Source organism: Peromyscus maniculatus, chromosome 21, assembly GCF_049852395.1.
Source record: "Peromyscus maniculatus bairdii isolate BWxNUB_F1_BW_parent chromosome 21, HU_Pman_BW_mat_3.1, whole genome shotgun sequence".
Taxonomy (NCBI): Eukaryota; Metazoa; Chordata; class Mammalia; order Rodentia; family Cricetidae; genus Peromyscus; species Peromyscus maniculatus.
This window is the reverse complement of record NC_134872.1, coordinates 10,361,207-10,419,945: the sequence shown is the minus strand read 5'-3', so window position 1 is coordinate 10,419,945 and position 58,739 is coordinate 10,361,207. Positions and strand designations below refer to the sequence as shown.

The 58,739-nt window shown below is 51.3% G+C and overlaps 1 protein-coding gene across 1 annotated transcript; it reads right to left on the bottom strand.

Annotated features, from left to right (window-relative positions):
- Positions 1–6,022: 6,022 nt before the first annotated feature.
- LOC102922194 (pyridoxal kinase) lies at positions 6,023–37,621 on the bottom strand. Its single transcript, XM_076558502.1, has 11 exons — positions 37,393–37,621; positions 23,777–23,831; positions 22,935–23,039; positions 21,523–21,606; positions 20,134–20,180; positions 18,224–18,309; positions 17,065–17,110; positions 15,126–15,237; positions 14,055–14,191; positions 11,733–11,799; positions 6,023–11,515 (listed from the first exon to the last, which is right to left on the bottom strand). The coding sequence occupies exons 1-11, from the start codon at positions 37,477–37,479 to the stop codon at positions 11,403–11,405; spliced, it is 939 nt and encodes a 312-aa protein (XP_076414617.1). The 5' UTR covers positions 37,480–37,621; the 3' UTR covers positions 6,023–11,402.
- Between the last annotated feature and the right edge of the window lie 21,118 nt (positions 37,622–58,739).

The window sequence follows — 58,739 nt, the reverse complement described above, 5'->3', positions numbered from 1 at the left end:
CCAAGAATAAACCTGGAACTTGGGTGGAACGCCTGCCTAGCGTCCCAATGCCCTGGTTAGATCCTCAGCAGCACCAAAGACAGTAGACGGACATGACATGTGAGATTTGCTTTGTTCCTGGCCAGGAGGCTGAGTGTAAGTAAGGCAGGTAGGGCAGATGCTACTGAGGCTGTAAGAAGGGGCCAATGTGTCATCCAGCAGGAAGGGCGGTGAATCATCAGCTGTGACTGGAAATACCCCACCCCACCCCCACTCTGCTTGTGGAGCGTGCACACACACACACACACACACACACACACACACACACATACACACACACATCACAGTGAGCAACCAGAGCAGGCAGAAGCTGGAGTTAGAAGCTGTGCATGCAAGCAGGACCGAGCAAGGTCACTGTGGGACCTGGACACAAGCTGTAACTGTCACGGGGTCTGGTACGAATCCTGGTTGGTAACATGATTTCTACAAGGTGGTCAGTTTCATCAAATGCTTCCCTTGGAGAGCATGGAGGGAGCAGCAGTGTGGGGGTTGCTGGGGTACTCTGGTGCCAGGATGGGGGACCCAGGGTGTGCACTGTGATGATGGCTGTTCTGACCCCCGGAGGAGGGCCGGCTGACTCCTGGAGGAAGTGTGCAGAGGAGTAAAGCCACCTGGGGCCACCCTGGTGCTCACAGCATGCTGGAAGCTGTTTTCCTCACCTGAGAAAAGTAGGGAGGGACGACTGAGCTCTGTGACCTCTGACCCCATGACTAGGAGCATGTGATTGGGCAGGGTTGCTCACCTCATGGTAACCAGAGGCAGATGGAGCCAGGAAGGGACCAAGGAGGTCAAGTTATGTTCTTCAAAGGCACAGCCCTAGTGACTTCCAATGAGGACCCTCCTCCGAATGGCCATTCAGCTATGAAATCATCCCTGGATTAACCCATTGATGAAGTCACCCTCACGTGCCAGTCACCTCAGAACATGCTGTGGGAGCAAGCCTCCAACTCAAAAGCCTATGGGGACATTTCACATCCAGACTCAGCAGACAAGTCTGGAGGGTGTCAATGAGAGGTGGGGTCTGATGGGTGTGTGAAATAAGCCATGTTCCAGTTGAGGTCTGTAGAGGAAGTCATGGGGGCTGGCGGTCTCTCCCACTGCCCAGGCAGAAGCAGAGCGAGAGCTCACATTGGTTGAGAACACTCAAGGAGAGAGCCTGAATGTGGCTGAAGGACTTTGAAGATCCCTTGGGAATAATGCTGAGATATTCCACTGGGATGATCTGTGTGCCCACCACACAGCCAGAGCTGAGGACTTGGAGACCTAGCGTGCCCCTGGTGAGGAGGCTCGAGCTCCTGAACCAATCAGGATGCTGGGTCCTTAGTCTCAACACATGCTCATTCTGGAATAGTGGGAAGGCAACACAGTCACACCCCTACTCACTTGCAATGGACTACATCCCTTTTAGACCCTAAAATCCAGACTTTACTCATGATTCTGACGGACATGCCTTTCCCCAGAGTGTCCTGCCTGGGCAATGTAAACAAATGACTCAAGAAATCAGTAAAGCTATCATCAGCGGTGCCCCTACCATAAGTGGGGCTTCTCTCTGTGCAGGTCGGGTCCTGCTCCAGAGACCGGCACCTGTGTGATATCTCACCACCTCTGCCCCTTGGATGATCACTGGCATGCTTGGGTGCTGCTACACAGTCTGGCAGCATCACCATGTGCTGGCACTAGGCATCTTTGCACCTGCACCTCGTTCAAGACAAGCTGGGAAAGACGGGTGAAGGGTGGTGTGAAATGCCCAGCATATGCAAGAATAGGCTGTTCTGAGCTGGTGCCTGTGTGGTGAGGCCAGTTTGAAAATGCTCATTCTGCTCCCCGTCCCCATGAAACCAGCCCCTTTACAGTGTTCCTCATGCTGCCCTGGAGGATAGGGGGATTGAGAAGGTACTAATTAGAGCATCCTCTGTCCTAAGAGCCTCAGGTCTTCACTCGGGATCTCAGTGCCAAGCAGCAGGTGCAGTCCCCAGCCCTCGGTCATTCGGGGTTCTCAGTTACTGTTTTGAAGTCTGAGGGCTTTGCACCCCATGCCTCTACTCTGGCCGAGCAGAGTAGCCATGCACTGGGCTGGCTGAAGTCTGAGAGAGCCTTAGCAGCACAGCCTGGGAGGTTAACAGTGTCCTCCCCAGCTGGGAGAGAAGTCAGGCCAGGTGGTACCACCACACCCTCCTGCACCGTCAGCCTGCACCGGGAAAAATACTATTAGGTGCAGCTGATGGAATGAAATTAGATCCTCATTAAGGCAGTGATAACAATGCATGTAATCATAATTGGATGCATGTTCAGCAAGGGAAAAATTGCAGACCTGCGGGGTGGAATCGCTCCACTCCCAGCATGTCCAGAAGTCCTAATGGACTGCTTGAAGACAGCATAACTCTGTTTCTGCCTGGAGGTCATCAGAATCACTGAAGAAACTGTGGGTTCTGCGGGCCTGGGGCTGGGAGCTGCCATGCATGAAGCTGAGTGGTGTTTCTAATGTGCGGCCTATGGGGAGCCATGAGAGCTGTGGGAGGCCTTAGAACAGAGAGGGAGGTCTGTCTGTTGTAGAGACCTGCCCAGTAGCCAACGTGGGTGCTAGCAGCTGGAGCCAGGAGAAGCGGTTTGCTCTGGGCCACAGTTAAGTCCAAGCTTTAAGAATAGCTGGGTCCATGCCTGGATATGAGCACCAAGACATATTGTCCAGAGACTGTCACACCAAGTGCCACAATCTAGTGGCTTAAACATCAAGAACTTACTCTCTCAAATTCTGATGCCTGAGGTCCAAATCCCAGAAGTGAGCAGGACAAGAGACCCTGTGAAGGTCCAGGGAAGCCATTTCCCCATGTCCTGTGTCTACCATGCTGCTGTCCACAGATGGTGCTCTCGGCTCCTGATCTACCTTTGGGCTGACCTCCTCCAGGCTCCTGCCTCCATGTCCCATCTTCTGGGTCTCCAAATTTCCCTTCTACATGGACATCAGTCATCAGCTGAACAATCCAACCTAATCTATTGCGACCACTAATTTCATCTGGACCACCTCATTCTAAACGAGGTCACAGGCATGTGGTATCAACGTGGAGACAATGTTTGGGGATCCATTTAACCCTAGGACACTGGCACAGTAAACACCAGGGTCTAAGGTGTTGTCTTCTATCCCATGCCCTGTCCTGAGGCCTCACCTACCAGGCTCTGCTCGTGCCCTGCTGCCACAAAAAGGCCATCTGGAATGGGTGTTATGAATTATTGCACGGGGGGTGGGGGGGGTGGGGAAACGGATGGACAGGAGAGTGCAGGGAAACACCCGAGCAGATGCAGTGGTGGGCTGGGAAGATGCACGCCATGTGGGCATGGTGGCAGCCGCGGCCAGTAATTCACAACCCAGATGCTGCATCCACGTGGAGAGTTTATTATAATTGAGAGATGAAGAGAAAGATAGGAAAGAGAGAGACAGAGAGGAAGAGAGAGAGGAAGAGAGGGGGGGTGCACCTCGTGGGAGGAAAAGTGGAAGAGGAGTGGGGAAGGGGAGGAGTATTTCCTTAGAATGAAGCTTTTATGGCAGGACCCAGGGTGGCGCCAAGGGGTGGGATTTCAAGGGGGCAGATCAGAATATTAACAATGGGGGCATCTTCTCCTCCTGACTGAAGTCTGAGCAGGGGTGGCCCAGGAGCTCCAGGCTCTGCAGGCAGATCTGGAGGGATCAAGTGCAGTCCTTTGCTGCTGGCTCCAGATGTGCGCCATACACAGCCCAGATGTGTGCTACTCCCACTCAGTGAGGAGGCTGGGGAGCGAGACCATCAGGCTGGTCACTCCAGGTGTCCTGTCCTGGTTCAGGGACTACTCTGTCCCTGCAGGGCCCTTGTTTGGAAGGAAGCCATTGCTCTAGATCTCCAGGGGTGGGGCCTAGGTGTTCCCTGGCCCTGAACTGAGTGCTCTACTCATAGGCCACCTTCTTATTAGGACACCAGACAAGAGGCAGAGTCCCAATTCTGCCTGTCCTCATCTTACTTCACTGTGGTATTTGGGAAGACCCGATTACAAACAAACAAAAAACCCTGACAACCCCGACATTCAGGAACACCATTGGGGGTGGGGGGCAGTTACTTAGAACTCATTGCACCTCCAGGTATATCTTTGTAGCCAGATCCTGACTTCACATTTTGAATGGGTGAACAGTGGGATGTTACATTGCAGTAAGCAGACAGATTTGTAATGCCAGGCACTCTCTGTTTTCTCCTGCTTCCCTGGCTGGAGTCTGTACATGTCAGGGAGACACTCCATGTGCGGATAAGGCCATGCCACAAGAATGCAGGGAGGCGGTGAGCTGCAGAGATGGCTCCATTGTTAAGAACACTTGTTGCTCTTGCAGAGGACCCGGGTTCTGTTCCCAGCACCCACACGGTGGCTCTCAACTGCCTGTAACTGTGGTTCTAGGGGATGTGATCCCTCTTCTGATCTCCATGGGCACCAGACACGCAGGCAGTGCACAGATAGGCATGCAGGCAAAACACTCACACCCATAAATAGATAAAATGAATAAAACCCTTTAAAAAAATGCAGGGCAGCATTGAAGGCCTGGGTCAGCCGCTGGAGGGGATCACTGTCAGTGACCAGCTTAGCCTGCATGCACTGGTTCTCCTAGGCAGTGAAGGTGGGATTCCAAGCAAAGCAAAGACCTTGGAGGTTTCTGGAAAATCTGGCTTAGCAGGCACTGGCCAGGTCTCTCGGGCTCCCTGCCTTCACAAAGAGCTGAAAAGAACAATCTTACACGAGACGGTAGCAGAGGCCCTGGCAGAGGCACACTGGGAAGTCAGGATTGGACTCAGCATGTGCTACAAGTGCTCACGAGAGACATAATGCACAGAAGGTTGCTGAGCCAGGGGCGGTATACGGCCAGATCTTCTGACACTCATTGGTCTAGCAATCCTTGGGTCCAGCTGGCTTACTGCAAACCGCGGGTATGTCTTCCCCCACCTCCCTTCCCCCTCTGTCCTTTCTCTAGCAGCATGGACAGCATCCCCCTCAACACTGGCTGGACACTTTGGCCTTGTTTTACTGGTCTTTACTTGAACCCCTGCAGGTAGTGAGCTTGAGGCCAGCCTTCCTTTCTCACTAGGAGAGACCTTGAATTGGTGAGATTGTGAGCCTGGGGGAGGGGGGATGTTTGACTTAGATCCTAAGAGGGGAGAGGTGACCAAGTCAAGATGCTACCCTATCCCACCCTTGTCTCAGGATGTTGCTCATTGAGGAATGGCTTCCAAAGAAGGCCATATCCTGAACCTGCAGAGATGGTGCATGGCATGGGCAAGAGGCGGGATTAGACTGAAGATCTCAAGAGGTGGGTGATCTGGGGTCGCTGAGTGTCAAACATGAGGAGGTATTGCTATAATTAACGAGGCAATTCACTTGTACACACCTGGCCTCCACAGCTTTAAATAGGAAAGTGGTGCAGCAGTCACAGGACACTTGTCACCACTTTATGCCTCCTGCATGGCTCTGCATCCTCTCTGGTGGTGGACGACCAAGTGGGGAGCTTAGGGATCTCTTCCCCGGTCCCTTGCCTTCAGACCCGCTGCTGAACTGCTCCAAGGTTTACACCTAAGGGCATGAATGAGTTATGTATGGTCATGGGACCCCAAAGCTTCAGCACTCACTGTCCCCACCGAGTGTCAAGGTGCCAAGTGACACCAGAGCTCACTAACAACTGAGATGTTAGAACGTCATGCACTGACTGATCTTCAGAACCTTGCAGGGAGCATCAGGGCAGGTCTACAATCTCCAAGCTCCCGCACCAGTGAATCCTGCTGGAAGCCTCAGGTCGGGCCCTAAGGCACCAGACGATGCCGGGAGACAGGAGACAGTGAAGGGTGAGCTGGGACCCACCACAGGTGGGACCAAGGACACATTTTTCTTTGAGGGGTATTTTAAAGAAATCAGTCAAAACCCATTTGAGCAGGAACCACAAGGAGCAGCCTGGGAGAAATAACCACCCAACCACAACTGCAATGAAAATATTTATTTGTGGATAATCATAGAAGTCAACAGACCAGCACAAAACGGACACAACCACAGAGTGCTGACAGGTGCTCATGTCCACAAACGCACTGACAGGGGACAGTACACAGGGCTGGGGGACTTGGGCTGGAGACCACCTGAGCCCAGAGCAAGCCCCTCCTGCACAGCAGGGGCTGTGGGCCGGCCTTGTGCTTTGCTCTAAAGGCTAGGAGCTTCCAAAAAGTTGTGATCTCTGAGAAGGAAGAGTAGGTCGGGGCAGCCCCAGATCCAGCCCGTCTTCTGATTGGTCCAGGTTTGCAACACATGGGTGAAATTCGGATAAGAATTTCAGGAAATCTTGTTATATGTGTGTATATATATAGAGAAAGACAAGGTCTATATTGGGAATTAGGCAGCTATGAAGCTAAGAGCACTCAGGAAGTCACCCATGTCTCATCCTTCAAGAGCTATGTTCATGAAGAATCCACCACCATTTCCAAAATTAGTGACTCACTCTATCATCATCCAGAAAGTGATCTTAGGTGTTTTGTGGGAACCGATCAGGTCTGAGTTGGAAGGAAGCAGGCTTCTGCCTTCCTGCTCTGTGGGACACAGGACAGATGTACTAAGCCTGGGGGTCTTCAACTGTCACCCCAGAGCATGGCCTCCTCATGTCAGGCAGGAGTCAGGACCTCTGTGAGAATGTAGCTCAGACATTTCCACGGCACTGGCCCAGGTCACACTAAGGGTGAAGGCTCCTCCACTTGCCTTCATGGGGGACTGCCTTGCCCTGCAAGGCAGTGAGGTGCAGCCTTGGCTTTACACATCTCTGTAGGCTCTATAGGATGGGCAGTGAGGCATGGCCATGGTTACACCCTAAGGCCTTCTGGGAGCTTCCAAGCATGGAGGTCTGAGTGGCAGGCTCAGAAAGACCGGGAACTAATGCCCACAGTGACCTAGGAGGAAAGAGGAGCTGCTGGCATGGGGGAGCTCAGATCACCCTCACCACCTGAAGTGGGTGCTCACCGGGGCTCAGCCCCAGGCGGGGTGGATGAAATGATGAAGATGGAGACTCCTGCTCTGATGACATGCTCCTTCCTGCCTCAGTGAGGAAGTCTGAAAACTGTGTCCCTTCTACCAGAAATAAAAAAAGAAAACCCAGGGATAACTGCGTGTGTTTAAAGACACTGTCTTACTGCATGGCGATCACCCTCCTGCCTCAGCCTCTAGGGTCCCAGATTGCAAGCGTGCACCACCATGCCAGGTAAAAAATTTCCAATAACATGAAAAAAATTAACTACTGTTAAATTTAAAGTTACTCATTAAATCCTGGTTTTAAGCAAGTGAAACCATCAGGTTGCCATGAAGGGAGAATAGGGCATATATGACACTATTTTCAGTCACTTATTGCATGGAAAAAATGTCTGCAACAAGAACAAACAAAAGTCAACAACAAGGAGACACACACGTTTCAAAATGCAACCAAATTCAGGAACTTTCAAGTCTGCCTGTGCTGACCAAGCCATGGCTTCCTGGAGTCTGGATGCTAACACAAAGAGTTACACACTAAAAAACCAGCCAACCAAATCTCCCAGCTTGGTGACTGCTGTTTAGGCTGCTGGTACCAGCCTCTGCCTGGGCAGCTGACAAAACTCTGGTCCCACTGCGCCCCCTGCTGGTGGAGACTGAAAGTGTGCAACAGGAGGCAGAATTCTTCCCACCCTGGCTCCACAGGACTGGAACCTGAAAATGCCCTGCCAGCCACCACTTGAAGCTGTCACAGGAAGTGTAGGAAAGGAACAGACTGGCACATGTACCCACCTGTCACTTGGACAGACTTGACTTTCCAGGGTTTCTCACTACAAGTAGCTGCATGGCTGAATAGAAGAGAAGCCCCCAAATGTCAGCACGACAGTAAAAAAAAAAAAAGAAAAAAAAAAAAAAAAAAAGAGGGGGGCTGGGCTGCAGCACCCTCTGGAGGGCACACAGAATCTGGACGCCACCACCAAAGCCTGTGTCCTTGCCTGCACCTCCCTGGGCCCAGATAGATACCTTGCCCCCAAAGAAAGATGCATGGAGGGGACCAGGGCAAGCTGTGGTCAGCCCAGTGGTCACCGGGCACCTGAGAACTGCAGAACTATGGACCAGATGCCCTGAGTGAGAGATCGCTCAGAGGACAGGAGGGTCCCAAATACATTCACCTCTCTCTTCTATACTTTTCAGCTACAGACAATGTAAGGTTTGAAGCAATGGGAGCTGGACACTGGGGTCAGGAGCCACCCAGGGGCACAGCAGAGGACTCAGTGCTGCCCTGGCCAACCTGCCTCCTTCAGGAGGGCCCTGCCTTCCTCAACAAGGACAGGGCATGGCCTAACTTGTAACACCCAGTGCTGTTCTCCTGTCCCAGCTGCTGGTGACATCACACTGGGAAGCCAGGGAGACTGTGGAGCACACAGGCCCCTCCTTTCAATGCCCCACTTCAGCACAGTGCAGCCAGGCCTGGCCACCCCCACTGAAACATCAAGCAGCTTTTAAACACTGGGCTCTCCCAACTGAAGAAAAGGACAGCGTCTTTTTGACAACCATTAACATATTGCAAAAGCAAGCTAGAGGCACGTGATTATCAACAGGGCCAGGCAACGATTTCCAAAGCATCCTGGTCAGAATTCCCTCTTAGTCTTCGGGGAGGTTGAAGGTGATGGACTAAGACAGTACCAGAGGGAGCCCTCAGCAGGAAGCAGGCAACACCAGGTTAACACAGCTTCATTTCCAAACACATCATGTCACAACTGAACTACGCAAACTGAGAGTGAAAGGCAATTCTGCCTTGGACACAAGGGGAGCAGACCTTGTGCTTGCTGGCAGGCAGGGCTGCAGACATTCCTCTGGAAAGCATTGCTTCTGCCCAGGCCCCACGCCCAAAGCACTGTTTCTTCTGTCACGTGCCTGAGCCACAGCCTCTGTTCATGTCCCCTGGGCTCCAAAGCACACAGGAAGACGATCCAGACCACACCCAAGTTTAGGACTTTAGAGGAAGTTCTCATGAGGAAAGAGCCCTCACCCAGCTGTGTAAGCAAGAAAGGATCCCCACACCGATTAGCGCTGGGCTACAGCCAAGTGCTAAGGCTCTCCTGGTGTGGTGGAGAGCGAGGTCATGAAGACCCCGGCACACATAAACCACCACAGCCAGCACTGCTCTGCCAGGGGCTTCTTCACATCCCACCAGACACACACAGGCTTTCCTCAACCCTGTGACAGCTCTTACCCTTTTACTGTGTGCATGTGTGTGAAGCCAGAGGTCAACATCTGGGGTCTTCCTTTACTTCCAGATTCCACTTCCCTAGCTCTGAGGTTATAGGTGCACACTCCAGGACCACACTTAGGTGCTGGGGACTGAACTCAGGTCCTCGAGTATCCACGGCAAGTACTTAAACAAAAAGGCCATCTCTCCCGTCCAGCCTCAATACTCTGAGAGGAAAAAGGAAGTTTTGCTCATTCCTGACAAAATGGTGTTCCCTGCTCTCTGGGAGGCAGTGAGGGGCTTTTCCTGTGACTTAGGGGAATGTGGTTGTTCCTCCCTTCCAGGCCACTGGCCATGGCTTTCTCTTTTCTGGTCTGCATTAATTGGGGCTCAGAGGCCTGCCATTGGGACCAGGAAACACACACCAGAGAGCTAGCTAAACCTGGCTTAGGATATTAGTGAACAAGGGTATTTTTAAAATTACATTTATTTATTTATTTATTTTTGGTGAGTGTGCATATGTGTGTGTGTAAGAAACACAGAGAGAGAACAGTTTACAAGATTCAGTTTTCTGCTTCCACCATGTGGGTCCCTCAGGTTGTCAGGCTTGGAAACAGGCAGCTTTACCTGTTCAGCCATCCTGCAGCCTGAGACCAGAAAGGTGAGAAGTCAGGATGCAGGCTGGTGGGGAAGTGGAGTTGGACTGGTGCAAGTCCATGTGGACCGGTGTCTCCTCCATCCAGGGCATTTTAACTGGGGAAGGGGAACCCTGGACTATGTTAAGGTAGGGTGTGGCACTCTGAGGTTCACCTATCGGTGGCAGCCAGGCACCCCTTGAGAACCTATGCCCCTGGGGATCACAGTGTGGTCCCCATCTCTCCCAATCTCTTATTGCTCCTTAGGCTGTGGCTTCTCAGAAGAGGCAAATCTGGATGGGTGGATGCTGAGATAAAGGTCAATCAAAAATGGACAGCCCCACTCACAGCTAGGACTAAGGGACCCCAAATTCCAAGATGTACATCTGGGAAAGCAACACTTGAGCAATGGAAATGGAACTTGTCACAGTCTCCTGCAAAGGTCTCAGAGATGGCCCTGCACCCACAGTGCCCGTACACTCCCTCTAGGAGCAGGACTTCCAAGGAGGCAGAGAGCGAGCTGGCTTCACATGAGGGCCTCTTGCCCCTCAGCAGGTGGTGGGCACAGAATACAGAAATGGGGGGAGGAGCCCGCAGTTAAGTGTGCCACCCGGGGGCACGGGCCACGGCTGCCTCTCCTCTGTGCAAACACGGCTTCAGCAGTGTGCTGTCCTCAGCAGCACATGGCATGTGCAGTGCCAACTGAGGCCCAGGGCTGGGTGAGCTCCCACAAGAACCCAGTGTGGCATCCTTCCCTGACCTTCCCAAGCCACCTCAGGCTCAGAGCCGACCCCGAGGTTGGTCAGTTCCCCAGAAGTCGCTCCCAAGTGATAGGAGTTCCTGCTGACACCCGGGAGGCTCGCAGATCCCCTGGAATGTTCGGGGCCCTTAAAGGGTCCCTGTCACAGTGACTCCATGCTTGTGGGCCTACCCAAGCATGAGGACATAAAACCTTCCCACAGTCCACAGCTGGGTAAGTGTGACGTCCTCGGAGACACAGAGAGCAGCAGAGACACACACAGAAACTCTGGTGCAGGAGCAAGGGTAAGACCCAAACGGCAATGAAGACATTTGGCGTAATTCTTCCAGATGCCATGATTAAGACTTAACCCAATTTAAAAATAATGCCACCGCAGGCCTAGTCCTAATCCCCGCAGGAATCTGGGGGCAATGGCAGCCCGTGGCCAGCAGAAGGGTCCACGGGCAGCAGGCTTGCCTACTCCACCTGCCTCCCACACACCTATGAGTCAACAAGAGGCAGTCAGTAGGCCCAGAGCCTTGGGGGAGAAGGGGCCATGTTTCTGAGTCACATATTTCTGCGACGGCTTTGTTATTATTTTTTTAAAAAAACATGATGGCACATTTTCACCATTGAGACCGGATGAGACCCGACCCTCAGGAAGGAATAAAATGTCAAGTGTCAGTCATGGCTCTAAGGCAGACGTTACAGCTTTCACAGGGATGAAAACAGAGACCCCGGGACACGGTGTGTCGGGGCGGATGCACGGCCCTCACAGCACCGTGGCCTGCACCACAATCTCGGGGTCCTCGATGTCTTTTTTGCTCTGCACCATCCTCAGCTCCAGCTGAGCCGGGCTGGGCTTCTTTCCTTCTCCTGCTTGAGCTGAGGAACAGAGGCAAGGTTAGAGCTGGAGGGATGCAGCCTCAGGCATCCCCCCTCCTCCCCACACTGGAGCTGCTGCTCCACACCGCCCCCTGCTGGCCCACTTCCACCAGGCAACAGGGTGCAGGGGCTGAAGGGAGAGCTCTCCCCTCCCTCCTGCCCTCCTCCAGACAGGGACCACCTACAGGAAGGAAAGGCAGAGCGCCAGGACAGGTACCTTTGGCACACCGGATGGTCCTCTGCAGCACGTGCTGCATGGCGGACACGGTTTTCTCACAGGCCACCTGCGGAGAGGACAGAGACATGGCCTTGGCCCACCTGGATTGAGCATCCCTGTCCAGGACAAGCAGCAGCTGCCCCAGTCACTCACACTGGACACAGCTGGGCCCCCCGTGGGGCTGACATCACGACAGCCCCCCAAAGAGATGCATCTGCATTAGCCTGTATCTGGAGTGTCCCCTGAAGCCCATGCTAGAGGCTGGGCCCTCTGCCTGAGGTGCTATTGGAGGGGAGGACAGCTCCTGGAAGTGAGGCCTGGTGTCCTGAGGTCCTTAGGTCCTTGAAGGTGGCTTCTGAAAGGGGATAGTGTAATTTCTTTATCTCCTTCCTGGATCCCACCCTAATGCACAGTCACAGGGCTTAAGCAACAAGGCCCTCTCGCCGTGGATAGACACCTCTGAACCATGAGAGGAAAGAACCTTTCGTCTTTATAAACTGTCTCAGGTATTTTGTTATAGTAGTGGAGAGAGAGCCAAGCAGACCCTGACTATTAGATTATCTACTTCGGTGAGGATGGAAATGCCTCCTGGGGAGGGACAGCAGCTTGTCAATACTGTGCACACTGGCACACTGCAGGCGCTGAACAGAATCCCTGGGAGTAATTAGTTTTAAAGACTCTATAAGGGAAAGCACCGCCGGCCTCAACTCTCAAGGCCAGAGGCCTGGGGGACTCAGCAGGTACCCAGACACTCCTCAGTCCCTACATGGGTTGGCTGATCCAGGGCTTGGCTTGGGAGCTGCTCTGTGAGGCTCCTCTGAGGGCCAGCTGGCAAGTTTCTGCTGCCCTGCACAAAGGGAACCCCCCACTGCTGCCAATTACACAGGGCAAGTCTGGCCTGGCCTGCACCTGAGGGAGGCAGGGGCTGGAGAGCCAGTGGAGGGCAAAGGCAGTGAACCTTCTAGACTTAACTTCAGAGTTTTCAGGGGACTTGACACATGGGAGTCTGTCTCCCTCTCCAGCATATAAGCAAGGAGCCAGAGACAGGTCAGAGCGGGGTGGAGTGGACGGTGGGACAGCACCAGGGAACCCATGTCCAGGTCCCCACATCCAACTGTCTCTCCGAGGTGACAGCCTTTCTCCCCTTCCTCCAGTCTAAAGGAAGGCAGCCCTCACCCAGATGTGCACCACGGGCACACAGTGCGGGACATCGAGGCTGTAGGTAGCAGTCTGCAGGCAGGCTCAGTCTACACTGGGGGAGGGGTCCTTCCAACTTTGCATTCTTCTTCTTTTGTGTTTGCTCTGCCGGGATGGGACCCAGGCCCTGTATCTGCTAGGAAAGTATTCTACCACCGTGGTAGTTTGAATGTAACAGTCCCCCATAATCTCACATGAAGTGGCAATATTAGGAGGTGTGGCTTTGCTGGAGTAGGTATGGCCTTGTTAAAGGAAGTGTGTCCCTGTGGGGGTGCACTAGAATATCACCCAGCGTGTCAGTAGAATCAGCTTGGGAACGAAAGGGCTTATTCAGTTTCCACTTTCATATCACTGTTCGTCACTGAAGGAAGTCAGGACAAGAGCTCAAACAGGGCCGGATGCTGGAGGCAGGAGCTATTGCAGAGGTCATGGAGGGGTGCTGCTTACTGGCTTGTTCCTGGTGACTTGCTCAGCTTGCTCTCTTATAGACCTCAGCCCAGGGATGGCACCACCCACAGTGGGCTGGACTCTCTCCCATCAGTCACTAATTAAGAAAATGCCCACTGGGCGGTGGTGGCGCACGCCTTTAATCCCAGCACTCAGGAGGCAGAGCCAGGTGGATCTCTGTGAGTTTGAGGTCAGCCTGGTCTACAGAGCAAGATCCAGGACAGACACCAAAACTACACAGAGAAACCCTGTCTCAAAAACCAAGGGGGAAAAGAAAGAAAGAAAGAAAGAAAGAAAGAAAGAAAGAAAGAAAGAAAGAAAGAAAGAAAGAAAGAAAGAAAGAAAGAAAGAAAGAAAGAAAGAAAGAAAGAAAGAAAGAAAGAAAGAAAGAAAGAAAGAGAGAAAGTGCCCTACAACCGGAGGTTTCCTCCTTTCAGATACCTCTGGTTAAAATGTGTGTCAAGTTGACATTAGCACATATGGGACCGTGGGTTCCTGAGCCCATAGTCAGCTGTACCTCCCACAATCTCCTGAGCTGGTGCACAGGCCCAGGCTCCCATTAAACCTGGTTTCCGGTCCCCCACCTCCCATCTCCCTACTCTGTTTTGACCACATTAACCTATTTTCCCACCGGAAGCACAGAGGTAGCTGTGTAGAGGAACAACATGGACAACTGACCTTCAGGTTGTCTGGGTGCTTGTGTGTCCACGCCAGAAGCATGGCAGCGAAGAGGTCCCCAGTGCCCACGAAGACGGCATCCACCTTGCGCATCTCCATCCGGATGCGCTGGGTCACCGTGGAGCCATCAGGCTTCCCTGGGGGAACATAAGCCAGGTCACTGGGTCTGAACCATCTCAGCTAGACAAGGGTCACCCCTGCAGTGGGAACCTGTCAGCCCAACTTGTCCCCACTTCTCCTGGAGTGACAAGAATGTCAGCACGTTCTCTCCTTGGGAGTGGTCATCAGATGTGGGGTGGCCTCCTTCAGGAGCTCTAGGACTCAGTGTGGGCTGTCATACTGACCCCCACTGCCACCACTGTCCCAAAGTGGAGTGAAACCCTGGACCCGGAGAAGCTGAAACTAGCATGACCTTTACACACTCAGAGTGCAAGGAACTGTGTGGATGCACTGCATGTGTGTGTGTGTGTGTGTGTGTGTGTGTGTGTGTGTGTGTGTGTGTATGTGTGTGTGGCATAGGAGCATTCGGGTGCACATCCCCATACCCTTGTGCATCCAGAACCCTCCCTGGAGTCAGTGGATGTGAACTGTCAGCCTGTGACTCAGGTTTCAGTACCATTGTGACATTGTTCAAACACAATGAACTCATGTGCTGTGTGCATAACCAGTCACCGAGTCCAGCAGAAACCTACTCCCTGTAGACACCTGGGCCACAGAAGCCAGACTCAGCTGGCCTCTGGCATAAGGCTCCGGTGCAGGGTGGTTCACCAGCCATGAGAACCTGGTGTTTCCAGCACAGCATGGGTCCCTGAACATCCGGCAAGTGGGAGTGGGTGAACCTGCTTATGTCCCAGTGCCCATCTAGTCCCCCCACTCCACAGAGCTCTGTCCTGAAGCTGCCTCTATCTACTCTCCTGAGGGGCATGAGGTACTAGCCACTTGCTGACCAAGTCATAATCTCCCTCCTACTGAGCCCCAAATAGTCTCTGGGCCCTGAAAGCCATGGGCTACAGAAACAGATGGACCCAGGAGCATGCAGGGGCAGGTGGAGCAGGTGGAGCAGGCACTTACGCATCCTCTGGCTGCCCAGGGCGATCAGGTAGTCACTGCCCTGTGGGGAGGGCAGGTCAGAGCTGGTAATGACCACTGTGTCAGGACCCATGCAGTGCAGCATGTCCATCACCTGCCAGGAGCAAGGGAGAGTGTCAGCACATGTAGCCACAGTGGCTCTTCCTGACAGCCATGCTTCTCAAGGGGACAGACCCCGGTCGGCCACCATCCTCTGCAATCAGACCTCAAGCAGGCAGGCGTGACCAGCATACTTGATGGGCTTCCAGAGAACCTGGAACATTGCACATGCACAGCCAAGCCTGTGGTCTGCCACCTTCTGCCAGGGCCATTGAGATTCCAGAGTCTGGAAGTGTGGGGAAGCCTGGGAGCCGTGTACCAAGTCCTTAGGAACTGGGAACCTAGTCAGATCCACCAGTGAGAAGCAAGCTTCTCTCTCCAAGCTGGCTTGTCTTTTTTTTCGCCATTTGTTTATTTATTGAGGCAGGGTCATACTATATAACTCTGGCTGACCTGAAATTGGTATGTAGACCAGGCTGGTCTTGAACTCACAGAGATTCTCCTCCTCAAGCTGGCGAAATTTCCTCAAATCCGATGGAAACTCCTGTCTGTACAGCTGTGCCTACAGGGCACAATCATGGGTACCTATGCAAGTGGCTCAAGAGGTGAACTAGCCACCAGTGCCCGCTCACAGTAGGAGATGACATTCATGGAGTTATATACTACACACTCTGTGGTCCAAGGCCACACAGGGGGTAGATGGGATAGCAACCCTGGTGTATGGGACTGCCTGGGTGTGGCACAGAAGATGTCTATCATGGGGCTGGAGAGATAGATGGCCCAGTAGTTAAAGGCACTGGCTACTCTTTCAGATGGCCTGGGTGTGGCACAGAAGATGTCTATCATAGGGCTGGAGAGATAGATGGCCCAGTAGTTAAAGGCACTGGCTACTCTTTCAGATGACTCAGGGTCAGTTACCAGCACCTACATGGTGGCTCTCAACTGTCCTTAACTTCAGTTCTAAGGAATCTGATACCTTCTTCTGGCTCTAAGAACACCAGGCATAGACATGGTGTACAACACATACATACAGGAAAAACACTCACATATAAGATACAAACAAATAAATCTTACAAAAGAAAAGATGCATTATCAACCCCATGAACACACAGGTCACAGGGCCAGGGAGGAGCCGCCACCATAGGCTTCTGGGTGGTTCACTCATGCCAGCTGCCTGAATGGTGTGAATTGAAGGTCTTCAGAGCAATGTGGGGCCATGAGGGGGACCCATGAGGCTGGCACACATTGGGCTATGGGTCTCAATAGGTAAGATTGTGCCCGGAGCTTACACAGTGCCGGACCCACAATAGGCACACATTACAGTGGCGATTACCCTGGGCTGACCTGAGAAAAGATATACTGATGTCCTCACCCCCAATTCCTCAAAGCGGGACTCTACTTGGCAATAATCTAAGGCTATAGTTTAGTGGAGTGTACCACAATGTCTTAAAAGGACCTCCTGGGGGCCTCAGAGGGAGTGCACCCTGCCTCCAACTGATTTTGGGGCTTTCAGACTCCAGACCTGTGAGAGGATGCTTGGCATGGCAGCTTCAGGTCGCAGACACGGACACATGGTGGACTGAGTATAGAACTGACAGAGGTACTGCTCAGTGACAAAGGCTGGTGCTCCCCACATCTAAGGTCAGAACTCAGCATCTTTTAGATGCCCATGTACCTCCCTGTGAACAGGGAGGTGTGTGAAGGTCTCCTTCCCGGTGAACAGGGAAGTGTGTGAGGATTCCTTCCCTGTGAACATGCCCGTGTGTGAGGGTCTCCGCCCCCATAAACAGGGATGTGTTTGAAGGTCTCCTTCCCCATGAACATGCCTGTGTGTGAGGGTCTCCTCCCCCATGAACATGCCCATGTGTGAGGGTCTCCTTACCTCCAGTGCCTCTTCCTCGCTGTGGATTTTTCTGCCACTCAGCAACCTGGAACACAGATGGGAGTGTGAGCCCAGTCCCTACAGTAAAGAAAGTAGAGCCATCCCGGCCACTGACCTACATCCCCACCAGAGGCCATCACGGCTTCTACTCCACAGGAACCAGGGGAGGCAGAGACACACACGGAAGAGTGGGGAAGGTCAAGAGTGAAATGTGGTATAAGGAAACTCACACACGTGGTGAGGTTCCAAACTGTGGTGAATGCCTTTAGGTGACAACAGAGAGAAACAACCCCTACAACCCCCAGAGTCTCTCAGCACAGCAGTCAGGTAACCAATGTGCGTGGAACTCTGAGGGCCACAATGACCAACACAACCCATGCACCTGCTTCAGCCTTCTGACAGCACAGGATCCTCAAAGGGATGCCATCCCTTACTTGGGAAGGACCCAAGGCTGGGGTCCTCAGCTACTCCATCTAAAAATGCCTACCAGTGTCTGCATCCAAGGATTACAGGACCCTGCTCATGGGACAGAGAGGCCTGTGCCCTGCAAGTCTGGGTAACCAGGAGGTTTCTCTCTCTCTCTCTCTCTCTCTCTCTCTCTCTCCCCCCGTTTTTCAAGACAGGGTTTCTCTGTGTAGCTCTGCAGCTTTCCTGGAACTCTCTCTGTAGGCCAGGATGGCTTCAAATTCTCAAAGCTCTGCCTGCCTCTGCCTCCCGAGTGCTAGGATTAAAGGGGTGCCCCACCACCGCCCGGTCAAGGGCAGGTTTCTTAGGAGCTGACTCTTCAGCTAATCATGGCTGTGTGCTCTGAGCTGAGAGAGATCTGTGGCCTGCAGTTCCACCTGGGGCATTCCCAGCCACATGTCTTTCTCTCTTTGGAGCATCCTGCTAGCAGGGAGATACTGTGAGCCAACACGATCATGGACCAAACACCAGAGAGAAAGAACACTGTGGTTACCTTAGAGGCCATGGGAACACTGTGGGGGCCGGGGGTATGTGTTTACAGGGGCAAGGGTGACATGATCTGTCTAGGGCAGGCCAGGCTTCCTAAGGGTCACCTAGACACCCGAGAGGGCAGATGTGGGGCTGCTGGGGCACGTATGAAGACGGTGCAGGGCTCACCAGGGCATCTGGTCCTTCTGATTGTGTAGTTACTTACTCAGCCTCAAATTGATTGGGAGTGATGATGTCTGCCACGGGCACCACTTTCTCCCTGTACACGGGAAGGAGGTCCTGGGGGACATACTGGAGAGCACAGGAGACAAAGAAGGAGATCACTCACACGGAAGGAGAGCCCAGGAGAGGGATGCTCCCAGCCCAAATCCTGTGGGGAGACCTGGCATCCTCACCAGGAAAGGTACACAGGGACCGGGACACAGAAGGGTGTCACCAAGTAAGAGAAGTGCCTGGGGCAGGAAGGGGAGGCCTCAGCTCACCACAACCAGAAGGGAGGATGGGAAGTAGGGAGCTAAGACAGAGGACCCCACCGGATGACTGGAGGCAGCCTCGGGCCCTCAGGACCTGCTAGCTGGGCTGGGCCGACCTGGCTCTGGTAGCCCGAGTCCTGGGGCTGGGACTGGCATAAACTGAAGAAGAGCTAAGAATAGAGTAGACCACTTGCACAGCCCAACCCCTAGACTTGGGCCTGACCGTGACATCCAAAAAGGCCCTTATACAATGGAGTTCGGTGAATGGAACACACACCAGTGGTAGTGCATTTGGCATGTGGCCCTGGGTTTGACCCTCTGCACATAAACAGAATAAAACTCATCATATGAGCTACAAAATTTCTTGCTTGGTGGAACCTAACACATTATCTTGAATCTGGCTAGTGGTTCTCAACTTTCCTAAGGCTACTCCATTTTAATATAGCTCCTCATGATGTGGTGACCCCCAGCCATAAAATTATTATCACTGGTCCTTCATAACTGTAATTTTGCTACTGTTATGAATTGCAATATAAGTATCTGATCTTATATTGCAGGAGATCTGATCTAGGCCCTCCGGGGAAAGTTATTTAATCAAAACCAGGACACATCACAGCGACACTGAGCCCGAAGCAGAGCTCTTTAGGACCCAAACACCAGCGTCTCTAGGTCGGCTGGGGTCATTGCAGCAGGCAGCATCAGGAAGAAAGGAGGGGTCTGGTGCAGGGAACCTTCCAGAAAATAGGCACTGGAGAAAGCAGATGAAAAACAGCCACCGAGCAAACCAGACACTGGTCCAGTCACTGCCACCGGCCTCCACTGGGAGAGCAGGGCGGAAAGGACGCTGGTCCAGGTGAGTCCTGTACTGGTGTGGACCCTGTGTGGCCGGCTGTGCCCAGGGAATTCACAATGAGTAACACATGAGTCAAAAGCCACAAGGGAGGCAAATGCCAGGGTGGTCTGTGTGTTAAAACACTGACTTTGAAGCTTTAGGCCTCTGAGTTGAGGCTCCCAATTCCACAGTCTGAGGTGTCTGAGACCAGTTTCACTCATGAATTGTGACCCACCCACTGTCCAGTTTTGAACAGCTGGGGAGCTCAGAGTGACTTCCTCATTGTTAAATGCACAAGGGGAAACTAACCGGAGGAAAAAACATTTACATGAGAAGGTGATCCGGCTGTGACATCCCTCACCACAGTGATCTGCAGTGTGGACAGGCTGACATGGCTGGTGAGGCGACCCCTGCCTCCCTGACTGCTTCACATGCATCCCTCCTGAGACTACAGAGAGGACGCCTCTCCTGGATGGAGGAGCACTGTCCTGCAGTCCAGGGCAAATGGCTAGCCTTCTCTCCTGCAAGAGCCTCCAAACCAGCTTTTGAGAAAAACCATTTGCAACAGGAGAAACTCGGGACATTGACCTTCAGTGTCCACACCTGGAGCTTTATTAGACAGCCTGTCCATGGCTGACAGACTGTCTATGGTACACACCCTAACGCCTGTCGTCCATTTGACCAACCTCCTAACAGGGGTGTCTCAGCCTTGTATGGGGGTCACACTGGTTGACCCGGGAAGGTGACCTTCTCTATGGTTCAAAGCAGATGCACAGACCACACGTTTAACAGCAGCCTGGGTACACTCACCATGGAGCCTTCGCCGTTCCACTTGTCGCCCATCACGGGATCACACACTGTGGGGACACAGCATCTGGTCAGCAGCTGCTACAGCTTCCAAGGACAGACCTCCACACTGTTTGCTTTCTCACTGTGTAGCCCAGGCTAGCCCTGGACTCCCAATCTTCCTGCCTCAGCCTCCCATGTAGCTGGGAAAGCAGGCATGCACACCACACATGCCTCCATATCTAACTCTTGCTCTAACTGCCTGAGTGTGTGCCTGCATGTATGTACATGTACCATGTGTGCAGGTGCCCAGGAGTTCAGAAAAGGGCAGGAGATCCCCTGTAGTGGGGTTTACAGGCAGCTAGGAGCCACCAGAGTGGGTGCTTGGAACTGAACTCGTGGCTTCTGCAAGAGGAGTACACACCCTTAACTGATGACAGGTTCTCAATTTGCCCTGGCTGGCTTTGAACCCACTATGTAGATGGGATGACCCTGAACTTCTGACCCTCCTAGTACTAGGATTAGAGGTGTACACCTGCACATTCGGTTTATGTGGTGTGAGGATCTTTCCTCAGGGCTTTGTGTATGCTAGGCAAGCACTGTACCAACTGAGCCACACCCCTGGTCTCTCAATTTTTTTTTTTTAACACTACATACATGTGGAGACACAGGACAATTTTGCGCCCTAGCACTTTGAACTTCTCTGTCCAAGACAACCAGGTCCCCGGGACAGTTTCACATATAACTTACCATCATCATTCACACCTTCTTCTCAAGAACACATTATTACCTCAGGTCACCTGGACTGGCATAGTGCCCTCCCCCCTGGCCTGGCTGAGACTAGTAACCCAGGTTTCACGTATCTTCCCAGGTTCAGGCACATTCCCTTTGGACCACAGTCCACTGCATGGACAAAGCAATGTGCCACTGGCCTTTGGGCAGGACACACTGCACACCCGGAAGACTGGTGTTCAGGCTGCTCCACGTGGCACATGGATGGACCCAGGGCTGCCTGGCAGCCACAGTGCCACTCTCCACGCAAACTGGATATGGTGTGTCACCCCATCCCCTACCCACTAGTTTGGCCCAGCCTGGGGTATCAACCCAACCTACATCCTCTTTAGGGTCAGACCTCACACATCTTGGGCACCCCAGGCCTTCACACATACTAACCGTCTCTTCCTATGCACCTCACAAGAAACCCTATAGTCACCTTGAAGAACTTCTCAATTCCCCTGCTGAGCCTGCCCTCAAGACTCACTCCTCCTCTGAGGTCCCATAAGTCAAATAACTAATAGGTAAAGGCCAAACAGGCGGCGAGGAAGCCAGAGACAGTTTGCTGAGCTGTCCTGTCCTGAGGGTATGATCAGCATGGGACAGAGTGGAGAAGGGGCATCGTGGTCCAGCTCTCACCGTACACGAGCCGGGGGTTCTGCTGCTTCAGCTCCCGTACGATGTCCACCACCATGGCCAGGAAGGACTTGTCTCTCGTGTAACCTTGGGAAGGAAAATCCAGGTTTATCCTCCCAAAACAGGACACACTGACCACCAGGGCATCTATCTGCCCTAATAAGAGCCATCAAGCATGCATCGGCCTGGGGGCAGACCAAGGAATACACAAGGTCTCCGTTAGTCTGTACTCATGGAGGGGAGGACAGGCAGCTCCCAGGGACATGAGTTTTGACTGACAGATAACTTGCAAATTTTCCACTCTCAACAAAACATACCACTTTAAAAAAATATTTAATTTATATGTGCGCCTGAGTGTATGCCTGTGCACCATGTGTGTGCATGAGTGCTTAGAAGTCAGATGACGGTGTCAGAGACCCTGGAGCTGGAGTTACAGGCAGTTGTGAGCTACCATGTGGGTGCCGAGGACTGAGCCTGGGCCCTCTACAAGAGTGGTAAGTGCCCTTAACCACTGAGCCATCTCTGCAGCCTCTGTGTCTCTAAAATGTTTTATTCAGGGGCTGGAGAGATGGCTCAGCACTTAAGAGCACTGGCTACTCTTCCAGAGGTCCTGAGTTCGATTCCCAGCACTCACATGGTGGCTCACTCCAGTCTAAAATTGTAGTCCCAGGAGATCCAATGCTCCTTTCAGTTGAGCAGATGTGTATGCAGACAAAACACCGATCTAATTTCTTTCTTTTTGGAAGCAAGGTCTCACTATGAAGCCTTGGCTCACCTGGAACTCCCTATGTAGACTAGGCTGCCCTCAATCTCACAGAGCTCCATCTGCCTCAGTGTTGAGATTAAAGATGTGTGCCACCATACCCAGGTAAAACAAGGCACTTTAATTGGGTTGAGTTCGAGGCCAGCCTGGTCTACAGTGCAAGTTCCAGGGCAGCCAGGACTGTTACACAGAGAAACCCTGTCTCAAAACATACAAACAAACAAACAAACAAACAAACAAATCCAACTAAATTAGGGCCAATGTGATGGCTTACTGAATAGGGATGCTTGCTGATTTATCTAAAGACCTACTTTTAATCAATCTCTGGGACCCACAGGGTGGAAATACCTCTGCACCCATGCTGTGGCACTGTGTATGCACAATTGTGTGGATATGGACATACATAAATACAACAAATCAGTAAATAGATTCAAAATGTAGAGAATACAACCAGAAACGTTATGTTTCTGTTATCAGATGAACTCATGGAGTGTTTCACCATCAACCCAGGGCGGCAGGACTCTAACGGCCTCCAGAATGTGTCGGTGCCTAGTGTACACCAAGACCCCCTGAGAAAGAGGCAGGGAGCAGGCCTCAGCCTAGGGAGGGGAATCTGTGCTTGACCTGTCACCAGCAGGCTGGGGACCCTCACCAGTGAGCACGTAGTCGTACTTATTCACATCGTTTATCTTGAGACCTTCGTACAGTTCATGGAGTTCCTGTGAATTCAGCACTTGGCCCTTCCAATGGGCGTAGCCTGCAGGAAGAAAACAGGCTAAGCTGTGGGTGTGGGAGCCCCAGGTTTCCCTGGTGACCATCTCAGCTGATGACCACCACCTACGCCCCTTGAGGAGATCTAGAGGGCTGTTCTAAGGGCAGGCCTGAGGCACAGACTGGGCCCAGTGCCTCAGTGGCATCCCAATACCCTAGAAGCACCCCTGTTCCTGCACTGTGGGGGCTGAACAGTGGTCTCCACCCTGCCATGCCTAGTTTCTATCAAATCAGTCCAGGGCAGCAGATGCTCAGTGTCCTAGGTAGCCCTTTGAAACCTTGTCCCATAAGATGTGGATAGGGACACCAGGGCACACAGCTGTTTACTTCCGCATTCAACGGGAGCAGCTGAAGGCAGACCACCCAACCCCTCTCCTTAGCCTAAGGTAACGCCATAGTAGAAAGCAAACAGACACGCAGGTCACCAGCTGTCAGCAGGGGGACGCGGCAGCACTCCCTGTGATTTACCTGGGCAGCTCTGCCACCACAGGAAATGCTATGGCTGCCAGCTTAGCAGAGAGGGAAACTGAGGCACAGAGGCTTTCCTACCAGTCAGCTCCAGAACAGGGGTCACACACACCAGCCATGGTGTGGGGGCAGACCCTGCACACAGTGGCACTTCTGGGTTCCATCCCCCGGCCACAAGCGGTGGCACCTACTTCCCTCAGGGCCAGGTTACACACCATGCTCACTTCTGCCATGACTACCACCCAAAGGACCTACCTGTGTGGTTGGAAAACTGCACAGAGTTCACGGCATCAACCTCAAATCCCAAAACCTGCAGGACAAGGACAAGAGGTGTGAGAGTGCCTGTCTGTGACCCCAAGAACCCAGGGCAGGGCTCCCAGCCATGACCAGAGTCTTGACTTGAGGAGGGTAACAGATGAGACCATCCCGGTGGTACAGACCCCTGGGCAGGACGGTCGCAGGGTGGGAACAGAAGGCCTTCCCAAGCCAGCCAGATGTTTGCATTTCAGGGCCACACAAGCCTGACTGTGAGATTCCTTTGTTCCTTCATTCTGGGAAACTGCCCAAAGGGCCAGGGTGGAGACACTCCTCTCCCTTGCTGGGGCGCACTAAAGGGATCATGGGGCACTCCTGAGGACCCACCTGACGGAAGAGGCCAAAGAAAGCCCTACAAGCCCCTGTCTGTCCAGAGAGAGGGCAAGGGTCCCCTGGGTCTTCTAACCCACCCCTGAGGAACAAGACCCAGAGCAGCTGGGGTAACTCTGCCCAGACAGCCTCTACCACACCGGCTAGCCAAGTCTCCTTCCCTCCATGGCAACGAGAGAAAGAAGGTCCCACGTCAGGGCTGAGGTCCCCACATCAGGGCTGAGGTCCCCACATCAGGGCTGAGGTCCCCGGAACAACCACATTCGTTGAGCAGCTTGCCGCTCTGAATGGCCTCTCACAGCTCCCGTGGGACTCATCCAGACGGGACAAATGGGCCTCCTGAGACACGCTGGGCAGAGACCGAGGCTCCGTGTGGGCAGCTGTTCATCCTCAGCACACAAAGCAGCCCACTAAGCCAAATTACAGCTATGGACCTCCAAGTCAACTTAAAGCGATCACCGAGTTTAAAAGCTTTTTATTTTAAAGTGAGAGGCCTGAGCTGGGGAGCTCACGCAGTCGGTAAAGTGATGGCTGTGCGAGCTTGAGGATGGACCCGAACTCGATCCCTCAGAACCCGCACAAAACGCCTGGTGCGTGGCTGGTGGTGGTGGTAGTGGCGCACACCTTTAATCCTAGCATGTGGGAGGCAGAGGCAAGCAGATCTCTGAGTTCAAGGCCAGCTTGGTCTACAGAGAGTTCCAGAACAGCATGGGCTACATAGAGAAACCCTGTCTTAAAAACCAACCAATGAAGCCAGGCAGTGGCGGAGGCACACACCTTTGATCCCAGCACTTGGGAGGCAGAGGCAGGCGGATCTCTGTGAGTCTGAGGCCAGCCTGGTCTACAGAGTGAGTTCTAGGGCAGGCTCCAAAGCTACACAGAGAAACCCTGTCTCAAATATATATATATATATATATATATATATATATATATATATATATATATATATATATATATATCAATCATACAAACCAAACCAAAAAAACCCTAGTATGGCAGTATGGCAGTGCTGGCCCCAAATTCCAGTGCTGAGGAGGATTCCTGGGGCTCAGTGGCCAGCCACCCCACCCTAACTGGTGAATTTCAGGTCCGCTAGAGGTCCCGTCTCAAAAACCAGGGAGGGGTTCCTCAGTTAAGAATGCTTGTGTGCAATCATGAAGAGCAGAGTTTAGACCCTAGCAACCATTGTCACAAGCCAGGTGTAACAAAGCTCCAGGGAAGTGTGAGACACTATCACTGGCCTTGCTGGTTTCCAGTCTGGCTGAGAACACATGTGCCCGGTTCAGGGAGACCCTGCCTCACAAGAACAGACAGCGAGTGAGAGGGGGAGTCGCCGGGAGAACCCCTCTTCCCTGGACTTTGTGAGCACACAGGTGAGCACACATGGTCACATACTCACACACATACCACACAGACACAAGTAAGTAAACCTGTCTGTCTGTCTGTCTGTCTGTCTCTGGTAAACAGTTCTTGAAGAACAGTACTTGGAGTTGATCTCTGGTACCTCCACAGGCATAGACGCACCCACACAAACAGGAGACCTTCCTCTACAAATAAGTGGTCCTTTTTTAAGTGAAAGGGGCAAAGGATGATTATGTCTCGAGGGTCTGGACAACCCCAAAGCCATTGACTGCTGCGCCCCTCATGACTCGGAGCCACAGTGATTTCTCCTGTTACTTCCTCCACTTCCCTGTCTCCCCACACTCAACCACGAGGACCCACACTCTACAGAGCACTCAAGGTCTATCAGCTGCCAGAGGTGGCAGACGCTGGACTCAAGCAAGAGAGATTCCTCTGTCCACCGCCCGGCTCTCATCCGACAACCCTCAGGGCCCTGCTGGGCCTCTCAGCCTCACCCTCTCGCCTCTTTCAGGCAGTTTCTTTCTCGGTGCCATCCAAGTAGATCCAGGACAGCGGTCCACCCCACGGCCCCATCCCTGGCCTTGCAGTGGCCACCACATCCCTCCATGGAGGTGGCCATTTCAGCTGCACACAAATCGCCCAACACAGAGGAAAGGCCTCTCTCTAGGGCCCTATGCTCAGTGTGTGTGTGTGTGTGTGTGTGTGTGTGTGTGTGTGTGTATGTGTGTGTGTGTGTGTGTGTGTGTGTGTGTGTGTGTGTGTGTGTGTGTGTAGGCCAATCTAGCAGAAATCTGGCCATACTCCAGATCTCAGGCACCTTGGCGAGGGAGCCTATGAAACCCAGGCATGGCTGCAAGTCTATGAACGTAGCAGCGGACCTTCCATGACCATCCCCACAGAACATCAGGCCTATTTGTGGATTCCAACTCTTTCCTATCTTTCTGATCTGGAGCCAAGATACTCTCAACCATGACAGGCAGGGGGTCAAAGAGGATTTGTGCTGTCCCCTCAGGTCACTCAGAAAGGGCCAGCATCCTGTTCTGGTACTATATTTAGCTCGGCAGGAACATGGGATTCGGCCTTGTGCTGATCCTATCTACAGGCAGGCCACAGGGACCAGGACACTCACCAGGACTATGAACTGACCCCACAGTGTCCTCCCACCTCCAGTTCAGGTCCCAGGGTCACTATGCCCAGACTGCTGCCACCATCACTGTCCTCTCCTCCTACGTGCCAGGCCACGATTGCCCAGCATCTCTCAGAAGGTCGGCCCCTCGACAGCAGCCTCTGTGCAGCACCCCTTTCCTTTCGGGGTGGTCTGCCTGCCAGAAGGACCTCCTTTGCTTGCTGAACCCCTCAGGTACATCATTCCCCAATCATCAGATGGCTGTCGCTAGAAACAGCGTCCCCTAAGTTCGGGCCTCCAGTCCCCTAGCCAGGTCTCCCCTAAAGCTCACTCCTACAGCAATGCCAGGCAAGGGCCACTGAACAAGATCCCAAGTAAACATATCCCCCAATGTAGAAGCCACCAAGAGAAGGGGCCAGAAAGAGGACCTGCCGGGGTGTGGGCGCCAAGGGTCCAGGACTCAGGAGGAACTGGCTCAATGGCCATGACTGTCTACTGCTGATATATGGAGGGATGACCCACCAGAGTCTCAGGCAGTGGTTCTCAACCTGTGGGTCAAGAGCCCCCCACAGGGGGTCATATATCAGATCTCCTGCACATCAGATATTTACATTACATTCATAACAGTAACAAAATTACAGTTATGAAGTAGCAACGAAATAATTTTATGGTGCGTGGGGGGGTGGGGGTGGGTCACCACAACATGAGGAACTGCATTAAAGGGTCGCAGCATTAGGAAGGCTGAGAACCACTCTGGACTCTAGTGCGACAGAGGTCAGGAGTATGAAAACTTCATCACACCCTTGCCAGAACCTCAAGGTCAGAGAGCCGAGGAATCCCTCCTCCAGGACACCTGACCAAAAAAGAGCCCCGTGAATCGGACCCACGGTCACCAGAGGGGACAGATATCAGTCACTGTAGAGTGCCAGAAAACAGACCCTTTACAGCACACCGTTCCTCAGATCCCTCTGATAGAGCAGATTAGTGACCTACAGAACCACCCGGACGAGGCGAGGCAGCCTATAGGACAGAGAAACGGACACAGCGAGTGAGAGCCCAGGAGAGAAACAGATGCTCGAGACAAGCCTTGGGTAGCGCTGGGGGGAAGGGGTGGAGTTCTGGGTACTGGCCACATGCCACTCATTCTGTGTGACAGTGTTTGCTTTGTGCTAAGCCATCGAGCTCAAGTGCTTATGGTTTGCATTCATACGCTCATCCCAAAAAACTTAAGCCAGTATTATCGCTGAAGCAATGCAACAAAAATTAGCAGCTGTATTAATCCGGGAAGGTAAAAAAAACAGCGCCTCGCACATCCGCTTGCCTATTCCAGACTTCTGTGCACCAATGCTTCCAGCCTCTCAAATCCCTTAAAATTCTAATCAACTGTGATGAGCCAGGCTGGAAGCGGTGATGACACACGTCCCGGAAACCCTGCCAGCCTGTCCTGCCGGCCCCGCTGCTTCTGCGTGTGCGGATAATTAATCCTCCGGAGCTGGCGCACACATCTGAGAAAGGAATCGCTATTTTTCCACTTCTCAATGATGGCGCTGAGCCCCGGTGCTGGCATTTCCATTTCAAATATTACTGTCAGAAGTGCTGTGTTAATCAGTGTCCTATGTTAGTTTCAACATTTCCAGAAATCACCCCTCCCCGCAAGCTCAGCCATCCTTAGCTGTGAAGGCAAGGACAGGGGCCTCGCTCCCAAGTGGGGAGCCCTGGGCCCCAGAGGAAAGAGTCTGCTGCCACTTAACTCTTCCCAGTTCAAGTCTATCCTTCTGGGAGGCCATGGCTGTGACTCTGGGAGGTCACATCCCTGTAAAGCAGTGGCTCCTGGCCAGGTCCTTCCAACAGGAGGATCGAATGGGGCCGGAGTGGAAGACAATGTGCCCGCTTCCGCTGGTTGACTCCACTCCAGCAGCATGCTGAGTCCCCTGGGTGATGCTCCTTTTATGCCAAGTGGCACATCTCTCCCACCAGCATTCTCCTTCCCTAAGTAGCGATGGCTCCTTCCCTAGGGGCAGCAGGACCTGTTATGTGACTTTCCCATACTTTGATTTTTGCATCCATCAGCCGGTGTTCCCCTTTCCCCGGCCTGCTTGCTCTTTAAATGTGCGTGTTTGGTTTTGATACAAGGTCTGGCTGTGTAGCCCAGCTTACCTTCACCTCAAAGCAAGCCTCCTAACGCAGCCTCCCAAGTATGTAACATCACATTCTGCTTTTCACCCTGATTTTGAGTTCTGGTGACCAGCCTCTTCTCTCTTAAAGCTGGTGCTGATGCTGACAGGCATCCCCCGCCCCCTCCCCCCATCTCCTTTTGCTTTCTCTGTACTCCCAGTACCTGCCTTGACAAATGTCACCACTTGCTGATGTTACCCCTCTGGTTTTACTGTGTGCCCCAGCCCGATACACCTTGTCTCCCAGCCCAAGGGGTGCCAGCAACAAAATAGTTCTTGCCTCAAGCAGGGCTCAAGACTATGCCCCCCCCCACACACACACACACTGAACAGCTAGCTGTCTTCTCCCCAACGTTCACCTCCTGACAACATGCAGGGCAGATTCCTTCCTGCCCTCATGATGGCCCCACAGGTCACTCTGCATGAACAGACCTCTGCCCCTCAGGGCCTCCTGACCCTGGGCTATATAAGAGTGGAACTGCTGATCTGTCTATCTCGGAAACCATGCATGTACTCAAATGCACTCAAATGTCCCATGTCAGACAGGATTCTAAGAGTGGCCCCATTGGCCCTTGGTCACCCTTGTGAGACTCTTCTAAGTGTGTGAACTCCCTCCCAGGGCCACATTTTTGCTATTTAGTTATAGGAGCCTTTTGAGAGTAGTTCCCCTAGATTGCAATGCATGGGGGCCTCGGAGATGTAAAGGCTAAGAAGGACCCAATGAATGACAGCCATCTAGAAATGATGGGGAACGACATTGTATAGTCCAGGGTTATACTGAGCCACTGCCTCAGAATACCTATACTCGTACAGTTACATCAGAAGGAGGCAGGTATGCGGTCTAACCTCACCACTTCCCAAGCAACTACCTACACCTGACCATCATCTGTGCCCAAGGTTCACATACACAGCTCTCTCTGCACGGTGGGCACCGCACAGGAGAGAAGCCATTTATTTCTCCCTGCCTCGAGCAAGAAGCTTCATTCAGCCCTAGAGGGAACACTCGAGAAAATCTAGTGGGTACTGTCTGGCAGCCCTCCCCACCCCACACCACCTCTAAACATTAATGCCTCACCACCAGAACACAGTAAAAACAAAACAAAACAAAAAAACAACCCACAAACAAGCTGCATGAAGGGGCGTACCCGAGGCTGAGGCAGGACAGCAGGTAGGAGGCTAGCCTGGACCACACAGAGAGACCCTGTCTCAAAACAGTAAAACAAAAAGAAGAGATTCACTTGAATGAGGAGAAAGTCTGGAAGGCAGGAGGAATTGTCTGTCCCTCAAAGCGCAGCCTTGGTTTTGGGGGATTGTTTTCTTTTGGCTGTTTATTTTGTTCGTTTTTGAGACAGGGTCTCATGCAGCCCAGGCTGGACTCTAACTTTCTATGTGTCCAAGGATGGTCCTTCTGGTGGCGAGAATAAGACTGGCCCCCAGAGGTCACCAGGGAGTGGCACTATTTGAAAGGGTTAGGAGGTGTGGCCTTGTTGGAGGATGTGTGTCGCTGGGGGTGGGCTTTGAAAAGGTTTCAGAAAGTCCATGCCAAGCTTCAGAGGCCTGTGGATTTAGATGCAGAACCCTCAGCTCCTTCTCCAGCTCGATGTCTGTCTGCCATGAAGAGAATGGGCTGTAAGCCAGACCCATGCGAACGCCTTCCTTTGTAAGATTTGCCATGGTCACATGGACAGTCCTCAGTTCCTGCCTCCACTTCCCAAGTGCTGCAGACCATCCCTTCCACAAGCCCTGCTCCCCTCCCCGCAGCTGCCTGGGTCCCCAGAGGCAGCCTGCTCCAGGCCTGTGTGACCAGTCTGTTCTCACCCCTCTAATGGTCTAAACTGACTACTGTGTCTCCACTGTGTGCATTCTACCTCTGACCCAGACGGATCCCACTATGCCTCTCTAAGTCCCACATTTTAGGGTTTTCTGTTGTTTTTGGATGAAGCCAGGACCCCTGATCACATGCCATGAACATAGACCAGCACCCAAGGCAGAAGGCTCATCTCCTGGGATTCTGTGAACCCACACCAGGCTCATAGAGCTACTGACCACCTTTTGCACTCCAAAAAGTTCTGAACACCCCATACCATTGACTGCTCACTTTTCTTTTGCAGTCCTGGAACTCAGTCTGTAGACCAGGCTGGCCTTGCTCTCAGATCTGCCCACTGCTGCTGCCTCCCGGATGATAGTGCACCACCACTGCCCACCTAGAGGGCAGCAGCTTCCTTTGGTCCACACTGTGGCTTCCATGGTTTCATTTATCCATGGCCAATGAGATTCCAAAATATTGAACTGTCTTGAGGGGCTGGGAAGATGGCTTGGAGACAAAGTCCTCACCACACAAACCAAGAATAAACATGAGGATTAAGATCTGGATCCTCGCTGGGCGGTGGTGGCACGCGCCTTTAATCCCAGCACTGGGGAGGCAAAGTCAAGTGGATCTCCGTGAGTTCAAGGCCAGCCTGGGTTACAGAGTGAGTTCCAGGAAAGGCACAAAGCTACACAGAGAAACCCTGTCTCAAAAAAACACAACAAAACGAAATATCTGGATCCTTGGAACCCATGTAAATGCCTGTGGATGTGACAGCCCTCAGGCCTCCACACGCACATACCTAACTATGCATGTCCACACATGTATCATGCACTTGTGAACGTGCAAACATTCATCTCATACCACACACATAGGCCAAATAAAAATCTCTCTTGACTCTTGAGGTAGAGGATAGATAAGAGTGAGCACACAGTCACTAACAGATTGAAGTGAATAGACATTTTGTCTGCATGCATGTATGTGCACCATGTACATACAGTGCCTATGAGGCCAGAAGATGGCATGAAACCCCTGGAAATAGAATCACAGACCTATGTGAGCTGCCATGTGGGTGCTGAGTGGAACCTGGTCCTCGGCAAGAGCAGCCAGTGCTCCTAACAGCTGAGCCATCTCTCCAGCCCCACATTCTAACTTATTTCATCAGGCAGGTAACAGCTACTCTCCTGTGCTACGGTTGTTAAGCTCTGCAAGTGCCAGGCTTATAAACTCAACTTTATCATAGGTGTATGAGCCCAGGACAAAACACTCTATATACAGCATCCAGTGTTACCTTTGTTTTCAGGAATCTACCACGAATCTTAGAACCAGTTCCCTACAGATAAAGCAGACACTGCATACTTTTTTTAGCGCCAAGCCTTGCCTGTAATCAGGCTGAAAACAATCCCAAGTTCAAGGCCAGCCCGAGTTACATAGTGAGATGAAAGGAGAGAGATAGGGTTAAAAAACAAACAAACAAGGAAAGTCTTGCCTTCTGGCCTCTGCTGTAGTGCTCCAAAACCTGCACGGGATTCTTAAGGCTCTGGGTACCCCCACACTCCCATGGGTTCTGCATGAATGCTGAGCTGGCCAGATGCTGTGCCTGAGCCTCCAATGGCAAAGTCACACCCACCACTACAGAAGACAGGAATGTCTCGGCTGAGATGCATGCCAGAAAAAGCTCCTGTTATTACAAAACTGGGTGGAGACCCAGCTCTAGCAGAGGCAGAAGGTCTGGCTGACCAAACGGATGACGGTGTGAGCTGGAAACCAAAGCTGGAGGCACAGTGGCACCGAGAGCCAGCGGTGCCGAGAACGACAGCTAGGAGCTGCCTCTCATCCGAGTGTCCAGCACGGGACAGAACTTCCTGACCTGCTGATGGAGGAGGGTGGGGGCCGGGCAAACTGGACAGCCCCATCCTCCGGAGAAGCCTCTGCATGTCCCCTGCGGTAGTTAAAACATCCCAGACAGAGTCTCTTATACTTCTCCCTCCCACTGCTGGGGCCAACAACACCTCCACATGAGTGCTCCTGGCACCTAGGAGAGTGAAAGCCAAAACAGGAACATGAAGCTTGCCTTTCCTGCTTCCTGCTGCCCATGGCTGCCAGACACAGACTCCTCTTCCTGTCTCTCATGCAACCCTCAGGACCCTGGCCCAGCAGTGATGTGCACTAGGCTGGGGTGGCTGCCATGAGCAGGTGGTGCACACCCCAGGGGCCCCATGCCCGCCTCCACTGCTGCATCATCAGCGCTCCGGCAAAGAGGCGCACACAGCCTCAGCCACGCTGCCAGGAGAGGCTTGTTTAGAGTAATAGCTCAGCTCATCTCCAAGGGAGGCAGAGACACTCAGCACAGCGGGAGTGGGTGAGCTCTGGAATATTCCAGTGTGGTTCTCCCACAGGCATCTAAGGACAGACAGGAGGGGCAGGCCGAGCCTCACAGGTGTTTCCAGCTGTGGAGAACCAGTCCTGGGGCTGGTGCCTAAAAGCTTCTTTCACAGATGGGAATCAGCAAGCAGGCCGGGCAAGCATCTTGTGACTGTTGTGACCGTGAGCAATCTAACAGCCAAGGGCCCTACATGGTTCCCATCACTGATCACTGATCAGCCTTATCATCCAGCCAGACCACACCCTCTGATTTCCATGGTGAACTGCTAGTAGACAGCCTGCACCCCACAAAGCATCTCTTTAGGAGTTGCTCACTCCAAGTCCTGTGGCCACCCCAGCCTGGCTCACAGAACTCACTGCCAGGATCACAGTGCTAGGCAGGCCTAGCCAAAGGCCACGTCTACTGCAGGGGTCTGCCTGTGCTGGGCTGCAGTGACGTCCAAAAGGAAGGGGCCTGTGCTGAGCTCACGGTGGCATCCACTTCCCGACCTTGTTGGCACTTGTTGCTGCCAGGTCACTCTGAGACTCAGTAACCCAGATACGGGGTCACCTCGGTTCCAGAGGGTCACGGAGATGCAAGCCTTCCAAAAACTGCCCCGCCACCCCCTTGTCTATCAGCTGGCCAGCTGCTCACATATGGCTCACACAGCCAAGAGTGGCTGAGCTTCCAGGGGTTGCCAAAACAGCATTCCTGACTCCAGATGAGTTAGTTGCACAATGTGGCCCGAGTTCACCGTTACAGGCCACTGCACCAGAGCGGCCCTTATTCTGTGCTATGGTGCCTCTACCACAGGGCTTCCTGCATGCTGCTCCAGGATGAACTCCTCTTCCTGCCCCAGAGCAGGTAGGGGTGGCAGGCTCCCATCCATGGGACCTCACAACACTCACAGCAACTGGCCCCTGGGTGGGCCATGCCTTGTGTGCCTCGGCAGTGTCCTCATTTAGCTACTCAAGGGACTGTTTTTCCAGGAGACAATCACAGCTAAGGAGACGGGACAGGAGGGGCCTCTCCAGAGGTCACATGGGTTCCTCTGTCACAGACAAGCGGCTGCCACCCTCGGAGGACCCAGCTTGAAGCCACAGCCATATGCAGAGCTCTGAGACCACAGTCCCTCCTGCTCTCTCCCTGTTCCTAAGAGACATCTTGATATCAACACTGCAGCCTTTCACTAGACCCTAAACTTGGATGTTTCCAGATTTCTCTGAAAGCAGATGGAATAGAGACATAACCCCTGACACACTTAAAGAATATGAGCTGGCAAATCATTATGCCGGAAGGCTCTCCACACGCACACAAGGGGCTCAGGAAGCCCATAGCACATATGTGTATTCCTGAGCATGCTCACATACACATACCTACATGTACACACACCTACACAGGGGTGGATGCACACCCACCCACCATTGAGATATTGACTCCTCTCTTGACTCTGGCAGAACACAGGCCTGGGGCACAGCGCAGTGGAAGAGCACGTGTTAAACACGCACAGGGCCCTGGCTTCAGTCCTCTCCACCACAGAAAACAAGGAGGCAAGACACTGGGGTGCCTGGGAGGTGGGAGCAGGCAACAGGGCACACTGGACTGCACCCTGCCCTTCCCTGCTCACCCCACAGTTTAGAGTCAAAACAGCAGGACACCCCCAGCTTCCCAGGCCCTCCCCTGCTGCAGAGGTGAGTGAGAAGGGGATGGGGTAGGGGCAGGGAGGGCAGGAGCCTGGTCCCACTCTCCTTTGCCCTCCCTCTGCCCTGCAAACTTTGAACTATTCCGCCTGGTACCCACCTCCCACTGGCTCTGGTCCCAGGAAACCTTTGGCCACTACACCCCTGGCCTGGGGCCAGAAGTCAATCTGAAAACAGGGACAAGGTTCTGCTGCCTCTTTGGAGGATTATTTTCCCAGCTGCCTGTGGGAGACCGGGGAGGGAGGAGCTCAGAAGACTTTTCAGGGAGCACTGGGGAGGGAGGGCTGATGGCCCAGGTGTGTGAGTCTGGACCACATGGCAGAATTTGGAGGGAGCTCCCCAGTCACAGGCACAAGCCAGGCCCAGCACAAGGGACTCTGAGGTCCTGGTGCCAGCTCAACAGCTTGGTGCCAGGTCTACAGGGGAGGCCCAGAAACTTGCCCAGCCGTTGCTTCGGCACGACTGGACAGCCACCTGATGGTACAACGTCCAGTCACCTGGGTCAGTCCCAAGAGGCCTCCCCAGCCTCCTGCCTGTGGCCTTCTTGGAGCAGCACTGGACAAATGTCAGGACCCCAGCCCAAGATTACATTCTCTCCCTTTCCTGCTTTTCACCCCCATATTCAGCCATGTCAGTGAGACTTTGTACTCCAGATTGTACAGGAAGAACACACACACACACACACACACACACACACACACACACACACACACACACCCCTCCACAGAGAACAGCTCTGGACCTGAGGGGTGTTCCTCTTGGAACAGCTGCTCAAAGACTGGCTAGTGCCGGCCCCAGCCACGACAGACTGACAGTGCCAGCCCCATGGGTGCTCACTAAGGCTCTCCATGTTGGACGTGTCCTCCCTACCCAATTCATTGCTTCTCCCTATCCAGGGGTGCACAGAGGTATGGTGAGCAGCAAATTGCCAACAGGTACCTCGAGGGAGTCCCCAGGTCCGTAAGCTCCTCTCTGGAGGGACGCTAAGAAGAGCCCCCTCTCTTGAGCAGCTGGGACACCATGTCTTCAGCCTGAATAAGGCAGCTGAGCCCTTGGTACAGTCTAGAGGACAGAGGTCCAGGGGAGCCAGGGACAGAGGACCCAGGGAAGGAAGAGCAGCACCAAGTGGAAGAGGCAAGGGACGCAGGACACAGGGCCTCAGGAGCCCTGCACACCTCTGCCCAAGGTGAGGGGGCTGCTTGGAGCTCAGCCAGGCTCCACCCTCCCTGGTCCCTGCTTCAGGGACTCTAGCCGCTTGCTCCTAAGTACAGTCTCACCTCAGTGACCTTGCTCCCCACCCCTGACCCCCTGTAACCTAGAGGGCAATGGTTAAGAGCATGGAGCACCAGACCAGTGCATCTTAGATAGAATAAAAATGGGTGTGGCCGGGTGGTGGTGGTGTACACCTTTAATCCCAGCAGAGCCAGGCGGATCTCTGTGAGTTCAAGGCCAGCAGGGGCTACAGAGTGAGTTCCAGGAAAGGTGCAAAGCTACATAGAGAAACCCTGTCTCGAAAAACAAACAAACAAAAAGAATGGGTATGGGTGTGAAGAATTGCTTATGGACCAATAGGCACTCAAAACTCAGCAACCGCCCTCAGGCAGAGGACTTGAACCCTGTGCTGTACACCCACAATCATTTGCCCTATTTTGTCTGCCAAGTATGCGCGCCTCAGGACATCCTTCAGATTGTCCTTAGATATTGCTCTGGGCCACCCGTCTTCCTTCCAGGTCCTTCCTGAAGGATGGTGGTAGCCAGGTGCTCCTTCTTAATGTCCCCAAAGAGTCAGTGCAGTGACTGGACATGAGCTGAAGGGGTACAGGGACCCCACCACATCACTCAGTGACCAGTCAAAGAGGTGCAGTGAAGGAGGCCACCACCTGGCTGGCCAGGTCAGCCCAATCTTCCTGCTGGACCGGCCAGGCAAGTAAATGCCAATCACTCTGACATTGTCTCTGGCCCCCATGTTAATACCCTCTGCAGCCTGGTTCCCTCCTAGGGCCACTGGGTCACAAACAGGGAGCACCACCGGCCAGAAATGATCAGGGCCTCATTCATTGCACACCTCATGGGAAAGAGGCTCCGGGGAGACGACAAAGCTACAGCCCTACTAACAGGTTGCTTCCAAAGCAAAAGTCAGCAAACTGTGTTGTCTCTTAAGACAGAAGCAGGCCTGCGGGAGGCACAGGGCGGTTCCAGCCCGACCCCAGTGGATGACAGATCACCCTAGGAGTGGTCGAACCCAAAGTGGTGGCCTAGCCTCCTTGGTCCAAGCAAACAGGGCGGCCAGAGGCAGAACCTGGATTTCAGCAGGGAGCGAGCAATCACCCGCCAATGATTCTATCAAAAGGCTGTTCACGCTTCCGTAGGGCAGTATCCTCCCAGCTCAGCATTTCATCGCCTCGGGGAGCCCCCGCCCACGGCTGGCCAAGCAGCCGGAAGCAGCAGGGACAGAGTGCGCCACAGCCGAGTAGGGGGCTTCGTGCCACCTGCATCACCCTACTGTGGGCTCCCCAGGGTACTCCACGCCCACCGCCTGCGTACGTCAGGCTCTGTCCACAGCACGCTCAGCTCGCAACGGGGAACTGAGGGTGGCTGCAAGGGGGGACCAAGGTCATCGGTCTGGGGAGGCTACGCCGCGATCCAGCGGACTCCCCAGCAGCCCGGGTTACATAAGCGGCGAAGCGCGTACCTGCAGCGGGAACATGGCGGCCCGGTTGCCCACGTAGCCTCGGACGACATGGCTCTGGATGGAGAGCACCCGGCACTCGCCCTCCATGCCGGGCAGGGCGTGGTGGCGCGTGGCCCAGGTGGTGTCACGGAATCCGGCTACCCAAGCCGCACGCTCGATCTCTCTGCTCCTGGTTGCCTTGAGCACGCGCAGGCGCTGGTTTTGGACGCGTTGCCCGCCTCCTCTGACCTCAACAGGCCGGCGGCTAACCCACGAGTCCCGCGCGCCGAGGGGCGGGCTGGAGGCGGTCCCGCACACAGGCCACGCCCCTCCGGGAAAAGGGACTTGTGGAACTGAGCTGGACCCGGTGCAGCGCGTGAGCATTCGTCTCTTCTGCAGACTTCAGTCTGCACCAGCCAGCACACCTGGGACACACTCTCTAGTATGGTACATTCATTCCACACCATTCCCCCTCATTTTCTTGGGACGCTGATCGCCCCATGGGTGGCACTCCTGGGAACTACTGTCTAAAGAGCTCCCACTGAGCTCTATCACCATAAAACTCAGATCCAAAGGATCCCTCCTGCCATGAGGCCTATGGGGACTCCCAGACCCAGTAAGGCGCATGCTGGGCTGTCTGATCTAAGGCTGCCTCTGAGTTGAACCACGTGTCCCTTCCCAATAGCCCAGCTAGCCCAGGCTCAAGTCCACCTCAGAGCCGCTCATGGGGACAGACTCAATGCTGCTGCACTGGCTCTCCCCCCTTTTCAGCCCCCACCCAGTACTCTCAGTCCTTGGGAAAGTGAACCTCTCTCGTGTGTCCCATCTCCAGATCTAGCACTTTGGAGTTCCTGTGGTCACAGATTCCAGGTTCACAGATTGGCGGCAGAGGCCAGCATGTCCAGTGTGCAGTGTCTTGGTGAGAGTACTGGGGGACCAGGTCTGCTCTGAGGAGAGAGGAAGGATCCCCATTGCTCAGGGAACAATTTAGAAAGAGGAAATGGGGATTTTAGCCCAGTTAGTGGAGTGTATACCAAGGCCCTAGCTTTAATCTCAACACCAAAAAAAGTGAACAGAACAAGGAAACACATTGTAAGGAATGCTTGGTTGGGTTAACTAAATGGAGTACATTGTAGGAATAATTAATTGCCTACTGATTTAAAGCATTTACTGAACATTTGGTGGGTTTTTTTTTTTTTTTTTTTTTTTGTGAGACAGGGTTTCTCTGTGTAACTTTATGCCTTTCCTGGAACTCGCTTTGTAGACCAGGCTGGCCTTGAACTCAGAGATCCGCCTGGTTCTGCCTCCCAAGTGTTGGGATTAAAGGCGTGCACCACTACCGCCCGGCATTTGGTGGGTATTAAACATTTCTTGTAACACAATGAATCTTGCCAGGAGCAATGGGTACACCTATAATCCCAGCATTTGTGTGTGTCTTTTAGCTTTTTTTTTTTTTTTTTGGTTTTTCGAGACAGCGTTTCTCTGTGTAGCTTTGTGCCTTTTCCTGGAACTCACTTGGTAGTTCAGGCTGGCCTGGAACTCACAGAGATCCGCCTGGCTCTGCCTCCCGAGTGCTGGGATTAAAAGTGTGCACCACCACTGCCTGGCTGTCTTTTTGCTTTTTTGAGACGGACTTTCATGATTTCTCCCTGCCTGGCCCAGAACTCACCTGCCTTTGAGTACTGGGATTAAAGGTGTGTGCCTCCACACCTGGATCTGCCGTAGTTTATGTATGTACGTATGAATGTAGATATCCTCTAGGACCTAGTTCTCTCTTAGTCTATGTGTCTGGCTAGACACCCCAGGGTTCCACCTGTTTCTACTTCCCCAGTGCTGGGATTGTGAAAGGACCCCAAATTATAGCTTGACCACACAGCAGCCATGACAGGCTTAGGGGCCTAGACACAGCTTCTGTGACAGGCTTACTGGCAGGCAACACCCAGATCCAGGAAAAGCCTTAAGCTGATACCACCCAGGGATCTACCCAGGGGTGAAGAACCTGACATCCCAAACATTCCAACCATTAGATAAGGGGGCCAGATGTCCCTCAGTCTAGTACACACGTTTTTGTTTTACAGATACCCCTAGACAATTGTCAGTCAATTAGGGTCCTGGACCCTGGAAATCCCCTCACCCCAACCTCTGCTGATAAAAAACTCTGCCCCACCTGAGCTCAGGGCTCTCTGCTCTCACCGCTGTGTGGACAGACAGAGGGACTGAGCCCCAGAGCTTGAATAAAGGCTCTTTGCTTTTACATAGGGGATTTGGTCTTCATGGTGGTCTTTTTTTGGGGGGGGGTCTCTGCAATCTGGGCATAACAGGATTACAAATTCTAAGTTTTTTTTTTAAGGCAAGGGTCTCACTGTTTAGCCATGGCTGACCTGGAACTTGCTGTGTAGGACAGGTTGGTCTCAAAATCAAAGATCTACCTGCCACCTGAGTGCCTGGAATAAAGGGGTGTGCCACCATGCCTGGCTAAAATGTTTTTAATTTACAATTTACTTAGTGATGGGAGGGGGCTCGCATGCATGCATGCATGCATGCATCCATCTATGCGGGAGTGCGCACACTGCACGGTGTGTGCATGTGGCTATCAGAAGACAAGGCGCAGAGATGGTTCTCTCCTTCCAGCGTGTGGGTTCCCAGAATCTAATTCAACTGCCTGGTTCTGTGGCACTTTTTTTTTTTTTTTTTTTTTTTTTTTTTTTTTTTTTTTGCCTGTTGAATCAACCACATGCTGCAGATTACAAGATTTTTAACCTTTAAAATCTCCATGATTCAGGTCTGCCTTTTTGTTGAGAATGCTGGGCTGAGGGAAGGTTAGCAAAAGAACTCAGCGGACACCTCTTGAATGGTGGCCATTGTCACTGTTAGAAGAATAAAAGGTGGCTCAGAGCTCCTGTGTCTTCTGTCCCTAGCCCAGGAGGCCATAGGCAGCTCTGAGATTCTGGTCTTCAGAACACCTTCAGATGGGCAGTATGTGGAGCCCAGAGCTGAGCCTCAGTGTTTTTGCCCAGGCTTGCCTCCTCTGTGGGTCTTTTGGAGGATTTGGAAATCGAAGGTGGATGGAAACTCCCTGGCACAGAGCATCTGCGAGCAAGCGCCCCTACTCAGGGTTAGTGTTCCCTCCTTTTCTCTTTCTTCTCAGGCAGCATGGCACGGCCTCAGGCCTTTTGCTATAGTGTATTGAGCCTTCTCTGGAGTGGCATGGACTTGAGTGTGCCCAGACTGCAGTGTGATTCCAAGAGACCACAGAGCGAATAGTGTATCCCTCTCAGCCCCAAAGCAGGTTCTCTTTAGCCAGGAAGCAGTACCTGCCCCACGCACTGCCTTACCTTGGGACATTCCCTGGAGGATTGGGTTGGCTTGTGGCAGAATCTCCCCATATAATCCAGGCAGGCTTCAAACTTAGATCCCTGCCTCAGCCTCCAAAGTTTGGCAATGATAGTCAGGGACCAGGACACCTAGACAGAACCTAATGCTGAGTCTAACTGACTTTATAGCCCACTGGGTGGACTTTGGCAGCCTTGGGGAGGGTCCAGCAGGGGTCATGACTTTTCTGTGGCAGGTGCCTTGCTGATGGGCTAATTACCATGGTACCTCCAGCCTTGGTCTCCCAGCTTTCTCAGGAAGCTAGCCTAGTTTAAAAGGCCTTTACTTTCAGCTCTAGGGAAGGGAAGTTCCCTAACCCCAACACACACACACACACACACACACACACACACACACACACACACACACACACAGCCAGCATCAGAATGTGACTCCAGAGAGCTGGAGAGGCATCCCTGGCAGCTCACGGCAGCTCTCAGTTAACACAGGCCAGCATGCTCTCTAGGAGGACACCAAGGAGCCTGTCCTCACCCAGTCAGGGCACAGAGCCAGGCACTCTGGGGACACAGCACATCCCAGCAAGGTGCCATTCCCACAGAGCTCCTGCAGCTTGTCAAGCACAAACTGGCAGCTGACTTCTGACTGAAGCTGTGGCTGTCGCTAGGACCTCAGAGGTCAGGATAGCCTGAGGTTGCAGCCATGAGACTGGTTTGCACAGCCAAGGGTCAGAGCCTTGGAGGGGATTTTGTTATTTGACCAACTCCCCAACAAAATACTGTGTCTCCATAAGTGTAACCTGAGCCAAGCCAGAGATTTTTCTAAAAAGCACAATGCAGCTGCAGCTGCGGTCCCAGCACCAGGGAGGCTAAGGCTGGAGGATTCTCAAGTTCAGGCCAGCCCAGGCTACCACAGGAGAACGTGTTTCCATAAACGAAATGAAGGAAAACAAACTCAAGCTGGAGGAAGAAAGGTAACTGGGCTTGTCTCTTGTGAGCCTGCAGAAGTCTCCAGAACCTGTGCCATGATCTCCTGCATCTACTAGAGGTCCTGGGGACTGAGGCAGGGCACCTCTGAGCAGAACACCAGGCTCCCACCAAGCTTTTGGCCAGCAGGCATGGTGACATGTGGTCGCTGCTGCTCCTCCTGAAGATGAAGGTGAGAACACACCTGGCACCCTGCCAAGTGCCCAGTGACAGGCACCAAGAAGCACAGGAAAGACGTTCACTTCCAGGTTCTGAGGAGCAGAGGCACACCAGGATGAAGGATGCATCCCAAGTGCCACATGAGTCACGGACTCCAGCCTTTGCCACTGCGGACCCTCCCAGCTTCCTGGAGTGGCAGGCTTTCTTTTTTTTTTTTTTTTTTTTTTTTGGTTTTTTCGAGACAGGGTTTCTCTGTGTAGCTTTGCGCCTTTCCTGAAGCTCACTTGGTAGCCCAGGCTGGCCTCGAACTCACAAAGATCCGCCTGCCTCTGCCTCCCAAGTGCTGGGATTAAAGGCGTGCGCCACCACGCCCGGCTTGTGGCAGGCTTTCTTTAGGGCCACCAACCAGCCCCCCAGTCATGACACAGAGACGTATTAGTTATGGATGCTCCACCTAGCTTAGGCTTGTTTCTGGCTACCTCTTTTTTTTTTTAATTTAATTTATTTTATTTTACAATACCATTCAGTTCTACATATCAGCCATGGGTTCCCCTATTCTCCCCCCTCCCATACCCTTCCCTTACTCCTAGCCCACCCCCCATTCCCACCTCCTCCAGGGCAAAGCCTCCCCTGAGGACTGCGATCAACCTGGTAGACTCAGTCCAGGCAGGTCCAGTCCCTTCCTCCCAGCCTGAGCCAAGTGTCCCTGCAAAGCTCCAGGTTTCAAACAGCCAACTGTGGTGGTATTGTGTTCCCCAAAATATCGTGTACCTTAATAAACTTATCTGGGGTCAGAGAACAGAAAAGCCACTAGTTAGGCAGTGATAGCACCTTTGATCCTAGCATTCCAGAGATAGAAATCCCTCTGGATCTCTGTGAGTTCAAGGCCACATTGGAAAAAGCCAAGCATGGTGATACACACCTTTAATCCCAGAAAGCAAACCTTTAATCCCAGAGTGGTGGTAGAAAGCAGAAAGATATATAAGGCGTGAGGATCAGAAACTAGAAGCATTTGGCTGGTTAAGCATGTGGCTGGTTAAGCATGTGGCTGGTTAAGCATGTGGCTGGTTAAGCTTCAGGCTTTCCAGCAGCAATTCAGCTGAGAGCCATTGGGATGAGGACACAGAAGCTTCCAGTCGGAGGAAACAAGACCAGCTGAGAAGTTGACCAGATGAGGTTAGCTGTGGCTTGTTCTGTCTCTTTGATCTACCAGCATGGACCCCAATAACTCACCTAGGGTTTGATTTTATTAATAAGAACTTTTAAGATTCCTGCTACAGCCAACTCAAGCAATGAGCACAGGACTTGGTCCCACTGCCTAGATGCCTCCCAAACAGATCAAGCCAATCAACTGTCTCACCTATTCAGAGGGCCTGATCCAGCTGGGGGCCCCTCAGCCTTTGGTTCATAGTTCATGTGTTTCCATTCATTTGGCTATTTTTTTCAATAATTAAGTAAAACCGAAATTTATTATAAGCCACAGTCGTGTATATATATATAGCCTCCATGGTCCTATGGGTTGTGGTCTGATTGTTCTTTATTTTATATCTTGAATCCACTTATGAGTGAGTACATACCATGACTGTCTTTCTGGGTTTGGGTTACCTCACTCAGGATGGTTTTTTTCTAGTTCCATCCATTTGCCTGCAAATTTCATGTTCTTTATTTTTCTCTGCTGAGTAGTACTCCATTGTGTATATGTACCACATTTTTTTCATCCATTCTTCAGTTGACGGGCATCTAGGTTGTTTCCAGGTTCTGGCTATTACAAATAGTGCTGCTATGGTATGAATCAGCATTCCTTGGGTATATGCCCAAGAGTGGGATGGCTGGGTCTTGAGGTAGTTCGATTCCTAATTTTCTGAGAAACCACCATACTGATTTCCACAGTGGTTGTACAAGTTTACATTCCCACCAACAGTGGAGGAGTGTTCCCTTTGCTCCACATCCTCTCCAACATTGACTGTCATTGGTGTTTTTGATCATAGCCATTCTTACAGGTGTAAGGTGGTATCTCAGAGTCCTTTTGACTTTGCATTTCTCTGATGATTAAGGATGTTGAGCATTTCTTTAAATGTCTTTCAACCATTTGTAGTTCTTGTTTTGTGAATTCTCTGTTTAGCTCTTTAACCCATTTTTTAATTGGACTGTTCAGTATTTTGATGTCTAGTTTCTTGAGTTCTCTATATACTGTGGAGATCAATTCTCTGTCAGATGTGGGGTTGGTGAAGATCTTTTCCCATTCTGTTGGCTGTCTTTTTGTCTTATTGACTGTGTCTTTTGCCCTGCAAAAGCTTCTCAGTTTCGAGAGGTCCCATTTATTAATTGTTGTGCTCAGGGTCCTGGCTACCTCTTTTAACTTAAATTAACCTGTTTCTTTTTATCTACCTTTTGCCTCGGGGCTTCTTATTTTTCTTTCCTCTGTATATCTCACCTTCACTGCTTCTTGCCTCTGCTGGCTGGCGGCCGCCTGGCTTCTTGCCCTGAGCAGCTACCTCGTTCTCTCCTCCTCCCATCTTTCTTCTCGTTCCTCCTGAGGCTAGGGTTTTTTTTTTTCCTCCTATTCATTCTCTCTCCCTGCCAGCCCCACCTATCCTTTCTTCTGCCTAGTTATTGGCCATTCAGCTTTTGATTAGACCAGTCAGATGCCTTAGGCAGGCAAGGTGAAACAAATGCAGCACATCTTTACATAATTGAAGAAATGCAGCACTAACAAATAAAACACATCTTTCCATAATTAAACAAACGCAGCATAAACAAATGTAACACACCTTTTTTTTTTTTTTTTTTTTTTTTTTTTTTTTTTTTTTGGTTTTTCGAGACAGGGTTTCTCTGTGTAGCTTTGCGCCTTTCCTGGAGCTCACTTGGTAGCCCAGGCTGGCCTCGAACTCACAGAGATCCGCCTGGCTCTGCCTCCCGAGTGCTGGGATTAAAGGCGTGCGCCACCACCGCCCGGCGTAACACACCTTTACACAGTTAAAGTAATACTCTACAGCATAAACAAATGTAACACATCTTTGCCCAGTTTAAATATTCTGCATCTTTCCCTGCTCCCCCTTTCTCTTTGTCTCCCCTCTCCCTCCCTCTCTCCTTTTTTAACAGAGTTGATTATTTACCCTGCCTGTCCTAGAACTAGCTCTGTGGACCAAGCCTGCCCTGAACTCACAGAGATCTGCTTGTCTCTTCCTCCTGAGTGCTGAGATTAAAGGTGGGTTCCACCACATTTTTTTTTTCTTTTATGAACAGGATCTCATTATGTAGCTCTGGTTAGCCAGATACTCACTATGTAGCCTAGGCTGACCTCAAACTTGTGGCAATTCTCCTGCTTCAGCTTCCCAAATCCTGGGATTACAGGCATGAACCACTTGACTTGTGGTCACATTTTATAAACAAATAACAGAGCACAGTAACATGAGCACATTTTATAAACGAATAAACAAAGAACTGGGTACAGTGACATAGACCTGTATCTCTATCTCTTGGGAGACTGAGGCAGGAGGATCCTTGAACCTAGATGTTCAGGACTAACCTGGGAGACATTGTTAGATTATCTTGAGAGGCAGTAGGGGGGATGGGGAGTAAGAAAAGAAAATTGGCAAACTATGTTAATCCAATTTATTCTGAAATACCAAAAAGTTTATCATTTCAACATGTAATCAGTATAAAAAGTCGAGGTCATGTTCAGTCATTTTCCCATAGTCTCAGAAATCCATGTGTATTTTGCATCCCTGGTTTGCATGACAGGGAATCAGTCCACCTGTGGCTCAGTCTGTGATAATGACCAAGGCTGTTCTACACCCAAAGGTGAAAGAATGTTTACTGTGGGGGACCCACCCCCACCTTTTCCCCCAAGGTACTCTTGAGGAGTGAGGGATAAAAGATTTAGATAGAAATATAGAGATGGAGAGAGAAAGACAGAAACACAGGATAGCCCCAGGAGGGCCTAGATCCTTATCCACTGGCCCAGAACTTTATTCAAAAGGGCTTTTTACAACAATTTGAGGCAAAAGACCTCCCCCTTGCTAGATACTACCAAGTGTAGACCTTTCCAAACTCTGGTACCCAGGTCTGTGGTCTAATTATCCTCTTATGCAGTCCTGTTGGGAAAAGCAAGCTCGGATCTCACTAGAAAAGACAGTCTTTTTTTTTTTTTTTTTTTTTTTTTTTTTGGTTTTTCAAGACAGAGTTTCTCTGTGTAGTTTTGGTGCCTGTCCTGGATCTCAGTCTGTAAACCAGGCTGGCTTCGAACTCACAGACATCCACCTGGCTCTGACTCCTGAGTGCTGGGATTAAATGCGTGCACCACCAACACCACCCAGGAGGCCGCTCTTCTTAATATTTTTTTTTAAAAAGCTCCCCATTAAGCACTTGCAAGTAGTTGTAACAATCCCCAAATCTGCCACACCTCCCATTGAAGGCGTAAAGGATGATAAATATGGAATATCCTTTTTGGACTGGGTCTAAGGTGACTACAGCAGTTTTAGCTGCACCAAGCCCTTTTTTAAATCAATAAACTCCTGATGCAACTGCACCAAATAAATCAATAAATTTCTGATGCAACTGCATCAAGCTTAAATACTCCCCTAGCTTCAATCATTAACAGGTTAACATAATTCTAACATAAGTATTACTATACATAATTACAATTCTCTCAAACTTACATCCAAAAGCAAACTCTTGCTGGGCAGTGGTGGTGCTCACATTTAATCCCAGCACTCGGGAGGCAGAGCCAGGTGGATCTCTGTAAGTTCGAGGCCAGTCTGGTCTACAGAGTGAGAGCTAGGACAGGCACCAAAGCTACACAGAGAAACCCTGTCTCAAAAAACAAAAAAACAAAAATAAAATACAAAAGCAAACCATTAACACTTTAAAAACTTTAGCAAAAATACACTTTAAAGCAATCTCTTAATAGAACCACTTGCATTTCTTGCTAACAAAACAGGATAAACTTCTGATGCATGTGCATCAAACTTGAATACTTCCTTAACTTCTCCAAACCATGGTGTATCAATATCAACAGGTTAACATAATAATTCTAACAAATATTACTATACATAATTATAATATTTACAAACCTACATCTAAAAGCAATACTCTCAATATAACCATTAACACTCTAAAAACTTTATCAAACATCCAAAAGCCATTTCTTAATAGAACTATACAAAACATAGGGTACATTAACACAAATTAAACATTAATCCACTCAAGTAACAAAAAAAATTTAAAAAAAATTAAATTAAATAGACTGAGGAATTTTTGTTTGTTTATTTGTTTGTTTTCTTGCGACAAGATTTCTCTGTGTAACAGTCCTGGCTGACCTGGATCTCACTTTGTAGACCAGGCTGGCCTCAAACTCCCTAGATCCACCTGCCTCTACCTCCCAAGTGCTGGATTTAAAGGCATGTACCGCCGCCACCGCCGCCGCCGCCACCCAGCTTAAAATGAGGAATATTAACTCCCCATTTTCTTTATAATTTTTTTAAGCTGCATCTTGAGCTTGAGAAAAAAAACCCAAACTTCTGTTTAAACAGTTCCATTTTAAACACAAAACTGTTCGTGAATCACCACAGTAATAGAGTCTATATGTGTAGGTAAAGTCAAAATTGTCCATTGCAATTAAATCACTCCTGTCCATCTCATTTCTTAAGTCTGAAAAGTTCAAAAACACAGTTCTATCACCAGTCTTAAAGTTACAGAAAGCTTTCTGATATCAATCTTAAAGTTCTTCTGAGCACTCAAAATCAGGGCACGTCCTGTCAGCTGTTCTTAAATCTTTGCATAGCTATCAGAGTCATAATGACTGTAAAGCAAGCAGCTCCAAATAGAAGGAGTCCCATAACTGAAACCTTTTTTCAGTTCAGCAAGCCTCTCTTAAACTTCACTCTCTGCTACAGCTGCGCTTTGCCTTCCCCTAAAGCCATTTTTTTGCTCCAGGGCAAAAGCTACTAGTTGGCTGGGGCAGAGTCTTTTCAATAGAGACTGTCTTACAGCCAGCAAACAGAAACTGTGTGGCTTTAGCAGCTAGCTGTGTTCAGGCTTTTACAATGTTCATAGTCCTGGTCTGTCTGTGCCTCTTCCCAGGACCTCTGCATGCTGAGCCCCTGAGGGCTTTCAATTGTTGCACGCCGCATGGACTCAAGTGGCCGTCCCTGCTGCTTGGGGCCGCTGCTCTCAGCACCCAGAGTCCGGAGGAAACCCAGCCATGGCCAGTTGTGGCTGCTGCACCCCAGCTGTTACCTGCTCTGCCGGTGGTCCTCAAATTCTGTGCTCTGCCTCATTTGCATGGCCAAATTCTGCTGCCCATTACCTGCTTTGCTGGGGGGGGGGGGTGTCTCTCCTTTGAGAGTGCTGGCTTCTTGCATGGCTAAATGTAGCCCCAGGGCAACTCCACGGTTCCAGCCATACTCTGATGCTGGGAGCTCGGACTCTGTCAGTGTCAGCAGTTCTGGCAGAGCCATGGTCTGGCTGTTCAGCCTGGAGCACAGCCCTCACCTCCACAGCTCCCTGGGCTCCAGCGCATCTCAGCTGCTCCTCTGGCTGCTTCTCCTGCGACATCTCTGCTGGGCTCCAGCCACCAGGGACTGTGGCTCAGGGAGACAGACCTGTTCTGTCCGCTGGGGTCCATTCTCTCTGCTGCACTCTAAGCCACTGCCTTCTCTTTGCCTCTCTCTGGCAGCAGGGTGTCTCTGCTTGGCTTGTCAAGGTTGAGTGTAGCCTCACGCTACATCCGTCAGGCTTTCACAAGCACCCTAACTGACTGCATTCTCCTCACCAGGGCTCCTCACAGCAGAAAACACACAGAACCCCACTGCTCGCGCTGGCTCTCAGATATCTGCCACCTGCGCTGTGCTGATGCCCTGTGGGTGTGTCAGCAGCTCCTGCTCAGCTGCTGCCACTTGTTCTGGCTCTGGTGTCCACCCTTGTTGGTGGCTTCTGGGGCTTCTGAAGCCGCTCAGACTGCCAAGTGCACAGTCTGCCATGGATGCTGCTTTCTGTATCCCAGGTTCCACTTGTGCTGAGGTGGGGGGAACTGCTGTACTCTAAATTACTATTATACCTAAGTCTTATTCTACCCCAATATACCTAAGCCTACACAATATCCGCTTGCCTAAAGCTTATTCAACCCGAATATACCTAAGCCTACATTTCTTTTTTTTTTTTCAATAATTGAGTAAAACCGAAATTTATTATAAGCCACAGTCGTCCTAGGGACCTCCATGCTATATATATAGCCTCCATGGTTCTATGGGTTGTGGTCTGATTGTTCTTTATTTTATATCTAGAATCCACCTATGAGTGAGTACATACCATGACTGTCTTTCTGGGTTTGGGTTACCTCACTCAGGATGATTTTTTCTAGTTCTATCCATTTGCCTGCAAATTTCATGCTTTCATTGTTTTTCTCTGCTGAGTGGTACTCCATTGTGTATATGTACCACATTTTTTCATCCATTCTTCTGTTGACGGGCATCTAGGTTGTTTCCAGGTTCTGGCTATTACAAATAGTGCTGCTATGAACATAGCTGAGCATGTATCTTTATGGTATGAATCAGCATTCCTTGGGTATATGCCCAAGAGTGGGATGGCTGGGTCTTGAGGTAGTTCGAGTCCTAATTTTCTGAGAAACCGCCATACTGATTTCCACAGTGGTTGTACAAGTTTACATTCCCACCAACAGTGGAGGAGTGTTCCCTTTGCTCCACATCCTCTCCAACATTGGTTGTCATTGGTGTTTTTGATCGTAGCCATTCTGACAGGTGTAAGGTCTAAGCCTACATTTCTATGACTTACTTATACTACCATTTTAAAACCTAATTTAGTAGCTAGAGATTAAGAGAGAGAGAAAGAGAAACAGAGAGAGAGAGAGAGAGAGAGAGAGAGAGAGAGAGAGAGAGAGAGAGAAACAGAGAGAGAGAGATGCTGCAGCCTCATTTGGGCATCTTTTAGCCACTTCACTTTCACTCCAGAGAATAAAATACCATCACCTTTATTTTTCAGTTCTTTATCCACATGCCTCCTCATGCCCATGATGCCCCCTCTCTCCTTTCACCAAGCCCCTGCTCCCTGTTTGGGCACCATTTGTTGGGGGACCAGCCCCCACCTTTGCCTGGGTACTCTTGAGGAGTGAGGGATAGAGATTTAGATAGAAATATAGAGGGGAGAGAGAAAGATAGAAACACAGGATAGCCTCAGAAGGGCCTGGATCCTTCTCCACTGGCCGAGGACTTTATTCAAAAGGGCTTTTTATAACAATGCCAAGGGGCAAGGCAAAAGTCCTCCCCCTTGCTAGATACAACCAAGTATATGTAGCTAGAGTTTTCCTGCCTTGCCCAGAGTCAGGACAAATCTTTGTCACCGGCCAGTCCCACAGCCTCTCAGACCCACCAAGTAAACACAGAGACTTACATTGCTTTCAAACTGTATGGTCATGGCAGGCTTTTTGCTAACTGTTCTCATAGCTTAAATTAGTCCATTTCTATAACTCTATACCTTGCCACGTGGCTTGTGGCTTACCGGTACTTTACATCTTCCTTGTCCTGGCGGCTGCTGCAGGCAGTGACTCCTTCTGCCTTCCTGTTCTTTTATTTCTTTTCTCTCTTAGTCCCGCCTATACTTCCTGCCTAGCCACGGCCGATCAAGTTTTATTTATTGACCAATCAGAGCAACACATTTGCCATTCAGACCATCCCCCAGCACAGCCAAGTGCAGACCATCTCAGACACCTGCACTCACGCCCGTGGTCCTAATCATCCTCTATGCGGACCTGCTGGATAAGGCCATGAAGAACCCAAGAATGAGCTCCCACAGGACATACAGAACATCCCACAGCAAGTGTAGACCCTTCCAAACACCTGGTACCCAGGCCTGTGGTCCAATCATCTTCTTATGTAGTCCTGCTGGGTAGAGCAAGCTCAGATCTCACTAGGAAACCTCTGTGGGCTCCCACAGTTTACCCAAGGGCAAGTTGGGGTAGACAGAGGGAACCCCGCGGCAAGGTATGCAGAGGCGGTAAGAGGCATAAAGCCTGAGTGCGGCTGAGGACAGAAGGGCTGACCAGGTGCCCTCCAGTCAGGACCGGTGTGGAGACCTGTGGGAACATCCAGGGGTCTGACACTTTAGATAAGTCCAGGTTAGATTTGGTGGTGGCCTCTGGGGAAGGATAGGGTCAAGGAAGAGGTGGCACTCGGTGGGCCCCAGCTGGAGAAACAGCTTGACTTGTCTCCAGGAATGCAGCGGGAGAGGATGGCTTCTGGGTCATGAATGAGGTGACAAGGGAGAGTGAGGACAGAAGAAAGGTCACTATTAAAGTGTCCACCACTCAATCACTTCATAGTTCTGGTCCTGACAATGTCATGGTTCACCTGATCTTCCAAAAGGAGCTGGGGAGCTGGGCATGGTGACCTATACCTGTAAACAAGGACTGCCATGAATTCCAGGCTGGCCTGGTCTACAGAGTGAGACCCAGTCTCAGAAAGAAAAAGTGAGAGAGAGAGAGAGAGAGAGAGAGAGAGAGAGAGAGAGAGAGAGAGAGAGAGAGAGAGAGAAGGGGGAGGAGGAGGGAGGGTAGAGAGAAAGGGAGGGTAGAATGACAGAGGGAAGGAGAGAAGAGAGAAGAGTGACCAGGAGTAGACAGCCTTTGCCTTCCTCTCTTTAATAATGGCAGGCCGGCCTCCCACATGTCCTGAACCCCCTGCATGTGGTGGATCGCTCTCAAGGGGACTTGAGGGTTGCCTTAGTTAAGGTTTCTATTGCTGTGAAGAGACACCATGACCTGGAGACAGGCTGAAGTAAGAAAGTTGGCTCGCTCCATGTCTAGTGGCAGGGGTGGGGAGACTCTTGTATAGTATTAAAAGGACTAGCCTTAGTAATATACTTCCCAGGGGCTCAGGAGAGAAACTATGAACAGCGAGAATTATTTTCAGGAAAAGAATCTAAGTACACCGAGCTCTTTAGTCCACTTGCTTTAATTCCCTCCCCAGTCTCTAGCTTTACGGTTATATACCCAAACAATCACAATCCTCCCCTCCAGCCAGGTGACCATGGCCTGAATTCCTGCAAGGTCATAAAGGCAGGTAAGTGTTTCCTCAGACAGTGACTGTCAGGTTTTCTTTTACGACCTGAAAATGGAGTGGTTAAGGGAGGAGGTCAGCTGAGAGCTAATATCAGTTAGTACATCAAAAAGGGAATTTATGTGCTCAATCTATATTCCTAGGAGTGGTTAGGTAAGAAGTTAGGGGTCTATAAAGTTAGTAAGGCTGTAAGAAAGGAGGGTCCAGGCTAAACTGTGCAAAGCTATTACTTAACGTCCACCTGACCTAGGCGGTGTCTCTTTGTGGAATTTACCTTAAATCAGGAGACTTATTATATGGTGGCTTGGACTGTTATTTCTGTTAGTACTTGAATGTGGCTAAGGGAGAGATCTGATTCCAGTGCTGAAAGGGGAGAAACGGATGGGCTGGGGGAAGGAAACCTTTCCTGAGGCTGTTCTCCAAATACCTGGAATGTGTATGCCCAGAGAGTGATCAGTCCACACTGTAGCATTTCTTAGGGAAAAATCAATTGGGAAAACTATGAAGGCACACATGATATTTATGACAGAAGAGAGCTGATATATAACAAGCCAAGTAACACCAAAAGCTCCTTGGAATTTGGCTTCCTCTGGAGGAATTCCCTGATCCCTTCAGGTAGTGTCTTTGCCATCACCAGCTGAGTTCTTGTGATATATTCCTGAGGCCCATAACAGGGGACTGCCCCAGAAGTCAGCTGTACCCACAGTGACTCCACAGTGACAAGCTTCCCCTGAGGAAGCCAATCATGCTGGGTCCCTGACTTCTGCAGGATGGAGGATGGAGCAGGCGCTGGACCACCTGGGCTTTGATGGACAGCGCTGGCGTTCCTCCCAGGCTCAGAACACGCCTTTTGTTCTTAGAACTCGCTGCCTTTCTGAACCCAAGCTAAAAATTGCTTCAGTTCTTCCTGGAGTTACTCATCGCCTGGTGACTAATGCTTCAGTCCATCAATCTTTCAATCCCTTTCTTATGTCTCAGCCTAGGGTCTCAGGAACAAAAGTTGAAGAGGTATTCAACCGGAAGTGACCAGATGGCCGTCCTACTTCAGCTGTCCCTTCCAGAGGGTGGGCAGTATTGATTGCACCACAACAAAGTGGCCGTGATAACTCTGGGGAAAAGTGGTGTGTCACTCATGTCTTCCCAGCATGCAATTTCCTCTCTAAGGCAGTTACACAAGAAACAAGCTATAAAGTGGGGCCTGAAATGGGGCAGGGTGCAGTGTGCTTTGTGTGATGACTTTCTTGCAACAAGCTGGGCCAAGTCCAGACTCTTTGCTTCAGTGTGCCCTGGCCCTCCCCAGCCTTCCCACCTCCCACACCCTGTTCAAATTACTCTCTCTCCCCCAGCTTCCTAAACACCCACCAGTCAGTCAGTCGGCTGTCTCCCACTTCCCGCCTGGCTCTCATCCTCAAAACCGTCTCCAGGCCTGCCACATAGGTGACTGCTTAGAGTGTCTGTGTCACCCCAAATATGCACGTGTTGAACCTGTCCCCAGTGTGATGGTGTTTGGAGGGGGTGGGGTCTTTAACAAAACACTCTGGCCAGGCGATGGTGGTGCACGCCTTTAATCCCAGCACTCGGGATGCAGAGGCAGGAGGATCTCTGTGAGTTCCAGGTCAGCCTGGTCTACAAAGTGAGCCAAGATTGTTATACAGAGAAACTGGCTGCTGGTTTTGTGGGTCAACTTGACACAAACTAGAAGCATCAGAGAGAAAGGAGCCTCAGTCGAGGAACTGCCTGCATGAGATCCAGCTGTGAGGTATTTTCAATTAGTGATCAATTAGGGAGGGCCCAACCCATAGTAGAGGTCCTGGGTTCTATAAGAAAGCAGGCTGCGCAAGCCATGGGAAGCAAGCCAGTGAGCAGTTCCTGCCTGGCCTCTGCACCAGCTCATGCTTCCTGTCCTGACTTTCTTCAGTGATGAACAGCAATGTGGAAGTATAAGCCAAATAAACCCTTTCCTCCCCAACTTGTTTTTTGGTCATAGTATTTCATCATAGCAATAGAAACCCTAAGACATAACTAAAACCAACCAACCAACTGTGAAGCGGATAGTTTGTAACAGGCATTCATTCTCACCTTACTTGAAAGCTGGAGATCCAAGATCAAGGTGCCTGCAGAGCCAGAATCTGAGGAGAAACTGCTTTTTGGCTGAGAGCTGATGACTTACATGTGGTTAAAAGCCCATTATTAGAAAATTATGTATTTGCCAGATACATACACCTTTAATCCCAGTACTTAGGAGGCAAAGGCAGGTAGATCTCTGTGGGTTTGCGATCAGCCTGGTCTACCTAGTAAGTTCCAAGCCAGCTAGGGATACACAGTAAGTCCCTGTCTCAAAATCATAATAATCACAATAATAATAACATGTATTTGCTGATCATGCTAGCACACGCCTATAATCCCAGCACTCATGAGGCTCAGACAGGAGAATCATTAATTGGAGATCAGCACTGGCTGCATAGGGAAATCCTAACTCACCAAACAAGTCCAGGAGGGTGGCTCAGTGGGTAAAGGTGCTAAGCCTGATGACCTGAGTTCAATCCCCAGAACCCACTGGGCAGAAAGGAGAGAATCAACTCCCACAAATTGTCCTCTGACCTCCACGGCATTCCCAGTTTTAGCTCTGAAGTACAAGGCCTCCTTGACTTGAGAACCCCCTCATTCCACCCCTGGAATCCAGCCAGGGAACAGCCATGTAAGTGCCATTCAGAGCTTTCCTCATGTCCCATGCTGTCCCCTGTCTGTGAGGATGCCCTGCCCAGGACACATTCCTGCCTTCATCCTGCCAGGGTCCAGTGCCCAGGAGCCTGCAGAACCAGACCTCCTGAGAGAGAAGTTGGGGGTGGGGGTGGGGGTCCAATTCAAACATCAGAGAACGGAAGGAAGTGATGAGCAGAGGAGGTGGAAGAGAAGGAGGAAGCTTCAGGGGCCATGCACACACCACAGCACAGGGCACAGCACCAGAGATGGGTCTCAGTCCCCTCCCCGGGCCCTGCATCCCTGAGGATAAGAAGGTGCCTGTGACCCCTGGTGGGTTTCCAAGTCCAAGAGCCAAGTCAGTGTGGCACAGACGGGGTATCAGGCCACCCCAGCTGCTGGGCCACACCTCAGCCCTTCTAGTCGGGGTGAAGGCTTGGCCCCTCCAGCAGGACAGTTTGGCTTCCTTTAGTCCTTGCCCACCTGTGCAGCAGCTTTCTCCTGTACTGGTCTGCTGTCCTGCTGGGGCCGGGAGGAACCAGCCATTCCTGCAGCCCGGGAGTTCCTCTGACCCAGCTCCCACGTGGTGTTATTCTGATTAAGTCTGATATGCCAGCTCTGGAGTTTATGCTTTTATTACAGTTTTTGTGTAAGGCAGAGTTTCTCTGTAGAGCCCTGGCTGGCCTGGAGCTCCAGGGGCAGAGCAGGCTAGGTTCAAGCTTGAGGTGATCCTCCTGCCTCTGTCTCACAAGTACTAGGAGAACAGGCTTGCCCCATAATGCCTGGCTCAAAGTTTGTTTGTTTTGGGTGATGGTAGGAATTGAATCTAGGGCTCGCATATGCCACCCACCCAGCCCTGCTTTTTTTTTGACACAGAATTTTGCTAATAGCCCTGCTTCATCTAGAAATCACAGTGTTCTTTCTGCCTCTGTTTTGCGAACGTGGTCCCAGACATGTGCCACCACTCACAGGTTCATGTCTTGGCCGCCTTGGAATTCATAGCAACCCTCCCGCCTGCTTCTTTGGCGCTAGGATCACCAGGAACATCATCATGCCCTGCATGCCTTTTCCCAGGGAAAGTGCCACCGAGGAGAAGGTGTCCCATCCGGCCATGTGGCCCGCACTGGATACTCAGCTCATGGTTGTATCTTTGGCTTGAGGAACCAGCAGTGGAAGCCTGCTCCTCAGAACTCTGAGGGCAGAGGTCTGCAGATGGCTGGGAGCTGTCTGGGGTCCACCGTGGCTCAGGACGGCCTGAACAGCTGTCACTAGGGGCCCTCCATTCACCAACGGATGCAAGGTGAGTGAGCTTCAAGCCAGGCGTGTTTGCGGCTTGAAACATCCAGCTCCATCGGAAAGCCAAGTCAAGTGTGTAGGAAGGGCTGGTCCGAAGAGGGTTAAAGCCTGAGAATGGCCCAGGAGGCTAGGTGTGGTGGTGCACTACTGGAGTTCCAGCACTCAGGAAGCAAGAAGACTGAGTTCAAAACAACCGCTTCTCAGCCAAACAAAACCAAGTCCACCCCATAGGAAAGGAGGGAGGGAGGGAGCGGCCTTGCAAACCGGGCTGCTGCTAAAAGTCACAAGAGTGACGGGCCTGGGTATGACGACGCATGGAAGCTGGAGCATGGGGGTCAGGAGCTGGGGCCACAAGAGACCCTTTCTCAAAACAAACAAACAAACAAACAAACAGCAACAACAAAAACAGGGAGGCAGGAGGGAGGGAGGGAGGGAAGAAAAGAGAGAGGGAGAGAATGGTGGCATTACATCCATAAAGCAAAAGGAGTTATTTTTTTGTTTGTTTATTCTCTAGGCTGGCCTTAAACTGACAACCCTCCTGCTTCCGCTCCCGAGGGCCGGGATTACAGGCTCAGACCACAGGGCCAGGCTGAGAAGCTGTGCCGAGTGGTTCTTAGTCTTTTCTGAGTAAAGTTCATGATTGGGTAACTTAACAGAAGTTCGTTTCTCACTGTTCTGGGAACTGAAAGTTCACGTCTCAGGTGCTGACTGATTTGGTTTCTGGTTGGTGCTGTCTTCCTGCCCGCAGCTGCCCGCCGTCACACTGTGCCCAGTTCAATTCCCAGCACCCACGTGGCAGCTTACAACTGTCTGTAACTCCAGTTCCAGGGAATCTGACACCCTCACACAGGCAAATGTGCACATAAAATTAAAAGAAAGAAAAAAGAAAAACACACAAACAAAATAATAATAATAAAAAACCCAACCAGAAAAGTCTGACAACCTGTGGCGTGTTTGGGGGCCCACAGAGGCTCCCTAGTAAGGCCTTGCTAAAGGTCAGAGATTCTGAGCTTGCTTTACCCAGCAGGGCTGCGTAATAGGACGATTTGTCCACAGGCGTGGTTACCAGGTGTTTGAAGGGTCTACACTTGGCTGTATGCTGTGCTTTGATCTTGAAAGGGGGAGGTCTTTTGCCTCTCCCCTTGGTAGTGTATAAAAAGCCCATTAGAATAAAAGTCTGGGTGTTCTATATCTATCCTGTGTCTCTGTCTTTCTCGTCGCCTCCGTCTATATTTCTATCTAATATTTCTTCATTCCTACTCCTCCCCCTAAGAACCATTCAACAAGTCGGAGCTCGTCTCCAACAGGCATGCAGTGTCATGTGCCAGCTGAGCCTACAGGGGTCAATGTCAGCGTCCTGGACCATTGTGTCCAAGCTGGACACTTACCAGATGGGATGCTAGAGTGAGATGAGAATTCACACACACGATGACATGCAGGTCATCAGCAGCGTGACATCTTTCACCTAGTCAGTTGGTACAGGAGTTGGCCAGAGAATAACAATGTACCACACACTGGGTGGCTTAATGTATAGCCATGTTTTCTTTCGCATTTCTGGAAAACAGGGGTCTAAAAGAACATGTTGGTCAGGTTGGTTTCTTCCTAAAGAATCTGCTGCAGCCTCTCATCTTGGCGAGGCAGCCATTCTCTCCTGTCACCATACTGTCCCTGTGTGTGTGTGTGTGTGTGTGTGTGTGTGTGTGTGTGTGTGTGTGTGTCTGACTGTGTAGACCAGGCTGGCCTCGAACTCACAGAGATCCACCTGCCTCCTGACTTCTGGGAATAAAGGTGTGCGCCACTATGCTTGGCTTCTATCCTGGATTCACCTCCACCACTTTTAACTGGAGACAGAGGCTCCCCTGCATAGCTCAATCTAACTTTGTGCTCATTGTATACCTCAGGCTAGCCCTGAACTCAAGCTTTCTCTTGCCTCAGCCTCCTTAGTGCTGTGGTGTGTATACTGGTCTGGTGGAAGCTACACCTGAGCCCCTGGCCTGTATACTCAAAGAGTCTGATGATTAGATGGAAGTCCCACCTCTCTCTCTCCCCACACCCTGCCCCATTCCAGAAAGCCCACCATCGGTGGCTCCTCCCCCAGAGATGCCCAGGACCACACCTATTGGCTATTTAAGACTCAGCCCATAGATCTGCCATGTGTGCTCTAGTGTTCTGTCTCCTGCCTTCCTGAGAGCCACCCAGGAGTGCTCTGCTTTGCATTGTCCTGCTTATTATATCTGGATTTACTAATTTGGTTTGATTTGGCTTATTACATTGGTGATGGAGGAACCCAGCAACCTGGGATACAATACTTATCATATACCACCAAACTTATCTCCTATTTTTTATAAATGAGGCAGGACAGAAGGATAGGGAAAAATTATAGGGACATGGCTGGGAAGGGAGCCCCTCATCCTGGAGTCTGAGAAGCAAGAATTCCAGCGCAGGTAGCATTTGCTGTGAAGGTTGCCAACAGAGAGATAATATTCCTTAGGTAGAGAGGGATTTCATGGTAAATAGCAAAGGAACCAGGCCTAAGTCCTGAATGTACATGACTTGGGTAGGGCCCCTTTCTTCTCTTAGATACTTCCTGGGAGTTGAATCAATAAGACTTTTTTTGTTTACAAAAAAATATATCCTAGCTTCCTGCATCCCTGAGATCTAGATTTTTAACTTGCCGATTGTAATCACATCAGGTGACCTCAGGAACCACCTTGACTTCTCACGGAGGTCCCTGTAGAAACCCTATGGTGATATTTTATTTGTGCTAAAATGTGATTTTATTTGTATGTTAATAAAGTTGCCTGGGGATCAGAGCTAATAGCAA

What these genes read in the sequence shown, in the direction of transcription:
- LOC102922194 (XM_076558502.1), bottom strand. Translation starts at nt 37,479, where the DNA reads ATGGAGGGCGAGTGCCGGGTGCTCTCCATCCAGAGCCATGTCGTCCGA. An exon ending in GTACGACTACGTGCTCACTG is followed by an intron (nt 21,607 to 22,934) that starts GTGAGGGTCCCC and finishes TTCCTTCCCAAG; the next exon opens with GTTACACGAGAGACAAGTCC. An exon ending in CCTGGGCAGCCAGAGGATGC is followed by an intron (nt 14,192 to 15,125) that starts GTAAGTGCCTGC and finishes ATGTTCCCCCAG; the next exon opens with GGAAGCCTGATGGCTCCACG.